General features: G+C 49.3%; 2 protein-coding genes and 1 long non-coding RNA gene across 4 annotated transcripts; all 3 read left to right on the forward strand.

Annotated features, from left to right (window-relative positions):
• Positions 1-15,768: 15,768 nt before the first annotated feature.
• LOC128822255 (uncharacterized) lies at positions 15,769-18,187 on the forward strand. 2 transcript variants are annotated; one of them, XR_008441418.1, is made up of 3 exons: positions 15,769-15,826; positions 16,273-16,469; positions 18,143-18,187. It is a non-coding gene; the product is annotated as an uncharacterized LOC128822255 (long non-coding RNA). The 2 variants fall into 2 exon arrangements; XR_008441419.1 differs by lacking the exon at positions 18,143-18,187 and adding an exon at positions 16,604-16,761.
• A 9,584-nt stretch (positions 18,188-27,771) lies between these two features.
• On the forward strand, positions 27,772-42,149 carry LOC128822149 (trichohyalin-like). Its single transcript, XM_054003753.1, has 4 exons — positions 27,772-27,927; positions 31,282-31,413; positions 40,964-41,095; positions 41,374-42,149. Exons 1-4 carry the CDS (start codon positions 27,796-27,798, stop codon positions 42,016-42,018), a joined length of 1,041 nt encoding a protein of 346 aa, XP_053859728.1. The 5' UTR covers positions 27,772-27,795; the 3' UTR covers positions 42,019-42,149.
• Positions 42,150-42,640: 491 nt separating this feature from the next.
• Positions 42,641-51,531, forward strand: LOC128822382 (serine/threonine-protein kinase PAK 3-like). Its single transcript, XM_054004078.1, has 10 exons — positions 42,641-42,783; positions 43,090-43,153; positions 43,862-43,910; positions 44,660-44,772; positions 45,400-45,517; positions 46,365-46,464; positions 46,908-47,104; positions 48,728-48,865; positions 50,119-50,127; positions 51,517-51,531. Exons 2-10 carry the CDS (start codon positions 43,104-43,106, stop codon positions 51,529-51,531), a joined length of 789 nt encoding a protein of 262 aa, XP_053860053.1. The 5' UTR covers positions 42,641-42,783; positions 43,090-43,103.
• Positions 51,532-60,792: the final 9,261 nt, after the last annotated feature.

Raw genomic sequence — 60,792 nt, forward strand, 5'->3', positions numbered from 1 at the left:
CAGGTATTCCAGGTCAGGTGGGAAAGGGCTCTGAGCAACCGGATCTCTTTGAAGATGTCCCTGCTCATTGCAGGACGCTTGGACCAGATGATCTTCACAGGGCCCTGCCAGCCCAGTCTAGGATTCTTCACTGTTTTCATTTGAACAGCACCAAGAGTGGAGGTGAGGAGGAACGGGGGCTCATCTGATGCCTTGGACCTCACTGGAGGAGGAGCCCATCCCTCAGACACTCTTTCACCTGCAGCCCCTTTGCATTTTACCTGCAGGAGCTCCTTGGCTGACCAGCGCTGTGCCTCGTTTGTCTGCAGGCAGCAGCTCAGGAAGTCACGCAGGCAAGGCGAGAATCGGTTGGGCTGCTGCAGCTTTGGTGTCCCTCGTATGTCTATCAGGAGTTGAGGCTGGGGAAAAAGGAAACATAAGGCTCCAGCTGCTTCTTTCCCATCTGTAAGTGCTCTCTCAGATCCCATTGTTTAAGCTCCACTCTGCAGAAACTGCCCTGGAGAGACCCAGAGATGACTTTCCTTTACCAACCAAAAACCCAAACCCCGATGCAGCCACAGCTTTTCCAGCATTCAGCAGATCTTGCCTTGGCAGCTGATTTCATTGACTGACCTAGTTAGTGGGAACTACATCAGCAAAAGCATGTTTTGCTTCTCTGAGGATTTGCACCAGCCTGACAGGCTATTTGGAAGGGGGAGTTTATTCTATCCATACTATTTCCAAGGATTATTACATGAAAGGAATCTTTGCAGTGCTTGTTGGTCCCTTTAGCACAGCTTCCATGAAACAAAAAATCATCAAATTTTTTTTTTTTTTCTCCTCTTGAAAAAAATGCAGATGCAGAATCCATCTAAAATAGACTGAAATAACAATGGAAGGAGGCCTGGGAGTCTCCATGAAAATGCCCACCACAATAGTCACAGCTCTGTGCTGGTGGCACTGAAATAGATGGTGACCAAAGAGACTTTGTTACTTTCTTCTTCAACCCAGAGGAAAAATTCCTTCGCTTTTCCCACACCCCCAGAGGTCACAAAGAGGGTTTTATCCTGTCTCTCTGCAGCTGTGCTCAGCCACTGGACATGGTGGGGAGCTGGAGTCCTCACTGTCCTTAGAGCTGTGCAAGCCAGGGGTGGCCCTGCTCCTGTGGTAAAGGAACACAGCACCGGCGTCAACCGCCCACGTTGGATCCCAGCCCCGGGCACCTGGCTGCAAGCTCATCAACTTGTTAAAGTACCCAGAAACAGCCAAGAGTTTAGTGTACAATTCTAACTGCAGTCGGAGAAAAACACATCCTAAACTTATCCAGGCCACCCACACGCAAGACTGAACAATGTACAGATGATTTGAAAGCCTGAAAGTTTTGAAGACCCACAGGATTGGGAAAAGATGCTACAGTTTGGAGGAAAATTGATGTGCTGTGGTAAATGAAGGGAAAAGCAAGCAGAACTTGCTTGGGCATTGCTTTGGTGGTTTTTCCTCCTTTTTCTTTTTATTCTTTTTCTTTTTCTTTTTTTCTTTCTTTTTTTCCCTTTCCTTTTTTTCTTATTTTCTCTTCCTTTTCCTCTTCCTTTCCATTTTTCTCTTACTTTTTCTTTTTTTCTTTTCCCTTTTCTCTTCCTCTTCCTTTTCCAGTTTCTTTTTTTCTTTTTTCTTTTTCTCTAAAATTGAAACTAGGAAGATTCAATCTCCATTTTGAAGGATATTTATCACACATCCAACCATTCCACTGAAAAATGCCTTTTCTTCAGAGACAGAGCTCCAACATTGTTCAAAAAGCAAGTGAAAAATGTCAGGCATGGCTGGAAGCCAAAATGGCAGGTTTCTGAACTGGTTAGGTTTCTGAACTGCCACTTCCCTTCTGATGCAACCAAATCAACAGCAGATGCTGATGTGCTGCAGGGACATTTTCAGAAGGGGACCTTGGTGGAAGTGGTGCCAGCAGATGGCAATGGGATTTTGTCCAATGGCACACTGACCATGGGACAGGTGAGAAAGACAAGCAGGATCAGTGAGTATTTGCACCTTACCGAAACAGGAGTTTCATTCCAGTAAGGAACTTCTCCTTCCACCATTTCGATGCCCACGATTCCAAGAGACCATATGTCCACTTTGGGGCCACATGGTTGACCTGTCACCACTTCAGGCGCCATCCACCCAGAAGTGCTGGCCACTGAGCTCCGTCGACTCTGCTCAGGGGTGAGCTGAGCAAAGAGGCCAGAGTCAGCTGTGGAGAAAAAAACAAACCATGAAAGCCAGCTCAAGTTAGGAAATCAAGCAAAAGAATTCCCCACTCTCAGTCTAAGAATGTGCTGTTGAGTCTCCTGGAGAACTGTCCACGCTCTGTTTCCTCAGGGCTTTAGACAAGGAAATATGGAATTGGCCACTTCAAAAAAAAAGCCTCATTTTTTAGACTACCTCCAGCCTTTTATTTTTCTGAAGCTTTACATTGTAGCTCCCTCCCTCTGGAAGGGACACACACAGAGCAACGCCACTCTTGACTCCTTGTTCCTTGTCATACTTCTGTGCATGTTGCAACTGTGCCCACAGTTTGTGGCAGGGTTCCCTGCACTGCCACCAGCACCATTTTTGGGGAGCTGGCAGTCACTCAAAGCAGCCCCACAGCCCACGTCCCTGGAATGCTGCACCTGACCAAGAATACACTGACCCAGCTTGACAGAGCCGTCGGTTCTGAGAAGGATGTTGCTGCTCTTCACATCTCGGTGGATCACATGGTTCGAGTGAAGAAAATCCAGGCCTTGCAGGCACTGAGAGAGAAAACAGAAACAGGAGGGCAAAAATTAGCGATGTGATTTCATTACACAAGAAAGGAAACAGCTCTACAGATTGCCTCTGCAGGGGAATGGTGAGTAATGGCAGAATAGAGTGCAATTGTGAGGAAGAGCTTGCTGCTCCACCACTTGCAGAGCAGGACCTTTCTAAGGAAAGGCATGTCAGCTTTTGAAAGAGCAACAGCACCTGCTGTTGTTGTAGACTGTCCCCTGCAAACCAGCCAGCATGGCTGCTGCTGCTGTGGATGTGCTTTCTCCATGCAGAGGACAAGTGAGGGGTTTTGCCAAGAAAGAAAAAGTCCCTCCCTTTGGTGTGAAGTGGATCACTTTGGGGTGGGAGGCTGCATGACAAAGGTTTTGTTGCTGGCCTCAGCACAGACTTGGAAGTATCACAACAGTCACCTTCCTGAAGCAAAGAGCATTTTGGCTGCACTAGTGTCCTTTTCAGTTGAGGACTGAGAGAAATGAGTCTTTTTTTCTTTGCTGATCATTTCAAATGCTGCCACCAGCACCTTTGTTTTTAGAGGCAAGGAATGCAGTGCAGACAGGCTGGAGATAAAAGTTTAGGGAGGCAAGGTGGAGAACAGCAAATACAAATACAAGAGACAGAGCGAGAATACAACAGTAGGAGATATGAGTACAAGAACTGAGTACTGTGAGTGCAGGGGCACTGGCAGACATTTCACTTGAGAGGCTTTTACTTGCCCATAGCATACCAGCAACACAGAAACAAAGCTTGGCACATGAAATCACTCCAGGTCGGAGCCCTGTTTCCCAGACAATCCTGCCCAAGCCCTGGGCAGCACAGGTGGGATTGCTGACCTCCCGACTGATGGCTGCCATCTCGTCTTCAGACAGGTGGGTCTCGCTGATGACATCGCTCAGAGTGCCTCCGTCCATGTACTCCATGACCAGCCAGAGCTGCCCATCCACAAGGTAGCTGAAAGAAGGAAACAAGAGCATGGAGATAAACATGCATGGCTAGGTTGTTTTCTTGATTGATTCTTGTTTCCAAGTCCCTTTGTGACTAGGACAGAATGAAAGGAATAGACATTCCCTCTAGGCTGTGCATTGTTTGCAATCTGTCTCAAGAAGAAAGGCACAGCTGTGAAAAAAGGAGATGTCTTCAATAGCCGGCAAGTAAAAACTGCAGGTTAGGAACAGATCAAAAACCTGTCAAACTGCGTGTTTCTGGAAATAAGCACCTAGTCTTCCTGGCATGCAAAGCAATGGAAAAGAGGGGACACAATCCAAGGGAAATCCATGTTAGTTTATCTGGACGTAAGAGGACTCTTGAAAAAAATCAAGCCCCAAAACAATGTGGTGGCTGTGAACTTACAGGCTATTGATTCAGTAAGATATGACAGATGCAGGTTTTTGAATCATTTTCAAACTCTGTGTACCAGGGAAGACTCATGCAGACAAGATGCACTCTCTTCCCATCCACTGGAGATGAGCAGAGCAGTAATATTTAACCAATAATTACAGCTCTATTTTCTGCCAGTGAACAAAGTGGAATTTTACCTTGCATGTTTGCAATATGTAAACAAACATTCACAACAACTCACCTGTCTAAATAGTTGACCAGGTTGGGATTCTTATTTGGCTTCATGAGCATGAGTTCATTGACTTTTAGTTCCTTCTTCCTCAGTTCTTGGAGATTTATTTTCTTTATGGCCACCTAAAATGACATTGAAAATGAGTAACTTGAGAAGTTGGCGGCACAAGACCACAAGGCACATGGAGCGAGTGATTTTGCAATGCCACAGCCGAGCTGTGCCAAACTGCCTTGTGATTGGGCATTGCAGTAATTAGGAACTGACATTGCAACAGCCCATTTCTCTGCTCCCTTGGAGGCCACTTACAGGACACGTGGCCACTGAGGTTTTGCCTTGTCCACTTGGTAACTGTGGTGTCTCAACTATCACCCACAAAGCTCTGAGCACACTCCCTGCTGCTTTGTCTGGGATTCAGAAGAAGTAATCCATGCCTTAATACTCTGTGGATACATCTTGGGCTATGGGCAGGGCTTAGGGCTTTTAGGGACGCCGTGCAGATCTCTCCCTACGTGCAGTTGCCAAGTGCAGCACTGCAGGTGGCTAAGGAACTACCAGTAACTTTCAGATGCATTTGCTGGCAAGCAGAAGTGAGAATTCAGGACTCTGAAGCCGTAGCCCCAAAGAGCAGTGAGATGCTCAAAGGCACCACCTTTGTTTTAGCAATGGAGAGCGAATGAGCACATCCTTCTGTGAAAGGAACTGTTGCCCTCCTTGCCTTCCTTCTGGCAGCTGAGAAGGACAAAGACTGTCCCAAATGTATTTTGCAGGCTGGTAGCAGTCTGTGCTTCTTGTGCCTTTTCAGCACAGCTCTACTCAAAGCTCCAGCCACAGCTGCTCACACCAGAGGACCTGCGGGAGATGTTGACATTTACCTGTCCTCCTGTGGCATTATCAAGTGCTCTGCAAACATCTCCAAAAGTCCTAGAAACAAAAAAGCAGCAAAGAAAGGAGAAGACATTTAGATCTTGCAGTGAAAGCCAGTCCACAGAGGAGATCTCTGCTGCAAATGCCTAAAACCTGTCGGATGCAGGCGGGCTCTGCCCGAAGGCAGATGATGCATTTTCCTTTTAAGTGCATGGGCACTGGGCCTGTCCCTGAAGCGTTGCTGTTTTCTGCCTCAGCTCCTAAGGAGAGCTCCTTCTTTCATCTTGGGTTTCAGGTTCTAAACTGTGCAGTTTTTATCCTGACCATGGAGTATTTCCTTCAGCAATCTTTTGGAAGGAAATGTTCCTGAGAACTGTTATCTGACAGCTATCAGGGAGTAGGTTGCTGTTTCAGGCAAGCAAGTTTCTTCCCCTTTTATTAGTGTGGCTGTATGATTTGGAGATATACAAAAATGCTCAGGAAATTAACACAGAACTGTCCCACACTTGAGAGACAAGGAGATCTTCCAGATCCTGTTCCTTGCTGCAGGCAAGAACTTGGCAGCATGGAGGTGTCTCTGCCAATGCCTTCTGGGCACACTCACGAATTCGGAGCAGCACTGAGAGATGGGACAATCTATCCCCAGTGTCTGAACATGGGGATAGATGTCTGTTTGCAGCTGCTCTGACTTCACACTGCATAGATATTCCACCAGAAAGACACCTGGCCCATGGTTATGTAGAAGTAACTGTGGTTGGACTCACCCTCTGCCAATATGTTCCAGTTCCGTGTATTTCATCACAGGATTTTCCATGTTCACTATTTTCCCTGAGGTAAACAAAATGCAAGATGCTCACTTTAAAGCAGAGATCCCAGCTTCCAGGAGATTCAAAAGGCAGACCCAGAGCCTGGAGCTTTGAACCCTTTGTGGTTGGCTGGGTAACAACAACAACCAGGCAGACAGCTCTGCAGCACAGGTGGCCAGCACAGAGACTGCTTTTCTACAGCAGTTCCTGTGGGGAAATGTCTCTAAATGTCCCTGCGACACCAAACTCAGGAAAAACATTTGGTACAGCTATGCTGACACCTGCACACAATAGACTGTCCCTCAGACAAGAAATACAGCAGACGTACTCAGTAGCTCCAGGGAGTCATCCTTGATCTCCTGTTGCTGAGCAGCAGCTGGGTCAGCACTGGAGATGAACAAACCGCCCCGGCTCCGCTTCTCGGGGTGGAGAGCAAAGGCTCCTTTAGACCATGCTGCTGCAGCAGCAGGTTTGGTGACAAAGCCCTTGTAGATCTGAGACAAGAAATGAGTTTATGTCAGAAAGGTGGCTGGCAGAGATTAGCCTGAGATTCCATTTCAAATGCAAGCCCTTAAGAGGGTGCTGTCAGCAACATGAAGCGCTCTTAAGTGGGTTTTTTCTGATGTCCACTTCTCAGACTGGATGGGTCAAAACCAAAGGCTAGTTCTACTTGAGTGGATGGCCAGATTCATGGTCCATTTTCATGGATTTTCTGAAGGATCACTGCCACAATGACCATTCTACTTCCTCTCAAGGATTCCTTTCCCCCTCCAAGGGCTTCAGACACACTTGCAGCTCCTTGTTCAAGTGTTCGGCCTCCCCCCAATGTGTCCTCTTTTCCTGCACCATCTTCAGGTCATGCCCAACCTGTAGCACCTTTGGTGGGGACAGTTCCTGTGCCTCACGCCCGCCTCGGGGCTCTTCAGTGCCACTCATTTGCCGGAAGTCTTTGCCGGCTGCCCGGTGAGATGTCAACACTTGCACCTCGAGTCAAACAGAACAAAGCAGTCAGAGACTACAGCTTGTCCCTGTCAGTCAAGAGTCACTGACTGTGAGGAAAGAACAGATTTACAAGGGATACAGACAGCTTGTTTCAATCCTCCATCTGGGTCACCATATTCCCCTGTAAAAACACCTCAAGAAACAAGGAGAGCAGGAACAGGCCAGCAGGAATCAATTTGGATGACTGCTGGCCAAAAGGCCAAAGGACAAGTCCCACTGTCCAGGGCAGTAGTTGAGATTCAGCACACCAGGAAATGTCCTTCTGAGTGACTGTGATACACACTAGAGCAGGATGGCACTCAGAGGCATCACCCCGCTCCCTGCTGCTCTGCACTGGGAAGGCCAGAAGGGCAGAAACCACCAGTTTGGTGACTGCAGTGGCTATCCCTCTTTCACTCACTTGCTTTTGTAGAGCCTGAGGGAGGGGATTAAGTTTTTCTCTGATGATTTTAATTTCTTCCTCCTGCCTCTTCTCCCTTGCCTTGATCTTAGCGTGAGCTTTCTGAAAGTCTGTGTCCAGCTGTTCCTTCAAGTTCTGTAAAATACGAGAGAGAGGATCTTTCATGAGTGGAGTGGCTGCCACTCTTTCACTCACCTGGTTTTGTTGATCGCCCCTCTGCTGATGGAGATTCATCTCCTCTTGAATTCTTCTTGTCTCTTCCTGGTTCCTCTTCTTCACTTCCATGATGGCACTCTGAGCTTCGGGCTGCTCTGCTTGTGGCTCTGCCTTGATGCTCTGTACACACAAATGCAGAGCAAGTGACTGGGAGCTGCCATAAGGCTCAGCTTTTTCCTCTTGCAGCCTCAAAATCACATTTATTCAGCCACTTCTTTCTCCTTCCCTACCCACACCTGCTTCCAATGGAACCCTCTTGTCCCAGTGCTGATCTCTGCAGATTCCAAGGCTCTGTGCTTTCAGTGCCTCTGGGACTCCTGGCCTCCTCACTCCCAAGAGCTCTGTTTTATGCCCCTCTTCCTGCCCTTTCCCTCTGACACCTGGCGAGTCAGGCTTACCTGGCCATTCTCCTGTGGCTCTTCCACCTGCTGCCTGAGCTGCTCTTCCTGCTCTTGGGCTCTCAGCTCTCCCTGAGTCTGGCATGGCGTCTCTGATAAGGCAATCTGCTCCTGCTCTTTCTCTGGAAGGATCTGCACAGAAAGCAAGAGAAGATGGGTTTCAACTTTCCATAGGACATTTGTGGGCTAAGACTCAAGGACTGATGGGCTCACACGTTCCCAAAGCACTGTGCTGCTGCTCTCCTGGGTCATTCTCTGCCCGTGGGGAGGCACAGATTCCAAAGTGACCCTGGCACTACAATCAGGGGCCATCTGGGGCTGAAGCTCCAACAGCCTCTCAGGCAGCTGACAGGGAAGGTGCCTCTCAGGCAGCTGACAGGGGTCTGGTGAGGGCCTCCCTCTGCTCCTGCCGTGTCCTGTTTGTCTTTCAGTAGTGACTGACACCCAGCCCAGTCCCACAGCTCCATCCTGCCTCTGCCGGTGGCTTCCTGGGTGAGCTCAGCCTTTATGAGAGACACTTCTGGAGTTCATGTTCTCTTCACCACCTAAAACATGGAATTCTTCCACCTCTCTGGGACAGGCAGAAAATTAAAGAATTAACTGGGGGCCTCAGGAAGAAGAGGCTGGAGGAGGAAAACAGCTCTGAGGGGAAAAAAACCCACCATATCTGGAGGGGGAAACAGCTCTGCCTGCTCAGAATCGGTCAACAGAACGTGTCTCCAATCCTCTCCTGAAAGGGATGCTTTAGGTGAACTTTGCACCTCCAACTGCTTTGGACCAGAGCCAAGAAGATTCAATTATACAAATGATAGATAGATAGATAGATAGATAGATAGATAGATAGATAGAGAGAGAGAGAGAGAGAAAGATAGAACTCACTCTTATAATCTCTCTTTCCTATAGTTTCTGTTGCTACACACACTTGGTAGACATTGCCCTGATCAGCAGCAATCCTGAGATTGCTCTCCTGTTGCTTCAATAAACCACACTCCCAGGGAATCTGGAGCATTTAGGTCCTCATGGAATGCAATCAGATCCAGAGCATTGCACTGGGAATGGCACTCTTGCAGCATCTGTGCTTGGCCAAGTGCTTCTCTTGGACTTGACTACACTGAGAGTGCTAAAGGGGCTGTAATCAGAAATAAAGCCCAGCCCCTCCCAGCTCCTCTGATCTCTGAGGACCAGCTGGAATGCAAGAGCATTGATTTCCTGCTCAGTTCCAAAGCACCACATTTACTGAGTCCCTGGGCTGCAAAAAGGCAGAGATACTGTCAATATGAACTCGAAGTGCAAGGCCCTGTTGACTGGCCTGACACCAGAACAGCTCCTTCTGCACCAGTCTCACTGCCCCAAACTATGTGTTCTCATGCAAAAATACTGCATCCTCCAAAAACATCACCTTACAAAAGAAAATGTGAGCAGAATCTCGACAAGAGCTGGAAAAGGGCAGGAAAGGTTGAGGATAATAGCCTTGCCTTGCTGAGAAATGAGAAACTGAACAGGAATTCTCCTCCTAACAAAGGAAGAAACCACAACATGAAAGAGTCACCAAATCAAGTGTCAAAAACACTTGGATGCAGTGAGATGATATTTGTAGAAAAAATAGCATTTGTAGTAAGCACTATCTTGCAGGGATTTATGGAAATCTGCCTGAATGTCCATGACCAGCCTCCCGTTGTCCAGGCTAAAGCTCCCTCAGCACCTCCTCCTTGGCCTTGCGCTCCACAGCCTTCCCCAGCTCCCGTGTCCTCCTCTGCACACGCTCCAGCCCCTCAAGGACTTTCTGCTTCACAGGGGCCCACAACTGGGCACAGCACTCCCAGCTGTGGCCGCAGCGCTGCCCAGCGCAGGGGGACGCTCCCTGCCCTGCTCCTGCTGCCCCACTCTTGCTGACACAGGCCAGGACACCCTTGGCCTTCCTGGCTCCCTGGCCACGTGCTGGCCCACCTTCAGCTGCTCTTGACCGGCACCCCTGGGTCCTTTGGGCCCACGCAGCTCCCCCACCACAAATTTGCCCCTTTGACTTCAAAGACAGCACCCACAATTTTAAATTGTCATTCTAGTTGTACAGCCACATCTTCTTAGGAAATGTCCTGATATTTGATAGGAATAAAATTCTAAGTCTCTTAGGAACAGGGATATTTCCGCAGATAAGCACATCCCGAGGCTGGTGCAGGAAAAGAGAATTCCTCGGAAGGAGGAAGAATGTTAGAACGAGGAGTGCAAGGCATCTGCAGGCCTAGAAGGGGGGACGGAGTCCTTGGGAGGAAGTGGAGTGGTCGTTGCTGCAGTCATCCTTCAGAATATGAAACTGGCTATGAACTCGAGTAAAACCAGCCTTTGGTTTTGACCGTGTGGTTTCACAAGTGGACATCCAAACCAGTCCAGTTGAAGAGCTCTGCATGTGGCTGACAGCAGCTTCCTAAGGGCTTGCAGTTGAAAAGGGATCTCTGGGCACTCTCTGCCAGCCACCTTCCTGACACAAACTCGTTTCTTGTCTCAGATTTACACAGACTCTGTCACTGAACCTGCTGCAGCAGCAGCGGCGCCGTCCCAAGGAGCCTTTGCTCCCCAGCTGGAGAAGTGGAGCCGGGGCACTTGGTTCACCTCCCGCGCTGACCCAGCTGCTGCTCAGCAACAGGAGATCAACGATGCCTCCCTGGAGCAACAGAGTACGTCTGGTGGCTTTCTTACCTGAGGGACAGTGTCGTGTGCACGTGTCAGCACAGCTGTACCAGATGGTCCTCCTCAGTTTGGTGTCACAGGGACATTTAGGACTCCCTGCAGGAAGTGCAGGCAGTGCTCTGAGGCAGCGAGAGAGCGCTCTGGGTGTTCCTGCTACCTCTGAGGGCAGCTTGGACTGGCTGGAGCTTGCCTGGGCTTCTCTCTGTGCCAAAGGCAGAAGCAGGGATTGCTCCTGGATCAGCAGAAGGCTGCGACTGCTTGAGTCCTAGCCGTTGTCACAACCCCTGCTCAGATCAGTCTCTAGGAGAAGACATCAAGCCCTTTGTGATTCTGCAGCACATGGCATTTATTCTGCTTCTTGCCCGTAACAGCTGCCAGTGCTGTGCTCTCAGATAAGACCTGGTAGGGTTGAGAACAGAGCCTAGTTGATGCTGTGTCTGCCATCACGTCTTGGGACAAAAAGGCTCGCTCTGGCTTCTTCCCATCAGTGCCTGTCAGTGCTCATGTTTGGGCTTTGCCAGCCTTGTTGTGGTAGCTGCCCTGGCCCTGAGGGCTGGTGGGACTGCAGAGGCTGGAGCCTTCCTTAGCCGGGAGAGTCCCGACGCCGCCCAGCCGCTGCAGCGCGGAGCTGCCTGAGCCAGCAGCCCCTTGTCTGGGCCGGCTTCTGCGTCGCATGGCCTGGGCCCACGAGAGGGTCAGCATCTCCTCTGGGCAGCTGTCTGTGTCACACTGGCACCTGAGGAGCACTGCTGTCCTCTCTGCCCTTGCCTGCCGTGCCGAGTTGGGAAGATGGGGACGTGTGTGGTGCCGAGAGGGCGAGTCCAATGGGAGTGACTGATGCCTGCTGTCAGGGTGAAGAGAAGCAGTGTGGTTCTTCACGTGGGGTACAGGCAAGGGCATCTTTGAACTCACCCTGCTCATAAAGAGTGAGGGTCCTGGTCCTGAAAGCCCCATTGGGATTGGTTAGAGCATGAGCTGCTCTGGTTTACAAACACAGAGGCATTCTTCTGGCAAACTGCTGCAAGGTGGAGAAGATGGGAACACTTGGCAATATTCCTCCTGTTCTGAACTTGGCATCTGTTCAGAGGAATTGATTCTAGATATCAAGGTGCATTTAATCTTAGCAAGTAGGAAACCTTTTGTTGAATCTCACAGTGTTTGTTCCCAAGAAAAGAAAGGCTCCCTTATTTCAAGCTCTCCTTAATGTTTTTAGATGACAAACTTACTTGCCTTGGTAGCTGTTCTCTTCTAGTCTCTGTCTTCTCTGAATGTATCTCCCTGTACTTCCCTGTGTATCTGCTCTCAAGAGCTCTCTCTCTTCAAAGGACTCTAGAAAATGAGTCTCTGTGCCAGCCACTTGTGCTGCGGAGCTGCCTGTCTTCTTGTTGTTCCTGTTCCTATTATTGTTCTTGTTGTCAGCCAGCTGACCACAAAGGGCTCAGAGCTCCAGACAGTGGGGCTGCCTTTTGTATCTCCTGGAAGCTGGGATCTCTGCTTTAAAGTGAGCATCTTGCATTTTGTTTCCCTCAGGGAGAATGGTGAAGATGGAAAATCCCATTATAAAATACATTGAACTGGAAAATATTGGCAGTGCATGAGTCCAACCAATGTTATTTTTACAAAACTATGCAGCAGGTGTCCTGCTGGTGGAATATCCATCAAGTGTGAAGTCAGACAAGCTGCAAACATATTCAGACGCTGGGGTTACATTGTCAGTGCTGATCAGAATTTGTAAGTGTGGTCAGAAGGCATTGCCAAAGACATGTCCATGCTTCCAGTGTCCTGCAGGTCTTAGGCATTTACAGCAGAGATCTCTGTGGGCTGGCTTTCACTGCAAGATCTAAATGGCTTCTCCTTTCATTGCTACTATTTTGTTTCTAGGACTTTTGGAGATGTTTGTAGAGCACTCGACACTGCCACAGGAGGAGAGGTAAATGTCAACAGCTGCCACAGACTCTGCTGCACTCAAAGGCTCTCCCCTGTGTTTTGGTAAGCTGGGGCTGGAGCTTTGCATAGAGCTGTGCTGAAAAGGCACAAGAAGCACAGACTGGTGCCAGTGTGCAAATTGCAGCTGGGACAGTCTTTGTCCTTCTCAGCTGCCAGAAGGAAGGCAAGGAGGGCAGCAGTTCCTTTCACAGAAGGACGCGCTCACTCGCTCTCCATTGCTAAAACAAAGGTGGTGCCTTTGAGCATCTCACTGCTCTTTGGGGCTACGGCTTCAGAATTCTCACTTCTGGTTGCCAGCAAATGCATCTGAAAGTTACTGGTAGTTCCTTAGCCACCTGCAGTGCTGCACTGGGGAACTGCACGTAGGGAGAGATCTGCACGGTGTCCCTAAAAGCCCTAAGCCCTGCCCATAGCCCAAGATGTATCCACAGAGTATTAAGGCAGGGATTACTTCTTCTGAATCCCATACAAAGCAGCAGGGAGTGTGCTCAGAGCTTTGTGGGTGATAGTTGAGAGATCACTGTTACCAAATGGTCAAGGCAAAACCTCAGTGGCCACGTGTCCTGTAACTGGCCCCAAGGAGCAGAGAAATGGTCTGTTGGAACTCTGTTCCCATTCCGATGTCTAATCACAAGGCAGTTTGGCACAGTTTGGCAGTGTTATTCCAAAAGCACTCACTCCATGTGAGAAGTTGTTCTCACGCCACCAGCTTTTAATGTTATTGATTTTCAACATCATTTTAGGTGGCCATAAAGAAAATAAATCTTCAAGGACTGATCAGGAAGGAAGTAACCTTTCATGAACTCATGGTCATGAAAATGAATAAGCACCCAAAGATTGTGAATTATTTAAAGAGGTGAGTGGTTGTTGTTTTATCCCAGTGATGTTTGTTTACATACTGCAAGCATGCAAAGTTAAAAACCCACTTTGGTCACTGGCAGCAAATAGAGCTGGTAATTATTGGTTAATTATTATTTCTCTACTTCTCTCCAGTGGATGGGAAGAGAGTGCATTTTGTCTGCATTAAACAACCCTGGGAAATGCAGTTTGAAAATTTTTCAAAAACCTGGATCAGCCCTATCTTACTAATTCAATACTCTGCAAGTTCACTGCCTCCACATTGTTTTGAGGCTTGAGTTTTTCAAATTTTTCTCAGCACCTTTTAAGTTCTGATAAACCATCCTAGAGAGGATTTCCCTTGGATTCTTGTCCCTTTTCCATTGCTGTGCATGCCAGGAAGATAAGGTGTTTATTTCCAGAAATAGCACGTGTGACAGGTTTTTTATCTAGGCTGTTACTAAACCGCACTTTTCACTTGCTGGCCATCTAAGACATCTCCTTTTTCACAGCTGTACCTTTCTCCTTGAGACTGCACAGATTGCAAACAAGGCACAGCTGAGAGGGAATGTCTATTCCTTTTATTCTGTCCTTGTCACAAAGGCACCCGGAAACAACCCTTGTTGTTTTCTAACAGCAATGTTGTTGTTTTCAAACAAGCACGTTCATCTCCACCCCTTGTTTCCTTCTTTCAACTACCTTGTTGTCCTGGTTTAGGACAAATTAGGGGAAAACATCTCCAAAGGAGCCCCTTATACGAAACCAAACCCTCCGCAACTTCCCTCCACCACCGGGTTTGGGAGGAATTTCTTCAGAGGGGAAGTGGAAAAAACTTGTTTATTAAGGAACAAAAAAAAACACTCCCCAGCACAAGAGAAATAGCCCAAGATGACCACAGATGTTTTCACCAGTCCAAGGGGGTTGAGCTGTATCTCTCTTCGCCGCAGAGGGTATGAAGCTTCTTTCGCAGACCCCGGGGGAGCTCCTGCCTGGAGTAGGTCCGATATCTTTGGGGGGGGGGGGGGGGGGAAGGGAACAACGGAAACCGGGGAAAAAGGGAAAAAAATGGCACAAAAAAGCAAGCAAGCGAAAAGCAAAGGAAAAAAAGAAAGGAAAACAGAGCTAGCAAAGCAGGCAGCCAGCAGCGAGCAAAAGCAGCAAGCACAAGCCAAGCAGCAAGCCAGCAGCGAGCCGGGGGTGGGGGAAGGAAGACAAAACAAACTGAGAACAGGGAACAGAAATCACGATTGGGATAATAAGCATGAAAATGTCCTGTCCCCACGACACTTGTAGAAGAGCAGCTCTGGCTGGTCATGGAGTACATGGATGGAGGCACTCTGAGCAATGTCATCAGCGAGACTCACATGTCTGAAAGAGAGATGGCAACCATCAGTCGGGAGGTCAGCAATCCCACCTGTGCTGCCCAGGGCTTGGGCAGGATTGTCTGGGAAACAGGGCTCCGACCTGGAGTGATTTCATGTGCCAAGCTTTGTTTCTGTGTTGCTGGTATGCTATGGGCAAGCAAAAGCATCTCAAGTGAAATGCTTGCCAGTGGCCCTGCACTCATTGTACTCTGTTCCTGTACTCTTACATTCTGCTGTTGTATTGTCATTCTCTCTTGTGTATTTGTATTTGCTGCTCTCCACCTTGCCTCTCTAAACATTTGCCTCGAGCCTGTCTGCACTGCATTCCTTGCCTGTAAAAGCAAAGGTGCTGGTGGCAGCATTTGAAACTAATGGCAAAGAAAAAGAGACTCATTTCACACAGTCCTTAGCTGAAAAGGACAGTAGTCACACAACACAGTGCTTGCTTCAGGAAGCTGACTGATATGATACTTCCAAGCCTGTGCTGAGGCCAGCAATAAAACTTGTGTCATGCAGCCTCCCACCCCATAGTGATCCCTTCACACCAAAGGGAGGGACTTTTTCTTTCTTGGCAAACCCTAGTTTGGAGAGAGCACATCCACAGCAGCAGCAGCCATGCTGGCTGGTTTGCAGGGGACAGTCTACAACAACAGCAGGTGCTGTTGCTCTTTCAAAAGCTGACATGCCTTTCCTTAGAAAGGTCCTGCTCTGCAAGTGGTGGAGCAGCAAGCTCTTCCTCACAATGGCACTCTGTTCTGCCATTACTCGCCATTCCTCTGCAGAGGCAATCTTTTAGAGCTCTTTCCTTTCTTGTGTGGTGAAATCACATCACTAATTTTTGCCCTCCTGTTTCTGTTTTCTCTCTCAAGGCCTGGATTTTCTTCACTCAAACCACATAATCCATCGAGATGTGAAGAGCAGCAACATCCTTCTCAGAACCGACGGCTCTGTCAAGCTGGGTCAGTGTATTCTTGGTCAGGTGCAGCATTCCAGGGATGTGGGCTGTGGGGCTGCTTTGAGTGACTGCCAGCTCCCCAAAAATGGTGCTGGTGGCAGTGCAGGGCCCCCCAGTGTGAGCTGATGACACAATTGCAACGTGCACAGAGGTATAAGGAACCACGAGAATTCAAGAGTGGCATTGCTCTGTGTGTGTCTCTTCCAGAGGGAGGGAGCTACAATGTAAAGCTTCAGGGGAATGAAGGCCACTGCTGTGAGCAGCCTTAAAACACCTGGGTTTTTTTGGAAGTGGTCAATACCATACTTCCTTGGCTAAAGCCCCAAGGAAACCAAGTGTGGACAGTTCTCCAGGAGACTCAACAGCACATTCTTAGACTGAGAGTGGGGAATTCTTTTGCTTGATTTCCTAACTTGAGCTGGCTTTCATGGTATGTTTTTTTCTCCACAGCTGACTCTGGCCTCTTTGCTCAGCTCACCCCTGAGCAGAGTCGACGGAGCTCAGTGGCCAGCATTTCTGGGTGGATGGCGCCTGAAGTGGTGACAGGTCAACCATGTGGCCCCAAAGTGGACATATGGTCTCTTGGAATCGTGGGCATCGAAATGGTGGAAGGAGAAGTTCCTTACTGGAATGAAACTCCTGTTTCGGTAAGGTGCAAATACTCACTGATCCTGCTTGTCTTTCTCACCTGTCCCATGGTCAGTGTGCCATTGGACAAAATCCCATTGCCATCTGCTGGCACCACTTCCACCAAGGTCCCCTTCTGAAAATGTCCCTGCAGCACATCAGCATCTGCTGTCGATTTGGTTGCATCAGAAGGGAAGAGGAAGGTAACCAGTTCAGAAACCTAACCAGTTCAGAAACCTGCCATTTTGGCCTCCAGCCATGCCTGACATTTTTCACTTGCTTTTTGAACAATGTTGGAGCTCTGTCTCTGAAGAAAAGGCATTTTGCAGTGGAATGGTTGGATGTGTGATAAATATCCTTCAAAATGGAGATTGAATCTTCCTAGTTTCAATTTTATAGAAAAAGAAAAAAGAAAAAAAAGAGAATGGAAAAGGAAGAGGAAGAGAAAAGGGAAAAGAAAAAAAGAAAAAGTGAGAGAAAAAGGGAGAGGAAGAGGAAAATGAAGAGAAAATAAAAAGAAAAAAAAAGGAAAAAAGAAAAAGGAAAAAAAGAAAGAAAAAAAGAAAAAGAATAAAAAGAAAAAGGAGGAAAAACCACCAAAGCAATGACCAAGCAAGTTCTGCTTGCTTTTCCCTTCATTTACCACAGCACATCAATTTTCCTCCAAACTGTAGCATCTTTTCCCAATCCTGTGGGTCTTCAAAACTTTCAGGCTTTCAAATCATCTGTACATTGTTCAGTCTTGCGTGTGGGTGGCCTGGATAAGTTTAGGATGTGTTTTTCTCCGACTGCAGTTAGAATTGTACACTAAACTCTTGGCTGTTTCTGGGTACTTTAACAAGTTGATGAGCTTGCAGCCAGGTGCCCGGGGCTGGGATCCAACGTGGGCGGTTGACGCCGGTGCTGTGTTCCTTTACCACAGGAGCAGGGCCACCCCTGGCTTGCACAGCTCTAAGGACAGTGAGGACTCCAGCTCCCCACCATGTCCAGTGGCTGAGCTCAGCTGCAGAGAGACAGGATAAAACCCTCTTTGTGACCTTTGGGGCTGTGGGAAAAGTGAAGGAATTTTTCCTCTGGGTTGAAGAAGAAAGTAACAAAGTCTCTTTGGTCACCATCTATTTCAGTGCCACCAGCACAGAGCTGTCACTATTGTGGTGGGCATTTTGATGGAGACTCCCAGGCCTCCTTCCATTGTTATTTCTGTCTATTTTAGATGGATTCTGCATCTGCATTTTTTTCAAGAGGAGAAAAAAACAAAAAACAAAAACAAAAAAAAAAAACCTTGATGATTTTTGTTTCATGGAAGCTGTGCTAAAGGGACCAACAAGCACAGCAAAGATTCCTTTCATGTAATAATCCTTGGAAATAGTATGGATAGAACAAACTCCCCCTTCCAAATAGCCTGTCAGGCTGGTGCAAATCCTCAGAGAAGCAAAACGTGCTTTTGCTGATGTAGTTCCCACTAACTGGGTCAGTCAATGAAATCAGCTGCCAAGGCAAGATCTGCTGAATGCTGGAAAAGCTGTGGCTGCATCGGGGTTTGGGTTTTTGGTTGGAAAAGAAAGTCATCTCTGGGTCTCTGCCAGGGCAGAAACTGCCCTGCAGAGTGGAGCTTAAACAATGGGATCTGGGAGAGCAGCTACAGATGGGAAAGAAGCAGCTGGAGCCTTTTTCCTTTTTCCTTTCTCCCCAGCCTCAACTCCTGATAGCCATACGAGGGACACCAATGCTGCAGCAGCCCAACTGATTCTCACCTTGCCTGCGTGACTTCCTGAGCTGCTGCCTGCAGACAGACGCGGCACGGCGCTGGTCTGCCAAGAAGCTCCTGCAGGTAAAATGCAAAGGGGCTGCAGGTGAAAGAGTGTCTGAGGGATGGGCTCCTCCTCCACTGAGGTCCAAGGCATCAGATGAGCCCCCGTTCCTCCTCACCTCCACTCTTGGTGCTGTTCAAATGAAAACGGTGAGGAATTCTAGTCTGGGCTGGGCTGGGCTGGCAGGGCCCTGTGAAGGTCATCTGGTCCAAGTGTCCTGCAAAGAGCAGGGAGAGATCAGGTTGTTCAGAGCCCCTTCCCACTTGACCTGGAATGTTTGCCCTATCCCTACCCAGGATGGGGCACCTACCAGCTCTAAGGACAACCTGTGCCAGTGTGGCACCATGCTCCAAGTAAACAAGTTCTTCCTTAGATCTAATCTGACTCAATCCCCATTTTATATTATAAATATTATCCCACGTCCTATTGCAACGGAGCCTGTTAAAAAAGGTATTTCCTACTTCCTGAGAATCCCCTTTGAAGTACTGGAACTCAGCAATGAAGTCTCCGTGGGGCCAGTTCTCCTCCAGGCTGAATAGCTCCAGGTCTCTCAGCCTGTCCTCAGAGGAGAGGTGCTCTGTCCTCTGTTTCTGTCACCCTGTTTTGTAATTTGGTGGGGTGTTCCGTTTTATCGAATGGCAAAAGAACTGAAGTAGAGCAATGCAAGGTACACAGTCATGAAATGGTGGTGGAGGAACCCAAGGAAGCCAGTCCTGGCAGAGCAGTCTGGAGAGATTTGGCTGTGGGCAGGAGGGGCTGTGGGGGGCTCACTGTGAGCCTCTGAGGGGCCCTGGTTTCTGCCCCCCACCCCACCCTTAGAGGTTTCTGGCACGCAGACAGGGGCAGCTGAGAGGGACTTGTCCCAGCCCCATCTGCTGCCTGGCACGCTCAGGCAGAGGGGAACTGGCCCAGGCTTACTGCCAGGCTGTGTGGCAGAGAGGGAACTGCAGCAGCCAGCGCCACTCAGCTGGCCCTGCTGGGAAGGAAGGTGCCATCCAGCACAGGAGGGGCAGGGCATGGAAAGGTAGACACTGCTCTGTCTCCCTGTGGAAATTAGCACGGTGCCTGTCTCTCAAAGACAGGGACCTATGTGGGTCATTGGAGTTTCCTGAAAGGAAGAAACCCCAGGGACAGAAAGCACCATTTCTAGAGCACTGGCAGGGCAAAAATCCCAGCTAGATGGAGAAACCAGAATAAAGGGATAAGTGGGATTCTGGGCCAGGTTTGCCTGTGATGGCAAGGTCCTGCACATAAAAGATGGAGGTGCAGATGGTCCCATTGGTCCTCTTTCTGCATCTTTCTAGGAGCCAGAGGAATCCTCTGAAATACTGAGCTTGGAAAGTCACGGTTCATTGGTTTTTGTTGTTGTTTTTTTTTCTTTGGGCAGCATCCATTTGTAACACTTGCTGAGCCTGCGTCCTGCCTGGTGCCACTGATTGTTTCAGTGAAGAAGAGGAAGGAGACAAGAATGTGATAATCACATCAGGACCATTACCATTGACTTAGAGTAGGATTGTAGGTTAGAGTTAGGGTTAGGGTTATGATTAGAGTTAGGGTTAGGGTTAGGGTTAGGGTAAAGTTAGGGTAGGATTGTCTAATCGGACTTGGAACAGTAGGATTGGAAATGAATAAAGTTTCTGAAACCACACCTCACCTTGAAGATTCCCTTCTTTCTCACTCTGTGAATACTCTCGAGATTTTCTTATGAATTGTCAGTTGTTTCCAAAAGGTGGAAAGTGATGTGGTAAATAACAGGGCCAGGAGACCTTGTGCTCCTTTCTTGATTTAGGCCTTTATTTAAAGAAGCAGCCTAAGGGGGCCGGGGTACGGGGTTCGCGCCGCCGCCGCTACTCCCTGGTGAGTCGACGTCCCAGAGGAGGGGTAGACGATCCTGTCAATTATGGCAGGGTCAGAGTCTCCACCCTCGGAGGATACGTCCAGAGACTCGATTATGGCTCGTTGGTCTAAGGTGGTGACTCGGTTCGGACCTCTCTCAGGTTACGACGACCAGCTTTAGGGATGTTGAAAGCCTTTTCTCCTCCTTTGAGACTTTCCTGTCCTGGGGATGTGGATTGTCGAACAGGTCCCACTTTGGTTTGTGATTTAGATCCATGTTTAGTCCTCTGCTGGGGTCCGGTACTCAATATGCAGCCCGCGCAAGGCCTCCTGGGAATCCGGAAGTCGTCTCAGGGAGCAGCGGCTAACTTGCCCGACGCCGTGGAGGGGACAAGGAGGGTTCAGTTTACCAGGAACAGGGGTACCAAAACTAGAAGAATACAACTGGAGCAAGGACCGGGGATAAGGACAGATGCATCGGGTAAGGAGAATACAAACAGGGGTGGAACCAGTGAATACATTCAAGCGAACTTTCGAACTACGAAATAAACAGACAAGAGGTTAACACACAAACCAACTGTTAAATCTTAGATTTATTCATAACAGTGACACTTATGGAGTCTTTGGCACAGTGTGGAAGTGGGGAAGGCTCTTCATTCATCTTCTCCAGACCACACTGCCTTTGGAATACGGCCCACTGGTCTGTTTTTGCCCAGCTGTGGTACTTCTATCTGAGGCAGAAAGGGCAATGACATTTGCAGGAAAAACCAAAGGGGGAGTGGGGAAGCCAAACCATCCTGTGCTGATGCAGGCCTTCAGCTGTGACTCCAGAGCACTTGGGCGCTTGCCACTTGGATTTGTATGCCTAAGTGCAATGTCTTTGGCTGGAGGAGAGCCTTGCTCAGCTGAGAAAGCAGCAAGATCAGAGGGGGTGCTCTGAAAGGTCTCCTGCGGTGCAGAGCTGTCAGCGACTGTGAGGTGAGAGCGGGCCCGGCCTTGCCCGGGCTGGAGCCGCAGCAGAGCCCCGGCAGAGCCCGGAGCAGCCTGAGCCTCGGCAGAGGCAGGCTGCCAGGAGGCCCTTGTAGCTGCAGGAGGCAGCAGCCCGGCCCTGCGTGCCTCTTCCTGGCCCCGGGTGCATCCTCCGCTCTCAGAGGCCAAGCGGCAGCTGGCTGCTGCCGAGGGGAAGCGGAGCCCTGCTGGGCACAGCCCAGCCCGGAGGCATTGGCCGTCTGGAGTCTGCCCCGGGCCAGAGAAAGGGGAAGGGCAGCCCAGGGCCGGTGGCCTGGCTGAGCATTCCTACTCTTCTGCCGGCTGCCCTGTGACTCCTGGGAAAGGTTAGCAATATGTGCAGCACTCTGGGCACCGGGGGAGGGAGCCGGGCTGCTGGGCAGGCTGGAGCCCAGGGCAGCGTCCTTCAGGCACGGCACTTCTGCCAGGGGAGCCGAGGCCAGCGGGAGGCAGTGACAGCTTGTCAGCTCCCGTCTGCAGGAGCCGGTGCCTCACACAGCTCTGGGAGGAAGCGCCTGCAGTCCTGCAGTTCTGCACTGAGCCAGAGCAAAGGTGGGAAATGCAGAGTGTTTTGCAGAAATACTCAGGGCCAGCAGGCCAGCCTGCTTTGTGCTGTCTGGCACACCGCAAGCGCTGTGCAACGCAGCTCTGAGCTGCTGGGAGAGAGGGAATTGGGGACGTGCCTGAGGGTTTTGCTTGAGTAGTCAACTGATTGGGAAGAGAGCAGAATAATTGCAGTTGGCAATCTGTGTTTTCTTCATTAATTTCTGAAAGAAAGTCACAATGTGTTGTGGGTATTGTCAAAGAAAAGCCTTATAAAAAAAATCAGGCTTTGCTCTGCTAAAAATGACCAGCTGGCCTGTTATGTCTTCTACATACAGCTAGCTAACTTCCCATGTGAAAAATCATAAAAATGACTGCAGTTATTACAGTTTGCATCTGGAATAAACAAGAAATCTGTCCCATGAGAGTCCACAAAGGAAAAATGTAAACACCTGAGTAAAAGAGAGAGTCTTAGCACTTCCACACAAAAACACCTTCTCAGCAATGAATTGTGTGGCAAGAAAACAAGCAGGCAATTGGAGTTGAACATGAGGTCTGTGAGAATGGTATATAAATGAGTTATGTGAATAAAGAGTTGGCTTTCCCTGCACGAAGAAACTGAATCCCGTCTACTTGATTGACACAGCAATGTGGCTTCACTCAGCAAGAGCAGTCGCAGGGTGTATTGATGAAAGGCTTGTGTTTGATTCCCAGAATGGGAAGGAGAGGCGCTAAGTGTAACAAATAGGGCTTAGTCTTGTGAATTCCTTTAGCTTTAACAGGCAGCACTGAACCCTGTATTGCACCATTGCCGTGCTTAATGTGTGCAAGTGGCTGTTTTAGCCTTGAGAATAAAGAGAGCGGTCCTGCTAAGAAGGTAGCTGGAATGCATTCAAAGGGAAGGAAGTGTTTTTAGGAGGCTCTTGACCAGCAATGGAGAATTTGAGGAATGGAATATTTCCCAAACGCCTGAGTCAGGAACTGGAGTCGTGTCCAAGGCCCTGCCATATTTGATCCATCTTTGAGCAGGTTGACAAGACAATGAAGAAAAGTGTATTGTTTAATGGATGGTGTTTTGGACAAATTCAACTGGGGAGGCCAGTTATAGATAAATCAATTAAGAAGAATTTATTAAGCAAGTGGTAATGAGCAAAAGACAGCGCTGGGTGGACCGAGAGTCTCTGCTCTACCACGGCGTGCCCTCCCCCCTTGCCCTTTTTGTTTTTATAGTCCATTTTTTTTTTCTTCTTTCCAGTTGATGTATTTTCTCTCAATGCACTCTGTGCCTGTGCAATTGGTTGCTAGGGGGTCTTTTTTTTCTGCCCTTGGTGGTCGTAGGGATGAAGGCTCCTCATCTTCCTTGCAGATTGTCCTTGGCCTAAAAGTTAACTTGCATATAATTAGTTACACAGTCTTCTATGCTACTTGCATCTGCACAATTCTTAAGCAGGATACTTGCTGTTCCCTCAGCCCACCCCCCCTCTCCTTCTCCTCCCACATCTTGAAATTCCGTACTCAGTTCAAATTCTTATCTCCTTCAATGCTCGTTTTGATGAAGGAAGACCTTTTTATTTATTACAGGTGGGAACATGATCCTTGAAAGAGAAACAATGTATTGGTCAATGGGTGGGCAGTTAAGGTTTGAAAGGGGAACAATGCATAAGGGAGCTGTTGTTGGCATGGGGTCGGTATCGTGAGCCACCGCGGCTTCATCTCACGCGCCGGCCATGTGTGAGCTGATGCTGTAACTGGGAAAATTCCGCTCCTGCGCAGGAGATATAAGGCCTGGTTCTGGGCTGGAGGGGTGAGAAGGACGAGATGCACACCCTTTTGATCCAGGGGAGGTCTTGGAAGTGCACTGCCTACCTGCCCCCCCCACACCAAGCACCACGCTCCATCTTCCTCTCCTGCTCAGCGGATTTTTGGGAATCCAGGGGTTGGTATGTATTATTTGACACTGGAACTAATGGAATAAATTTGCTTTGCAAGCCCAGTTGTGTCTTAGATTATTTTGTGCATGAGTCTCCTCCTGAACCTGTGGCAATGACCACCAGGGACCTACAGGATACTCCTACCCTCCTGTCAATCAATTCTGAGAAATGATTTAAATATGTCAAAGAATTTGGAGTAATGTTTAGCCTGTGAGTTTCAGCAAAGTATTGACTCTGTCTTAGTTGCATGGATACAAACTAGTAAGTGAGATTGCTGGGTGTGCAGGTCTTAGGGAAGTGATTCCCTATGCACCGAGTACTGAAATAAACAAATGCCTCCTTTCTAAGCCTGAGCTGGCAGCAGGGATCAGGCCCTGCTTGGTAACTTTCATTTTGGCAACTTCTGTGAGCAGGTAAGAAAGGTCAAAATGAAACCTTTTCCAGCTATTCCCCTCTGCTTCATCTTTTTAGGCACCAGAACTCTGTGCCACAGGTGGCCTGGCTGTGTGCAGAGCAATGCAGCCCCCACAAACCCCTTGATTTCCCCACAAGTTGCCATGCCTTGTTTCCAGGTGTGCCCAGCTCTGCCAGGAGAAAGAGCCCGCAGCGCAGTGGGCACCGTGCCCTGCCCAGCCAGGGCTCTCTGGCACAGAGCAGCAGCAGCAGCTCCAGCGCCTTTCAACCCACTCCTGCCTTGGCTTCTCCTGGGACACAGAAGCCTCTGGAAATCAGCATCGCCAGTCGCATTCCAGCTTGGAGCAGCTCCTGCGGGCAGGCAGATGCTGCCAGTTTGACTGCTCCCAAAGGGGAATAAAGGCAGAGATGTACATGCTCAGGAGCCCTGGGCATATCCAGGAAACGTGTAAATATGTGGGAGATTTGTGAGGAATTATTTCAGCTGTTATGCCAACAGTGCTTTCTCTCCTGGTTCTGTGTGTTCTAGATGAGTAATGTAACAGTTGGCTCTCCCAATTAAGAGGTAGATAGTATGTGGATGTTACAATGTATAGTGATGTTATTGTAATATATCCTCCCATAGTCTTATTTGCCCTCCCCCTTGTAACAGCCTTGGTAGTCAGGGCTTTTGGGGAGGGCCGGCTTGTGACCAGGAGGCGCGGTGTAACAACACCTGACCTCCAATCAAGATGTAAGAAAGTAATCTCCACCAGTGGACAGCAGAGAAAGAGTTGACTGATAAAACTTTGGAGGGGCTAAGGGTATAAAAGGCAGAGCATCTGTTTTGTAGATGAGCTGCTCGTAATGGTCATAGAGACTCCCAGTGCTGCAATTTTTCCTTATTCAGTCCTTTGTTAAGGTTTATTAAACCTTTAACATTTTAAAAGTGAGGGTAATTTCTCAGATGTGCAGTGCTTTGGGCTATTCTCTTGGTCAGCTTTCCTTTGCTTGGGTCCCATCTGAGTGCTTTGCTGGGGTACAGGCTGTAGGTACTTGGTGCGCTCTTGGAGTTACTCTTGGATCCCTTGAACAGCAGGGTTTGGCCCACAAAGGGAATTTGTGCTACTTTGTGACAGAGGAGAACTCCCCAGGCTATTTTGCGTTTGCTGTACAGATGGTTGGTTATTGCTTTGCATCAATTCACAGGCCAATATAGAGGGTTTGCATTGTGATGTCAGGGCATGGTTGCCATGCGGTCATGGTGACATCAGAAGGTTGCTGTGGTGCACAGAAGGCCTCAGCGTCAGAGCAGCCCTAGGCCTTGCTCAGTGCAGGATGCTCAGTGCATCCTCCTGGTTGAGGCACGTGTCAGTGGGCAGCTGCACACTGACAAGAGCCTTGTTTTTTCTCGTGTTGGAGTGAATCTGCGCAGCAGTGCTACAATGATTGAGCAATTTGCTGCTGCATTTGTCACTGTTTACGGCGTTTCTTATTCTGCCTATTACCTGACTAACCTGGCACGTAAGTAGAGGTTTTCCCTGGGTGTAACCAAACCTGGCTTTTGTATGTCTTCCTGCTCTTAGTGACCGAGTTATTTTGAAACAGAAGGAGCATTAGGGTGCCACTGGTTTGGGAAAGCTCCTGTCAAGAGGTTCAACTAAAAAGGGGGTGTCTGTAGGCACAGGGGCAGCATTTGCAAGGGAACCTGCAGGGGTTCTGGTCCCTCCACAGGAGAATCTGAGGCAGCAGAGTCTGTCATTTCCTCAGATTGCTGGGACAAGCAAGACAGCTTTGAAAATGTAAACTGGAGAACTCCTTGGAAGGCCTTCTAAAAACTCTGCAGTTGTTCCCAGAATTCAGGGAAAGCTTCTTTCTTTCTACATTTTGTCATGAAAGGATTTGACTGCCTAACTTGACCCTTGTCTGAGTGCTAAAATAGTGATTCCCTTTGCAATGAAATGCTAACTCCAAAGCGGTGACTATCTGCTCCTGAACCCTGGAGCTGCTGCTGTGCTGCGTCACAATAGAGCTGCCACAGCTCAGTGGAATTTTGGGGAAGCTTTTCTGGGCAACTGTTTCCAGCAAGTTAATGAGAATTAGTGCATACAACTGATTAAAAAAAAAAAAAACAACGTACTGGAAGGAGAGGATTTTAAAAGATGTGTTATGTGTTTGGTAGAACAGGAGCATTGAGTGTGAAAGAACAATTTGCATATTCTTGATCATGTTTATATTAATTTACTGGCTAAACAGGCCAAAGTGTAGGCACGACCAAGAATATGGTCCTGATCTCTTGCTGGTTGTGTGAATGAACTGTGTCTCCTGGAGGGATGTTGTGAAGCGGAAAATACTCTCTGTTTGCGATTCTTGTTCTGTAGGATTCACCAGCCCAGGCAGTTTTGTGACAGCATCTGCTTCATTTTCCCTTGCCCACTACAGGTCACCTGAAGCATGTATTCAGCGGTGCTGATGCTAAGGTGAGTGAGCAAGGAACATTTCATGTTGGTGGTGTTTAGGTATTGTAGAGTACGCTGTGAGCTTAGCCAGAACAAGTAGACTGTTCAGGGCCAGCCATGCAGACCAAAAGAAAATCCATTTTCATTCCTTCAACAACAAACACCAAGGCAAATCTGGATATTTCCTAATTTCCAACTCAGAGCCTTGAAGTCTTACAAACTAAGATTTGCAGAGAGAATATAGTTTGCTAACACCAAACACGGATGAACAACTAATAAACATCAATTTCCTATAAAGTTCAATTAGCCCATTTTCATAAAGCCACAGTGACTTAGACTTTTATTCATATCACACATCAGGAAACTTCCTAAAAAGATGCGGTTGTACAACAAGAAGGACAATTTAAAATTGTGGATATGGTATTTAAAGTCAAAGGGGCAAGTTTGTGGTGGGGGAGCTGCGTGGGCCCAAAGGACCCAGGGGTGCCGGTCAAGAGCAGCTGAAGGTGGGCCAGCGCGTGGCCAGGGAGCCAAGAAGGCCAAGGGCGTCCTGGCCTGTGTCAGCAAGAGTGGGGCAGCAGGAGCAGGGCAGGGAGCGTCCCCCTGGGCTGGGCAGCGCTGCAGGCACAGCTGGGAGTGCTGTGCCCAGTTGTGGGCCCCTGTGAAGCAGAAAGTCCTTGAGGGGCTGGAGCGTGTGCAGAGGAGGACACGGGAGCTGGGGAAGGCTGTGGAGCGCAAGGCCAAGGAGGAGGTGCTGAGGGAGCTTTAGCCTGGACAACGGGAGGCTCGTCAGGGCCCTTCAGGCACACTTCCATAGATCCATAGAGGACAGCGCTCACCCCAAGGCCTGCTTCCCTGCCAAACCTCCCCGCTCTGCATGCAAGGGCTTTAGCCACCTGAGGAGGTGACACTTCCAATTTGTGGTTTCTTGGCTTGCTTGGAGGAGAAGCCCTGCTCATTTTCTCTTTTCCCAGCAAGCAAAGATGCTTCTGCACAAGCTTTCCTGCCCTTTTCCTGCACCGGATGGGATTCTGATCCACTTTTACTTTTCCATGTCTGCCGCAGCAATAGCAAAGGCCTTGCTGGCTATTTCCTACTTTTCCATTTCACAGCTTTCAAGAGCTAAAAGCTCCCTTGTGCAGAGGCACTGTGCCTTGCAGATAGCAGCCAGGGAGGACTATCAAATTCCTAGGCAAACAGAGTTCTCTTGAATTAGCCCATTTTAATCTGGCCAGAGTGACTTAGAATGCCATTGCTAAGAATGCTGATGATTTCTCCTTCAAAGAGGTGGTTGTAGATGCCAGGAGAAAGGAGGTTCTAAACCATAGGTAACGGCCTGTCCCTCATGTTTCTCTCTTGCCACAGATGACAGAAGCAGCAGCAGTCTCTGCCCCGGCTCCCTCTGCTCCTGGAGAAGAAGCCAAAGAGGAGCAAAAGGAGCAAGACGACCACAAGCCTGCAGCTGTGGTCACAGCAGAGCCTGATGCTTCCAAGAGAGTAAGTGCCAGTTGTGGGTGGTGCTGTCTTTAGTGCAAGGCAGAGCTGCAAGTTTCTGAGCAGCCAGCACTTGCTGTTGCTGGCTGAGGATGCTGAGTGCTGGAATCCCGCAGGACGCGGCCATTTCCTGCAGGCAGGGACAGCTAGAAATTGGCCCTTGGCCTGTCACCTTGAGGCACCCAAGAGCTGGGGGCTGCGGCTCAGCTTCTGCCTGCTTGGCTCAGTGAAGCTCTGTCTCTGGGCTTCTGCAGGGCCGTGGCCATGGGCACAGGTGCTCGTGCTGGAGGTCACAGGGCTTTCTTTAGTTGTTTTCCCTTTGTGCAAAGGTGTGTTTGGCTTGTGGAAGTGTTCTGCAGTTTTCTGCAGCAGTTCTTCACTTGTACACTCTCTTTTGGCTTTTGATAAGCGGCAAGGAGATGATTGCGTTGTCCATGAAGCTGGGGCAGGCCATTCTTGTGGGGTGAGGCCAAAGGAAGCAAGTGCCTCGTAGGGAAGGCTTCTTGCTAGGCAAAAAGCAGAAGGGGCAAGTTGCTGTGGGTGCGTTTTGGGATGAAGCCTGCAGCTTTGGAAATGGCATTAGTGCCTCGGGTGGGGGTGAAGCTGCAAGTCCTTGACTGCTGTCTTGTGTTGCTGAGCAGAGGAAGGACATCTTGGAATTGTGGGTGCTGTATTTGACGTCAAAGGGGCAAGTTTGTGGTGGGGGAGCTGCGTGGGCCCAAAGGACTTAGGGGTGCCGGTCAAGAGCAGCTGAAGGTGGGCCAGCGCGTGGCCAGGGGGCCAGAAGGCCAAGGGCGTCCTGGCCTGTGTCAGCAAGAGTGGGGCAGCAGGAGCAGGGCAGGGAGCGTCCCCCTGGGCCGGGCCGCGCTGCGGCCACAGCTGGGAGTGCTGTGCCCAGTTGTGGGCCCCTGTGAAGCAGAAAGTCCTTGAGGGGCTGGAGCGTGTGCAGAGGAGGACACGGGAGCTGGGGAAGGCTGTGGAGCGCAAGGCCAAGGAGGAGGTGCTGAGGGAGCTTTAGCCTGGACAACGGGAGGCTCGTCAGGGCCCTTCAGGCACACTTCCATAGATCCATAGAGGACAGCGCTCACCCCAAGGCCTGCTTCCCTGCCAAACCTCCCCGCTCTGCATGCAAGGGCTTTAGCCACCTGAGGAGGTGACACTTCCAATTTGTGGTTTCTTGGCTTGCTTGGAGGAGAAGCCCTGCTGATTTTCTCTCTTCCCAGCAAGCAAAGATGCTTCTGCACAAGCTTTCCTGCCCTTTTCCTGCACCGAATGGGATTCTGATCCACTTTTACTTTTCCATGTCTGCCGCAGCAATAGCAAAGGCCTTGCTGGCTATTTCCTACTTTTCCATTTCACAGCTTTCAAGAGCTAAAAGCTCCCTTGTGCAGAGGCACTGTGCCTTGCAGATAGCAGCCAGGGAGGACTATCAAATTCCTAGGCAAACAGAGTTCTCTTGAATTAGCCCATTTTAATCTGGCCGGAGTGACTTAGAATGCCATTGCTAAGAATGCTGATGATTTCTCCTTCAAAGAGGTGGTTGTAGATGCGAGGAGAAAGGAGGTGCTAAACGATAGGTAACGGCCTGTCCCTCATGTTTCTCTCTTGCCACAGATGACAGAAGCAGCAGCAGTCTCCGCCCCGGCTCCCTCTGCTCCTGGAGAAGAAGCCAAAGAGGAGCAAAAGGAGCAAGAGGACCACGAGCCTGCAGCTGTGGTCACAGCAGAGCCTGATCCTTCCAAGGGAGTAAGTGCCAGTTGTGGGTGGTGCTGTCTTTAGTGCAAGGCAGAGCTGCAAGTTTCTGAGCAGCCAGCACTTGCTGTTGCTGGCTGAGGATGCTGAGTGCTGGAATCCCGCAGGACGCGGCCATTTCCTGCAGGCAGGGACAGCTAGAAATTGGCCTTTGGCCTGTCACCTTCAGGCACCCAAGAGCTGGGGGCTGTAGCTCAGCTTCTGCCTGCTTGGCTCAGTGAAGCTCTGTCTCTGGGCTTCTGCAGGGCCGTGGCCAAGGGCACAGGTGCTCGTGCTGGAGGTCACAGGGCTTTCTTTAGTTGTTTTCCCTTTGTGCAAAGGTGTGTTTGGCTTGTGGAAGTGTTCTGCAGTTTTCTGCAGCAGTTCTTCACTTGTACAGTCTCTTTTGGCTTTTGATAAGCTGCAAGGAGATGATTGCGTTGTCCATGAAGCTGGGGCAGGCCATTCTTGTGGGGTGAGGCCAAAGGAAGCAAGTGCCTTGTAGGGAAGGCTTCTTGCCAGGCAAAAAGCAGAAGGGGCGAGTTTCTGTGGTTGTGTTTTGGGATGAAGCCTGCAGCTTTGGAAATGGCATTAGTGGCTCGGGTGGGGGTGAAGCTGCAAGTCCTTGACTGCTGTCTTGTGTTGCTGAGCAGAGGAAGGACATCTTGGAATTGTGGGTGCTGTATTTGACGTCCAAGGGGCAAGTTTGTGGTGGGGGAGCTGCGTGGGCCCAAAGGACCCAGGGGTGCCGGTCAAGAGCAGCTGAAGGTGGGCCAGCGCGTGGCCAGGGGGCCAGAAGGCCAAGGGCGTCCTGGCCTGTGTCAGCAAGAGTGGGGCAGCAGGAGCAGGGCAGTGAGCGTCCCCCTGGGCCGGGCCGCGCTGCGGCCACAGCTGGGAGTGCTGTGCCCAGTTGTGGGCCCCTGTGAAGCAGAAAGTCCTTGAGGGGCTGGAGCGTGTGCAGAGGAGGACACGGGAGCTGGGGAAGGCTGTGGAGCGCAAGGCCAAGGAGGAGGTGCTGAGGGAGCTTTAGCCTGGACAACGGGAGGCTCGTCAGGGCCCTTCAGGCACACTTCCATAGATCCATAGAGGACAGCGCTCACCCCAAGGCCTGCTTCCCTGCCAAACATCCCCGCTCTGCATGCAAGGGCTTTAGCCACCTGAGGAGGTGACACTTCCAATTTGTGGTTTCTTGGCTTGCTTGGAGGAGAAGCCCTGCTCATTTTCTCTTTTCCCAGCAAGCAAAGATGCTTCTGCACAAGCTTTCCTGCCCTTTTCCTGCACCGGATGGGATTCTGATCCACTTTTAGTTTTCCATGTCTGCCGCAGCAATAGCAAAGGCCTTGCTGGCTATTTCCTACTTTTCCATTTCACAGCTTTCAAGAGCTAAAAGCTCCCTTGTGCAGAGGCACTGTGCCTTGCAGATAGCAGCCAGGGAGGACTATCAAATTCCTAGGCAAACAGAGTTCTCTTGAATTAGCCCTTTTTAATCTGGCCAGAGTGACTTAGAATGCCATTGCTAAGAATGCTGATGATTTCTCCTTCCAAGAGGTGGTTGTAGATGCGAGGAGAAAGGAGGTTCTAAACCATAGGTAACGGCCTGTCCCTCATGTTTCTCTCTTGCCACAGATGACAGAAGCAGCAGCAGTCTCTGCCCCGGTTCCCTCTGCTCCTGGAGAAGAAGCCAAAGAGGAGCAAAAGGAGCAAGACGACCACAAGCCTGCAGCTGTGGTCACAGCAGAGCCTGATGCTTCCAAGAGAGTAAGTGCCAGTTGTGGCTGGTGCTGTCTTTAGTGCAAGGCAGAGCTGCAAGTTTCTGAGCAGCCAGCACTTGCTGTTGCTGGCTGAGGATGCTGAGTGCTGGACTCCTGCAGGACGTGGCCATTTCCTGCAGGCAGGGACAGCTAGAAATTGGCCTTTGGCCTGTCACCTTGAGGCACCCAAGAGCTGGGGGCTGTAGCTCAGCTTCTGCCTGCTTGGCTCAGTGAAGCTCTGTCTCTGGGCTTCTGCAGGGCCGTGGCCAAGGGCACAGGTGCTCGTGCTGGAGGTCACAGGGCTTTCTTTAGTTGTTTTCCCTTTGTGCAAAGGTGTGTTTGGCTTGTGGAAGTGTTCTGCAGTTTTCTGCAGCAGTTCTTCACTTGTACACTCTCTTTTGGCTTTTGATAAGCGGCAAGGAGATGATTGCGTTGTCCATGAAGCTGGGGTAGGCCATTCTTGTGGGGTGAGGCCAAAGGAAGCAAGTGCCTCGTAGGGAAGGCTTCTTGCTAGGCAAAAAGCAGAAGGGGCAAGTTTCTTTGGTTGCGTTTTGGGATGAAGCCTGCAGCTTTGGAAATGGCATTAGTGCCTCGCGTGGGGGTGAAGCTGCAAGTCCTTGACTGCTGTCTTGTGTTGCTGAGCAGAGGAAGGACATCTTGGAATTGTGGGTGCTGTATTTGACGTCAAAGGGGCAAGTTTGTGGTGGGGGAGCTGCGTGGGCCCAAAGGACCCAGGGGTGCCGGTCAAGAGCAGCTGAAGTTGGGCCAGCGCGTGGCCAGGGAGCCAAGAAGGCCAAGGGCGTCCTGGCCTGTGTCAGCAAGAGTGGGGCAGCAGGAGCAGGGCAGGGAGCGTCCCCCTGGGCTGGGCAGCGCTGCGGCCACAGCTGGGAGTGCTGTGCCCAGTTGTGGGCCCCTGTGAAGCAGAAAGTCCTTGAGGGGCTGGAGCGTGTGCAGAGGAGGACACGGGAGCTGGGGAAGGCTGTGGAGCGCAAGGCCAAGGAGGAGGTGCTGAGGGAGCTTTAGCCTGGACAACGGGAGGCTCGTCAGGGCCCTTCAGGCACACTTCCATAGATCCATAGAGGACAGCGCTCACCCCAAGGCCTGCTTCCCTGCCAAACCTCCCCGCTCTGCATGCAAGGGCTTTAGCCACCTGAGGAGGTGACACTTCCAATTTGTGGTTTCTTGGCTTGCTTGGAGGAGAAGCCCTGCTCATTTTCTCTTTTCCCAGCAAGCAAAGATGCTTCTGCACAAGCTTTCCTGCCCTTTTCCTGCACCAAATGGGATTCTGATCCACTTTTACTTTTCCATGTCTGCCGCAGCAATAGCAAAGGCCTTGCTGGCTATTTCCTACTTTTCCATTTCACAGCTTTCAAGAGCTAAAAGCTCCCTTGTGCAGAGGCACTGTGCCTTGCAGATAGCAGCCAGGGAGGACTATCAAATTCCTAGGCAAACAGAGTTCTCTTGAATTAGCCCATTTTAATCTGGCCGGAGTGACTTAGAATGCCATTGCTAAGAATGCTGATGATTTCTCCTTCCAAGAGGTGGTTGTAGATGCGAGGAGAAAGGAGGTGCTAAACGATAGGTAACGGCCTGTCCCTCATGTTTCTCTCTTGCCACAGATGACAGAAGCAGCAGCAGTCTCCGCCCCGGCTCCCTCTGCTCCTGGAGAAGAAGCCAAAGAGGAGCAAAAGGAGCAAGACGACCACGAGCCTGCAGCTGTGGTCACAGCAGAGCCTGATCCTTCCAAGGGAGTAAGTGCCAGTTGTGGGTGGTGCTGTCTTTAGTGCAAGGCAGAGCTGCAAGTTTCTGAGCAGCCAGCACTTGCTGTTGCTGGCTGAGGATGCTGAGTGCTGGAATCCCGCAGGACGCGGCCATTTCCTGCAGGCAGGGACAGCTAGAAATTGGCCTTTGGCCTGTCACCTTGAGGCACCCAAGAGCTGGGGGCTGTAGCTCAGCTTCTGCCTGCTTGGCTCAGTGAAGCTCTGTCTCTGGGCTTCTGCAGGGCCGTGGCCAAGGGCACAGGTGCTCGTGCTGGAGGTCACAGGGCTTTCTTTAGTTGTTTTCCCTTTGTGCAAAGGTGTGTTTGGCTTGTGGAAGTGTTCTGCAGTTTTCTGCAGCAGTTCTTCACTTGTACAGTCTCTTTTGGCTTTTGATAAGCTGCAAGGAGATGATTGCGTTGTCCATGAAGCTGGGGCAGGCCATTCTTGTGGGGTGAGGCCAAAGGAAGCAAGTGCCTTGTAGGGAAGGCTTCTTGCCAGGCAAAAAGCAGAAGGGGCGAGTTTCTGTGGTTGTGTTTTGGGATGAAGCCTGCAGCTTTGGAAATGGCATTAGTGCCTCGGGTGGGGGTGAAGCTGCAAGTCCTTGACTGCTGTCTTGTGTTGCTGAGAAGAGGAAGGACATCTTGGAATTGTGGCTGCTGTATTTGACGTCAAAGGGGCAAGTTTGTGGTGGGGGAGCTGCGTGGGCCCAAAGGACCCAGGGGTGCCGGTCAAGAGCAGCTGAAGGTGGGCCAGCGCGTGGCCAGGGAGCCAGGAAGGCCAAGGGTGTCCTGGCCTGTGTCAGCAAGAGTGGGGCAGCAGGAGCAGGGCAGTGAGCGTCGCCCTGGGCTGGGCAGCGCTGCGGCCACAGCTGGGAGTGCTGTGCCCAGTTGTGGGCCCCTGTGAAGCAGAAAGTCCTTGAGGGGCTGGAGCGTGTGCAGAGGAGGACACGGGAGCTGGGGAAGGCTGTGGAGCGCAAGGCCAAGGAGGAGGTGCTGAGGGAGCTTTAGCCTGGACAACGGGAGGCTCGTCAGGGCCCTTCAGGCACACTTCCATAGATCCATAGAGGACAGCGCTCACCCCAAGGCCTGCTTCCCTGCCAAACATCCCCGCTCTGCATCCAAGGGCTTTAGCCACCTGAGCAGGTGACACTTCCAATTTGTGGTTTCTTGGCTTGCTAGGAGGAGAAGCCCTGCTGATTTTCTCTCTTCCCAGCAAGCAAAGATGCTTCTGCACAAGCTTTCCTGCCCTTTTCCTGCACCGAATGGGATTCTGATCCACTTTTAGTTTTCCATGTCTGCCGCAGCAATAGCAAAGGCCTTGCTGGCTATTTCCTACTTTTCCATTCACAGCTTTCAAGAGCTAAAAGCTCCCTTGTGCAGAGGCACTGTGCCTTGCAGATAGCAGCCATGGAGGACTATCAAATTCCTAGGCAAACAGAGTTCTCTTGAATTAGCCCATTTTAATCTGGCCGTAGTGACTTAGAATGCCATTGCTAAGAATGCTGATGATTTCTCCTTCAAAGAGGTGGTTGTAGATGCCAGGAGAAAGGAGGTTCTAAACGATAGGTAACGGCCTGTCCCTCATGTTTCTCTCTTGCCACAGATGACAGAAGCAGCAGCAGTCTCTGCCCTGGCTCCCTCTGCTCCTGGAGAAGAAGCCAAAGAGGAGCAAAAGGAGCAAGACGACCACGAGCCTGCAGCTGTGGTCACAGCAGAGCCTGATGCTTGCAAGAGAGTAAGTGCCAGTTGTGGGTGGTGCTGTCTTTAGTGCAAGGCAGAGCTGCAAGTTTCTGAGCAGCCAGCACTTGCTGTTGCTGGCTGAGGATGCTGAGTGCTGGAATCCCGCAGGACGCGGCCATTTCCTGCAGGCAGGGACAGCTAGAAATTGGCCTTTGGCCTGTCACCTTGAGGCACCCAAGAGCTGGGGGCTGTAGCTCAGCTTCTGCCTGCTTGGCTCAGTGAAGCTCTGTCTCTGGGCTTCTGCAGGGCCGTGGCCAAGGGCACAGGTGCTCGTGCTGGAGGTCACAGGGCTTTCTTTAGTTGTTTTCCCTTTGTGCAAAGGTGTGTTTGGCTTGTGGAAGTGTTCTGCAGTTTTCTGCAGCAGTTCTTCGCTTGTACAGTCTCTTTTGGCTTTTGATAAGCTGCAAGGAGATGATTGCGTTGTCCATGAAGCTGGGGCAGGCCATTCTTGTGGGGTGAGGCCAAAGGAAGCAAGTGCCTTGTAGGGAAGGCTTCTTGCCAGGCAAAAAGCAGAAGGGGCGAGTTTCTGTGGTTGTGTTTTGGGATGAAGCCTGCAGCTTTGGAAATGGCATTAGTGGCTCGGGTGGGGGTGAAGCTGCAAGTCCTTGACTGCTGTCTTGTGTTGCTGAGAAGAGGAAGGACATCTTGGAATTGTGGCTGCTGTATTTGACGTCAAAGGGGCAAGTTTGTGGTGGGGGAGCTGCGTGGGCCCAAAGGACCCAGGGGTGCCGGTCAAGAGCAGCTGAAGTTGGGCCAGCGCGTGGCCAGGGAGCCAAGAAGGCCAAGGGCGTCCTGGCCTGTGTCAGCAAGAGTGGGGCAGCAGGAGCAGGGCAGGGAGCGTCCCCCTGGGCTGGGCAGCGCTGTGGCCACAGCTGGGAGTGCTGTGCCCAGTTGTGGGCCCCTGTGAAGCAGAAAGTCCTTGAGGGGCTGGAGCGTGTGCAGAGGAGGACACGGGAGCTGGGGAAGGCTGTGGAGCGCAAGGCCAAGGAGGAGGTGCTGAGGGAGCTTTAGCCTGGACAACGGGAGGCTCGTCAGGGCCCTTCAGGCACACTTCCATAGATCCATAGAGGACAGCGCTCACCCCAAGGCCTGCTTCCCTGCCAAACATCCCCGCTCTGCATCCAAGTGCTTTAGCCACCTGAGGAGGTGACACTTCCAATTTGTGGTTTCTTGGCTTGCTAGGAGGAGAAGCCCTGCTGATTTTCTCTCTTCCCAGCAAGCAAAGATGCTTCTGCACAAGCTTTCCTGCCCTTTTCCTGCACCAAATGGGATTCTGATCCACTTTTAGTTTTCCATGTCTGCCGCAGCAATAGCAAAGGCCTTGCTGGCTATTTCCTACTTTTCCATTTCACAGCTTTCAAGAGCTAAAAGCTCCCTTGTGCAGAGGCACTGTGCCTTGCAGATAGCAGCCAGGGAGGACTATCAAATTCCTAGGCAAACAGAGTTCTCTTGAATTAGCCCATTTTAATCTGGCCGGAGTGACTTAGAATGCCATTGCTAAGAATGCTGATGATTTCTCCTTCCAAGAGGTGGTTGTAGATGCGAGGAGAAAGGAGGTGCTAAACGATAGGTAACGGCCTGTCCCTCATGTTTCTCTCTTGCCACAGATGACAGAAGCAGCAGCAGTCTCTGCCTCGGCTCCCTCTGCTCCTGGAGAAGAAGCCAAAGAGGAGCAAAAGGAGCAAGAGGACCACGAGCCTGCAGCTGTGGTCACAGCAGAGCCTGATGCTTCCAAGGGAGTAAGTGCCAGTTGTGGGTGGTGCTGTCTTTAGTGCAAGGCAGAGCTGCAAGTTTCTGAGCAGCCAGCACTTGCTGTTGCTGGCTGAGGATGCTGAGTGCTGGAATCCCGCAGGACGCGGCCATTTCCTGCAGGCAGGGACAGCTAGAAATTGGCCTTTGGCCTGTCACCTTGAGGCACCCAAGAGCTGGGGGCTGTAGCTCAGCTTCTGCCTGCTTGGCTCAGTGAAGCTCTGTCTCTGGGCTTCTGCAGGGCCGTGGCCAAGGGCACAGGTGCTCGTGCTGGAGGTCACGGGGCTTTCTTTAGTTGTTTTCCCTTTGTGCAAAGGTGTGTTTGGCTTGTGGAAGTGTTCTGCAGTTTTCTGGAGCAGTTCTTCGCTTGTACAGTCTCTTTTGGCTTTTGATAAGCTGCAAGGAGACGATTGCGTTGTCCATGAAGCTGGGGCAGGCCATTCTTGTGGGGTGAGGCCAAAGGAAGCAAGTGCCTTGTAGGGAAGGCTTCTTGCCTGGCAAAAAGCAGAAGGGGCGAGTTTCTGTGGTTGCGTTTTGGGATGAAGCCTGCAGCTTTGGAAATGGCATTAGTGCCTCGGGTGGGGGTGAAGCTGCAAGTCCTTGACTGCTGTCTTGTGTTGCTGAGAAGAGGAAGGACATCTTGGAATTGTGGGTGCTGTATTTGACGTCAAAGGGGCAAGTTTGTGGTGGGGGAGCTGCGTGGGCCCAAAGGACCCAGGGGTGCCGGTCAAGAGCAGCTGAAGGTGGGCCAGCGCGTGGCCAGGGAGCCAAGAAAGCCAAGGGTGTCCTGGCCTGTGTCAGCAAGAGTGGGGCAGCAGGAGCAGGGCAGTGAGCGTCCCCCTGGGCTGGGCAGCGCTGCGGCCACAGCTGGGAGTGCTGTGCCCAGTTGTGGGCCCCTTGTGAAGCAGAAAGTCCTTGAGGGGCTGGAGCGTGTGCAGAGGAGGACACGGGAGCTGGGGAAGGCTGTGGAGCGCAAGGCCAAGGAGGAGGTGCTGAGGGAGCTTTAGCCTGGACAACGGGAGGCTCGTCAGGGCCCTTCAGGCACACTTCCATAGATCCATAGAGGAGAGCGCTCACCCCAAGGCCTGCTTCCCTGCCAAACATCCCCGCTCTGCATGCAAGGGCTTTAGCCACCTGAGGAAGTGACACTTCCAATTTGTGGTTTCTTGGCTTGCTAGGAGGAGAAGCCCTGCTGATTTTCTCTCTTCCCAGCAAGCAAAGATGCTTCTGCACAAGCTTTCCTGCCCTTTTCGTGCACCGAATGGGATTCTGATCCACTTTTAGTTTTCCATGTCTGCCGCAGCAATAGCAAAGGCCTTGCTGGCTATTTCCTACTTTTCCATTTCACAGCTTTCAAGAGCTAAAAGCTCCCTTGTGCAGAGGCACTGTGCCTTGCAGATAGCGGCCAGGGAGGACTATCAAATTCCTAGGCAAACAGAGTTCTCTTGAATTAGCCCATTTCAATCTGGTCGGAGTGACTTAGAATGCCATTGCTAAGAAAGCTGATGATTTCTCCTTCAAAGAGGTGGTTGTAGATGCCAGGAGAAAGGAGGTGCTAAACGATAGGTAACGGCCTGTCCCTCATGTTTCGCTCTTGCCACAGGTGACGGAAGCAGCAGCTGTCTCTGCCCCGGCTCCCTCTGCTCCTGGAGAAGAAGCCAAAGAGGAGCAAAAGGAGCAAGAGGACCACGAGCCTGCAGCTGTGGTCACAGCAGAGCCTGATGCTTCCAAGGGAGTAAGTGCCAGTTGTGGGTGGTGCTGTCTTTAGTGCAAGGCAGAGCTGCAAGTTTCTGAGCAGCCAGCACTTGCTGTTGCTGGCTGAGGATGCTGAGTGCTGGAATCCCGCAGGACGCGGCCATTTCCTGCAGGCAGGGACAGCTAGAAATTGGCCTTTGGCCTGTCACCTTGAGGCACCCAAGAGCTGGGGGCTGCGGCTCAGCTTCTGCCTGCTTGGCTCAGTGAAGCTCTGTCTCTGAGCTTCTGCAGGGCCGTGGCCAAGGGCACAGGTGCTCGTGCTGGAGGTCACGGGGCTTTCTTTGTTTTCCCTTTGTGCAAAGGTGTGTTTGGCTTGTGGTAGTGTTCTGCAGTTTTCTGCAGCAGTTCTTCGCTTGTACAGTCTTTTTTGGCTTTTGATAAGCTGCAAGGAGATGATTGCATTGTCCATGAAGCTGGGGCAGGCCATTCTTGTGGGGTGAGGCCAAAGGAAGCAAGTGCCTTGTAGGGAAGGCTTCTTGTCAGGCAAAAAGCAGAAGGGGCAAGTTTCTGTGGATGTGTTTTGGGATGAAGCCTGCAGCTTTGGAAATGGCATTAGTGCCTCGCGTGGGGGTGAAGCTGCAAGTCCTTGACTGCTGTCTTGTGTTGTTGAGAAGAGGAAGGACATCTTGGAATTATGGGTGCTGTATTTGACGTCAAAGGGGCAAGTTTGTGGTGGGGGAGCTGCGTGGGCCCAAAGGACCCAGGGGTGCTGGTCAAGAGCAGCTGAAGGTGGGCCAGCGCGTGGCCAGGGAGCCAGGAAGGCCAAGGGCGTCCTGGCCTGTGTCATCAAGAGTGGGGCAGCAGGAGCAGGGCAGTGAGCGTCCCCCTGGGCTGGGCAGCGCTGCGGCCACAGCTGGGAGTGCTGTGCCCAGTTGTGGGCCCCTGTGAAGCAGAAAGTCCTTGAGGGGCTGGAGCGTGTGCAGAGGAGGACACGGGAGCTGGGGAAGGCTGTGGAGCGCAAGGCCAAAGAGGAGGTGCTGAGGGAGCTTTAGGCTGGACAACGGGAGGCTCCTCAGGGCCCTTCAGGCACACTTCCATAAATCCCTTCACGATAGTGCTCAATACAAATGCTTTTTTTTCTGGAAATATCTTCTCAGCGTTCAAGTGCTTTTGACACTTGATTTGGTCACTCTTTCATCTTTTGGTTTCTTCCTTTGTTAGGAGGACATGTCCTGTTTAGTTTCTCATTTTTTAGGAAGGGAAAGCTATTTTCCTCCATGTTTCCCTTCCTTTTCCAGCTCTTGTCGATATTCTGCTAGCTTTTTCTTTTGTAAGTTGACATTTCTGGAGGATGCAGTATTTTTGCATGAGATCACTTTGTTTGGGACAGCGAGCTTGGTGCAGAAGGAGCTGTTCTGGTGCCAGGCCAGTCAATAGGGCCTTGCACTTCGCGTTCATATTGACAGTACCTCTGCTTTTTTGCAGCCCAGGGAATCAGTAAATGTGGTGTTTGGGAATTGAGCAGGAAATCATTGCTCTTGCATTCCAGTTGGTCCTCAGAGATCAGAGGAGCTGGAAGGAGCTGGGCTTTATTTCTGATTACAGCCCCTTTAGCACTCTCAGTGTTGTCAAGTCCAAGAGAAGCAGTTGGCCGAGCACAAATGCTGCAAGAGTGCCATTCCCAGTGCAATGCTCTGGATCTGATTGCATTCCATAAGGACCTAAATGCTCCAGATTCCCCGGGAGTGTGGTTTATTGAAGCAACAGGAGAGCAATCTCAGGATTGCTGCTGATCAGGGCAATGGCTACCAAGTGTGTGTAGCAACAGAAATGATAGGAAAGAGAGATTATAAGAGTGAGTTCTATCTATCTATCTATCTATCTATCTATCTATCTATCTATCTATCTACCTATCTATCTATCTATCTGTCTATCTATCTGTCATTTGTATAATTGAATCTTCTTGGCTCTGGTCCAATGCAGTTGGAGTTGCAAAGTTCACTTAAAGCATCCCTTTCAGGAGAGGATTAGAGACACGTTCTGTTGACCGATTCTGAGCAGGCAGAGCTGTTTTCCCCTCCAGATATGGTGGGGTTTTTTTTCCCCTCAGAGCTGTTTTCCACCTCCAGCCTCTTCTTCCTGAGGCCCCCAGTTAATTTTTTAATTTTCTGCCTGTCCCAGAGAGGTGGAAGTATTCCATGTTTTAGGTGGTGAAGAGAACATGAACTCCAGAAGTGTCTCTCATAAAGGGTGAGCTCACCCAGGAAGCCACCTGCAGAGGCAGGATGGAGCTGTGGGACTGGGCTGGGTGTCAGTCACTACTGAAAGACAAACAGGACATGGCAGGAGCAGAGGGAGGCCCTCACCAGACCCCTGAGAAATGCCACACCTTCCCTGTCAGCTGCCTGAGAGGCTGTTGGAGCTTCAGCCCCAGATGGCCCCTGATTGTAGTGCCAGGGTCACTTTGGAATCTGTGCCTCCCCACGGGCAGAGAATGACCCAGGAGAGCAGCAGCACAGTGCTCTGGGAACGTGTGAGCCCATCAGTCCTTGAGTCTTAGCCCACAAATGTCCTATGGAAAGTTGAAACCCATCTTCTCTTGCTTTCTGTGCAGATCCTTCCAGAGAAAGAGCAGGAACAGATTGTGTTATCAGAGATGCCATGCCAGACTCAGGGAGAGCTGAGAGCCCGAGAGCAGGAAGAGCAGCTCAGGCAGCGGGTGGAAGAGCCACAGGAGAATGGCCAGGTAAGCCTGACTCGCCAGGTGTCAGAGGGAAAGGGCAGGAAGAGGGGCATAAAACAGAGCTCTTGGGAGTGAGGAGGCCAGGAGTCCCAGAGGCACTGAAAGCACAGAGCCTTGGAATCTGCAGGGATCAGCACTGGGACAAGAGAGCTCCATTGGAAGCAGGTGTGGGTAGGGAAGGAGAAAGAAGTGGCTGAATAAATGTGATTTTGAGGCTGCAAGAGGAAAAAGCTGAGCCTTATGGCAGCTCCCAGTTACTTGCTCTGCATTTGTGTGTACAGAATATCAAGGCAGAGCCACAAGCAGAGCTGCCCGAAGCTCAGAGTGCCATCACAGAAGTGAAGAAGAGGAACCAGGAAGACACGAGAAGAATTCAAGAGGAGATGAATCTCCATCAGCAGAGGGGCGATCAACAAAACCAGGTGAGTGAAAGAGTGGCAGCCACTCCACTCATGAAACATCCTCTCTCTTGTATTTTAGAGAACTTGAAGGAACAGCTGGACACAGACTTTCAGAAAGCTCACGCTAAGATCAAGGCAAGGGAGAAGAGGCAGGAGGAAGAAATGAAAATCATCAGAGAAAAATTTAATCCCCTCCCTCAGGCTCTACAAAAGCAAGTGAGTGAAAGAGGGATAGCCACTGCAGTCACCAAACTGGTGGTTTCTGCCCTTCTGGCCTTCCCAGTGCAGAGCAGCAGGGAGCGGGGTGATGCCTCTGAGTGCCATCCTGCTCTAGTGTGTATCACAGTCACTCGGAAGGACATTTCCTGGTGTGCTGAATCTCAGCTGCTGCCCTGGACAGTGGGACTTGTCCTTTGGCCTTTTGGCCAGCAGTCATCCAAATTGATTCCTGCTGGCCTGTTCCTGCTCTCCTTGTTTCTTGAGGTGTTTTTACAGGGGAATATGGTGACCCAGATGGAGGATTGAAACAAGCTGTCTGTATCCCTTGTAAATCTGTTCTTTCCTCACAGTCAGTGACTCTTGACTGACAGGGACAAGCTGTAGTCTCTGACTGCTTTGTTCTGTTTGACTCGAGGTGCAAGTGTTGACATCTCACCGGGCAGCCAGCAAAGACTTCCGGCAAATGAGTGGCAATGAAGAGCCCCGAGGCGGGCGTGAGGCACAGGAACTGTCCCCACCAAAGGTGCTACAGGTTGGGCATGACCTGAAGATGGTGCAGGAAAAGAAGACACAGTGGGGGGAGGACGAACACTTGAACAAGGAGCTGCACGTGTGTCTGAAGCCCTTGGAGGGGGAAAGGAATCCTTGAGTGGAAGTAGAATGGTCATTGTGGCAGTGATCCTTCAGAAAATCCATGAAAATGGACCATGAATCTGGCCATCCACTCAAGTAGAACTAGCCTTTGGTTTTGACCCATCCAGTCTGAGAAGTGGACATCAGAAAAAACCCACTTAAGAGCCCTGCATGTTGCTGACAGCACCTTCCTAAGGGCTTGCATTTGAAATGGAATCTCAGGCTAATCTCTGCCAGCCACCTTTCTGACATAAACTCATTTCTTGTCCCAGATCTACAAGGGCTTTGTCACCAAACCTGCTGCTGCAGCAGCATGGTCTAAAGGAGCCTTTGCTCTCCACCCTGAGAAGCGGAGCCGGGGCGGTTTGCTCATCTCCAGTGCTGACCCAGCTGCTGCTCAGCAACAGGAGATCAAGGATGACTCCCTGGAGCTACGGAGTACGTCTGCTGTATTTCTTGTCTGAGGGACAGTCTATTGTGTGCAGGTGTCAGCATAGCTGTACCAAATGCTTTTCCTGAGTTTGGTGTCCCAGGGACATTTAGAGACATTTCCCCACAGGAACTGCTGTAGAAAAGCAGTCTCTGTGCTGGCCACCTGTGCTGCAGAGCTGTCTGCCTGGTTGTTGTTGTTACCCAGCCGAACACAAAGGGTTCAAAGCTCCAGGCTCTGGGTCTGCCTTTTGAATCTCCTGGAAGCTGGGATCTCTGCTTTAAAGTGAGCATCTTGCATTTTGTTTCCCTCAGGGACAATAGTGAACATGGAAAATCCCGTGATGAAATACACGGAACTGGAATATATTGGCAGAGGGTGAGTCCAACCACAGTCACTTCTACATAACCATGGGCCAGGTGTTTTTCTGGTGGAATATCTATCCAGTGTGAAGTCAGAGCAGCTGCAAACAGACATCTATCCCCATGTTCAGACACTGGGGATAGATTGTCCCATCTCTCAGTGCTGCTCCGAATTTGTGAGTGTGCCCAAGAAGGCATTGGCAGAGACACCTCCATGCTGCCAAGTTCTTGCCTGCAGCAAGGAACAGGACCTGGAAGATCTCCTTGTCTCTCAAGTGTGGGACAGTTCTGTGTTAATTTCCTGAGCATTTTTGTATATCTCCAAATCATACAGCCACACTAATAAAAGGGGAAGAAACGTGCTTGCCTGAAAGAGCAACCTACTCCCTGATAGCTGTCAGATAACAGTTCTCAGGAACATTTCTTTCCAAGAGATTGCAGAAGGAAATACTCCATGGTCAGGATAAAAACTGCACAGTTTAGAACCTGAAACCCAAGGTGAAAGAAGGAGATCTCCTTAGGAGCTGAGGCAGTAAACAGCAACGCTTCAGGGACAGGCCCAGTGCCCATGCACTTGAGAGGAAAATGCATCATCTGCCTTTGGGCAGAGCCCGCCTGCTTCCGGCAGGTTTTAGGCATTTGCAGCAGAGATCTCCTCTGTGGACTGGCTTTCACTGCAAGATCTAAATGTCTTCTCCTTTCTTTGCTGCTTTTTTGTTTCTAGGACTTTTGGAGATGTTTGCAGAGCACTTGACAATGCCACAGGAGAACAGGTAAATGTCAACATCTCCCGCAGGTCCTCTGGTGTGAGCAGCTGTGGCTGGAGTTTGAGTAGAGCTGTGCTGAAAAGGCGCAAGAAGCACAGACTGCTACCAGCCTGCAAAATACATTTGGGACAGTCTTTGTCCTTCTCAGCTGCCAGAAGGAAGGCAAGGAGGGCAGCAGTTCCTTTCAGAGAAGGATGTGCTCATTTGCTCTCCATTGCTAAAACAAAGGTGGTGCCTTTGAGCATCTCACTGCTCTTTGGGGCTACGGCTTCAGAGTCCTGAATTCTCACTTCTGCTTGCCAGCAAATGCATCTGAAAGTTACTGGTAGTTCCTTAGCCACCTGCAGTGCTGCACTGGAGAACTGCACGTAGGGAGAGACCTGCACGGCGTCCCTAAAAGCCCTAAGTCCTGCCCATAGCCCGAGATGTATCCACAGAGTATTAAGGCATGGATTACTTCTTCTGAATCCCAGACAAAGCAGCAGGGAGTGTGCTCAGAGCTTTGTGGGTGATAGTTGAGACACCACAGTTACCAAGTGGACAAGGCAAAACCTCAGTGGCCACGTGTCCTGTAAGTGGCCTCCAAGGGAGCAGAGAAATGGGCTGTTGCAATGTCAGTTCCTAATTACTGCAATGCCCAATCACAAGGCAGTTTGGCACAGCTCGGCTGTGGCATTGCAAAAGCACTCGCTCCATGTGCCTTGCGGTCTTGTGCCGCCAACTTCTCAAGTTACTGATTTTCAATGTCATTTTAGGTGGCCATAAAGAAAATAAATCTCCAAGAACTGAGGAAGAAGGAACTAAGAGTCTATGAACTCATGGTCATGAAGACAAATATGAATCCCAATCTGGTCAACTATTTAGACAGGTGAGTTGTTGTGAATGTTTGTTTACATATTGCAAACATGCAAGGTAAAATTCCACTTTGTTCACTGGCAGAAAATAGAGCTGTAATTATTGGTTAATTATTATTGCTCTGCTCATCTCCAGTGGATGGGAAGAGAGTGCATCTTGTCTGCATGAGTCTTCCCCGGTACACAGAGTTCTAAAATTATTCAAAACCTGCATCACTCATATCTTACTAAATCAATAGCCTGTAAGTTCACAGCCACCACATTGTTTTGGGGCTTGGTTTTTTTCAAGAGTCCTCTTACGTCCAGATAAACTAACATGGATTTCCCTTGGATTGTGTCCCCTCTTTTCCATTGCTTTGCATGCCAGGAAGACTAGTTGCTTATTTCCAGAAACACGCAGTTTGACAGGTTTTTGATCTGTTCCTAACCTGCAGTTTTTACTTGCTGGCTATTGAAGACATCTCCTTTTTTCACAGCTGTGCCTTTCTTCTTGAGACAGATTGCAAACAATGCACAGCCTAGAGGGAATGTCTATTCCTTTTATTCTGTCCTAGTCACAAAGGGACTTGGAAACAAGAATCAATCAAGAAAACAACCTAGCCATGCATGTTTATCTCCATGCTCTTGTTTCCTTCTTTCAGCTACCGTGTGGATGGGCAGCTCTGGCTGGTCATGGAGTACATGGATGGAGGCACTCTGAGCGATGTCATCAGCGAGACCTACCTGTCTGAAGACGAGATGGCAGCCATCAGTCGGGAGGTCAGCAATCCCACCTGTGCTGCCCAGGGCTTGGGCAGGATTGTCTGGGAAACAGGGCTCCGACCTGGAGTGATTTCATGTGCCAAGCTTTGTTTCTGTGTTGCTGGTATGCTATGGGCAAGTAAAAGCCTCTCAAGTGAAATGCCTGCCAGTGCCCCTGCACTCACAGCAGTTAGTTCTTGTACTCATATCTCCTACTGTTGTATTCTCGCTCTGTCTCTTGTATTTGTATTTGCTGTTCTCCACCTTGCCTCCCTAAACTTTTATCTCCAGCCTGTCTGCACTGCATTCCTTGTCTGTAAAAGCAATGGTGCTGGTGGCAGCATTTGAAATGATCAGCAAAGAAAAAAAGACTCATTTCTCTCAGTCCTCAACTGAAAAGGACAGTAGTGCAGCCAAAATGCTCTTTGCTTCAGGAAGGTGACTGTTGTGATACTTCCAAGTCTGTGCTGAGGCCAGCAACAAAACCTTTGTCATGCAGCCTCCCACCCCAAAGTGATCCACTTCACACCAAAGGGAGGGACTTTCTCTTCCTTGGCAAAACCCCTCACTTGTCCTCTGCATGGAGAAAGCACATCCACAGCAGCAGCAGCCATGCTGGCTGGTTTGCAGGGGACAGTCTACAACAACAGCAGGTGCTGTTGCTCTTTCAAAAGCTGACATGCCTTTCCTTAGAAAGGTCCTGCTCTGCAAGTGGTGGAGCAGCAAGCTCTTCCTCACAATGGCACTGTGTTCCTCCATTACTCGCCATTCCCCTGCAGAGGGAATCTTTTAGAGCTCTTTCCTTTCTTGTGTAATGAAATGACATCACTAATTTTTGCCCTCCTGTTTCTGTTTTCTCTCTCAGTGCCTGCAAGGCCTGGATTTTCTTCACTCGAACCATGTGATCCACCGAGATGTGAAGAGCAGCAACATCCTTCTCAGAACCGACGGCTCTGTCAAGCTGGGTCAGTGTATTCTTGGTCAGGTGCAGCATTCCAGGGACGTGGGCTGTGGGGCTGCTTTGAGTGACTGCCAGCTTCCCAAAATTGGTGTTGGTGGCAGTGCAGGGAACCCTGCCACAAACTGTGGGCACAGTTGCAACATGCACAGAAGTATGACAAGGAACAAGGAGTCAAGAGTGGCGTTGCTCTGTGTGTGTCCCTTCCAGAGGGAGGGAGCTGTAAATCTAAAGCTTCAGAAAAATAAAAGGCTGGAGGTAGTCTAAACAATGAGGCTTTTTTTTTTGAAGTGGCCAATTCCATATTTCCTTGTCTAAAGCCCTGAGGAAACAGAGCATGGACAGTTCTCCAGGAGACTCAACAGCACATTCTTAGACTGAGAGTGGGGAATTCTTTTGCTTGATTTCCTAACTTGAGCTGGCTTTCATGGTTTGTTTTTTTCTCCACAGCTGACTCTGGCCTCTTTGCTCAGCTCACCCCTGAGCAGAGTCGACGGAGCTCAGTGGCCAGCACTTCTGGGTGGATGGCGCCTGAAGTGGTGACAGGTCAACCATGTGGCCCCAAAGTGGACATATGGTCTTTTGGAATCATGGGCATCGAAATGGTGGAACGAGAAGTTCCTTACTGGAATGAAACTCCTGTTTCGGTAAGGTGCAAATACTCACTGATCCTGCTTGTCTTTCTCACCTGTCCCATGGTCAGTGTGCCATTGGACAAAATCCCATTGCCATCTGCTGGCACCACTTCCACCAAGGTCCCCTTCTGAAAATGTCCCTGCAGCACATCAGCATCTGCTGTCGATTTGGTTGCATCAGAAGGGAAGTGGCAGTTCAGAAACCTAACCAGCTCAGAAACCTGCCATTTTGGCCTCCAGCCATGCCTGACATTTTTCACTTGCTTTTTGAACAATGTTGGAGCTCTGTCTCTGAAGAAAAGGAATTTTTCCGTGGAATGGTTGGATGTGTGATAAATATCCTTCAAAATAGAGATTGAATCTTCCTAGTTTCAATTTTAGAGAAAAAGAGAAAAGAAAAAAAGAAAATTGAAAAGGAAGAGGAAGAGAAAAGGGAAAAGAAAAAAAGAAAAAGTAAGAGAAAAATGGAAAGGAAGAGGAAAAGGAAGAGAAAATAAGAAAAAAAGGAAAAGGGAAAAAAAGAAAGAAAAAAAGAAAAAGAATAAAAAGAAAAAGGAGGAAAAACCACCAAAGCAATGACCAAGCAAGTTCTGCTTGCTTTTCCCTTCATTTACCACAGCACATCAATTTTCCTCCAAACTGTAGCATCTTTTCCCAATCCTGTGGGTCTTCAAAACTTTCAGGCTTTCAAATCATCTGTACATTGTTCAGTTATGCGTGTGGGTGGCCTGGATAAGTTTAGGATGTGTTTTTCTCCGACTGCAGTTAGAATTGTACACTAAACTCTTGGCTGTTTCTGGGTACTTTAACAAGTTGATGAGCTTGCAGCCAGGTGCCCGGGGCTGGGATCCAACGTGGGCGGTTGACGCCGGTGCTGTGTTCCTTTACCACAGGAGCAGGGCCACCCCTGGCTTGCACAGTTCTAAGGACAGTGAGGACTCCAGCTCCCCACCATGTCCAGTGGCTGAGCACAGCTGCAGAGAGACAGGATAAAACCCTCTTTGTAACCTTCGGGGGTGGGGGAAAAGTGAAGGAATTTTTCCTCTGGGTTGAAGAAGAAAGTAACAAAGTCTCTTTGGTCACCATCTATTTCAGTGCCACCAGCACAGAGCTGTCACTATTGTGGTGGGCATTTTCATGGAGACTCCCAGGCCTCCTTCCATTGTTATTTCTGTCTATTTTAGATGGATTCTGCATCTGCATTTTTTTCAAGAGGAGAAAAAAAAAAAAAACTTGATGATTTTTGTTTCATGGAAGCTGTGCTAAAGGGACCAACAAGCACTGCAAAGATTCCTTTCATGTAATAATCCTTGGAAATAGTATGGATAGAATAAACTCCCCCTTCCAAATAGCCTGTCAGGCTGGTGCAAATCCTCAGAGAAGCAAAACATGCTTTTGCTGATGTAGTTCCCACTAACTAGGTCAGTCAATGAAATCAGCTGCCAAGGCAAGATCTGCTGAAAGCTGGAAAAGCTGTGGCTGCATCGGGGTTTGGGTTTTTGGTTGGTAAAGGAAAGTCATCTCTGGGTCTCTCCAGGGCAGTTTCTGCAGAGTGGAGCTTAAACAATGGGATCTGAGAGGGCAGTTACAGATGGGAAAGAAGCAGCTGGAGCCTTATGTTTCCTTTTTCCCCAGCCTCAACTCCTGATAGACATACGAGGGACACCAAAGCTGCAGCAGCCCAATCGATTCTCGCCTTGCCTGCGTGACTTCCTGAGCTGCTGCCTGCTGAGAAACGAGGCACAGCGCTGGTCAGCCAAGGAGCTCCTGCAGGTAAAATGCAAAGGGGCTGCAGGTGAAAGAGTGTCTGAGGGATGGGCTCCTCCTCCACTGAGGTCCAAGGCATCAGATGAGCCCCCGTTCCTCCTCACCTCCACTCTTGGTGCTGTTCAAATGAAAACAGTGAAGAATCCTAGACTGGGCTGGCAGGGCCCTGTGAAGGTCATCTGGTCCAAGTGTCCTGCAATGAGCAGGGACATCTTCAAAGAGATCAGATTGCTCAGAGCCCTTTCCCACCTGACCTGGAATACCTGCAGGCATGGGGCACCTACAAGCTCTTGGGACAACCTGTGCCGGTGTTGCACCATGCTCTGAGTAAACAAGTTCTTCCTTAGACCTACTCTTGATCCCCATTTTGTTATTAAAAATATTTGCCCATATTCTATTGTTAAATGGCCATGTTAAAAAAGATGTCCCCCATTTTCTTCAAAGCCACTCTGAAGTCTTGGAAAGTGGCAATAAAGTCTCCCTGGGGCCTGTTCTTCACAAAGCTGAATAACTCCACCTCTCTCCGCATTTCCTGAGAGGACAGGTGCTCTGTTTTCTGGCTGTTTCTGGAACCCAAGGAAGCCCGTCCTGGCAGAGCAGTCTGGAGAGATTTGGCTGTGGGCAGGAGGGGCTGTGGGGGGCTCACTGTGAGCCTCTGAGGGGCCCTGGTTTCTGCCCCCCACCCCACCCTTAGAGGTTTCTGGCACGCAGACAGGGGCAGCTGAGAGGGACTTGTCCCAGCCCCATCTGCTGCCTGGCACGCTCAGGCAGAGGGGAACTGGCCCAGGCTTACTGCCAGGCTGTGTGGCAGAGAGGGAACTGCAGCAGCCAGCGCCACTCGGCTGGCCCTGCTGGGAAGGAAGGTGCCATCCAGCACAGGAGGGGCAGGGCATGCAAAGGTAGACACTACTCTGTCTCCCTGTGGAAATTAGCACGGTGCCTGTCTCTCAAAGACAGGGACCTATGTGGGTCATTGGAGTTTCCTGAAAGGAAGAAACCCCAGGGACAGAAAGCACCATTTCTAGAGCACTGGCAGGGCAAAAATCCCAGCTAGATGGAGAAACCAGAATAAAGGGATAAGTGGGATTCTGGGCCAGGTTTGCCTGTGATGGCAAGGTCCTGCACATAAAAGATGGAGGTGCAGATGGTCCCATTGGTCCTCTTTCTGCATCTTTCTAGGAGCCAGAGGAATCCTCTGAAATACTGAGCTTGGAAAGTCACGGTTCATTGGTTTTTGTTGTTTTTTTTTCTTTGGGCAGCATCCATTTGTAACACTTGCTGAGCCTGAGTCCTGCCTGGTGCCACTGATTGTTTCAGTGAAGAAGAGGAAGGAGACAAGAATGTGATAATCACATCAGGACCATTACCATTGACTTAGAGTAGGATTGTAGGTTAGGGTTAGGGTTAGGGTTATGGTTAGGGTTATGATTAGGGTTAGGGTTAGGGTTAGGGTTAGGGATAGGGTTAGGGTTAGGGTTATGATTAGGGTTAGGGTTAGGGTTATGATTAGGGTTAGGTTTAGGGTTAGGGTTAGGGTTAGGGTTAGGGTTAGGGTTAGGGTTAGGGTTAGGATTAGGGTTATGATTAGGGTTATGATTATGGTTAGGGTTATGATTAGGGTTAGGTTTAGGGTTACGATTAGAGTTAGGGTTAGGGTTAGGGTTAGGGTTAGGGTTAGGGTTAGGGTTAGGGTTATGATTAGGATTAGGTTTAGGGTTACGATTAGAGTTAGGGTTAGGGTTAGGGTTAGGGTTAGGGTTAGGGTTAGGGTTAGGTTTAGGGTTAGGGTTATGATTAGGGTTATGATTAGGGTTATGATTAGGGTTAGGGTTATGATTAGGGTTAGGTTTAGGGTTACGATTAGAGTTAGGGTTAGGGTTAGGGTTAGGGTTATGGTTAGGGTTATGATTAGGGTTTTGATTAGGGTTAGTGTTAGCGTTATGATTAGGCTTAGGTTTAGGGTTATGATTAGGGTTAGGGTTAGGGTTAGGGTTAGGGTTAGGTTTAGGGTTAGGGTTAGGGTTAGGGTTAGGGTTAAGGTTAGGGTTATGATTAGGGTTATGATTAGGGTTATGATTAGGGTTAGGGTTAGGGTTTTGATTAGGGTTAGGTTTAGGGTTAGGATTAGGGTTAGGGTTAGGTTTAGGGTTGGGTTAGGGTTAGGGTTAGGGTTAGGGTTAGGGTTAGGGTTATGATTAGGGGTATGATTAGGGTTAGGGTTATGATTAGGGTTAGGTTTAGGGTTACGATTAGGGTTAGGGTTAGGGTTAGGGTTAGGGTTAGGGTTATGATTAGGGTTATGATTAGGGTTAGGGTTAGGGTTATGATTAGGGTTATGTTTAGGGTTACGATTAGGGTTAGGGTTAGGGTCAGGGTTAGGGTAAAGTTAGGGTAGGATTTTCTTATCGGATTTGGAACAATAGGATTGCTAATGAATAAAGTTTCTGAAACCACACCTCTCCTTGAAGATTCCCTTCTTTCTCACTCTGTGAATAACCTCGTGATTTTCTTATGAATTGTCAGTTGTTTCCAAAAGGTGGAAAGTGACACTTATGGAGTCTTTGGCACAGTGTGGAAGTGGGGAAAGCTCTTCTTCATTCATCTTCTCCAGACCACGCTGCCTTTGGAATACGGCCCACTGGTCTGTTTTTGCCCAGCTGTGGTACTTCTAGTTGAGGCAGAAAGGGCAATGACATTTGCAGGAAAAACCAAAGGGGGAGTGGGGAAGCCAAAACATCCTGTGCAGATGCAGGCCTTCAACTGTGACTCCAGAGCACATGGGCGCTTGCCACTTGGATTTGTATCCCTAAGTGCAATGTCTTTGGCTGGAGGAGAGCCTTGCTCAGCTGAGAAAGCAGCAAGATCAGAGAGGGTGCTCTGAAAGGTCTCCTGCGGTGCAGAGCTGTCAGCGACTGTGAGGTGAGAGCGGGCCCGGCCTTGCCCGGGCTGGAGCCGCAGCAGAGCCCCGGCAGAGCCCGGAGCAGCCTGAGCCTCGGCAGAGGCAGGCTGCCAGGAGGCCCTTGTAGCTGCAGGAGGCAGCAGCCCGGCCCTGCGTGCCTCTTCCTTGCCCCGGGTGCATCCTCCGCTCTCAGAGGCCAAGCGGCAGCTGGCTGCTGCCGAGGGGAAGCGGAGCCCTGCTGGGCACAGCCCAGCCCGGAGGCATTGGCCGTCTGGAGTCTGCCCCGGGCGAGAGAAAGGGGAAGGGCAGCCGAGGGCCGGTGGCCTGGCTGAGCATTCCTACTCTTCTGCCAGCTGCCCTGTGACTCCTAGGAAAGGTTAGCAGTGTGTGCAGCACTCTGGGCACCGGCGGAGGGAGCCGGGCTGCTGGGCAGGCTGGAGCCCAGGGCAGTGTCCTTCAGGCACGGCACTTCTGCCAGGGGAGCCGAGGCCAGCGGTGTTACAAATAAACTTGTTTTAATAGGTGGGAATGGTGATGGGTAAATTGTGTAGGGTGGGTTGTAGGTAATTGTTAATTAATGTAACCAATTGTCAATGTAATGAATTGTTAAATTGTTAATGTAGTAAGTGGTTGTGAGTTACTGTTAGTTACGAAGTTTAATATGTACCATTAGTTAAGTGTTTGTGCACAGTTGCCAATCGGGGGGGGGGGGGGGGGAGGCCAGGTGCATCGGAGAACGACATCATCAGTCCAACCTGCTATTGGAGAAACAGATCAACCAATGGTGCCTCGAAGTTCAGGAATGATTGGCCAGAAATGCACCATCTTATAAACCAATCAAGGACCAGAAAAGGAGCCAATCAACGAGAGGATCAAGAACGCACCAATCGACAGCCTCCAGAGACTTTAACAACCCCGGGTGCTGGCCACCCCGGGTCTTTCTGCAGACTTTGTTGCCAAGGAAACACCCTGTGCCTGTGCACAGTTACTGTTGCACGTTGTTACTTTCTGGCTTGCCGCTGAGGTCCTGGGCTTATCCTGGGACCTTGTCCCCAGCTGTCTGTGATTTTAATAAACAGGCCCAAATTTTTTTAACATATTCTGGCTTTGAATTTTCCTGTTCGTAACAGATTGGGGGCTCGTCCGGGATAGCCACGCCCCAGAGGCGGTCCCGGAGAAGGACAGGTCCGGGAAGACCGGTCCAGCGTTTTTTTTTTATCGCTGCCCGAACTTGGATTTCTCTGAGACCGAAGACGGTTGCTGGCTACACCCGAGAGACGACTGAAGACCCGGCAACCCAGACTGAGAAGGTCCTTCGAGAGGGAGCGGGGCTTGCAGCGCACAGGTAGGCATTGCGAGTGGGGCAGGCATAAGAGGGTACGCTCATGCATGGTGAGTGAGTGAGACGGGAGCTGGCACCTCAGACTCCCGAAGTAACAGTGGTCCTCCTAGTACCGCGTTTTCGGACTCCCGTGAGGGGGCCGGCCAGGAACGGAGGGAAGCGATTGGAATAAATCATTGGAGTGAGTGTGGAACCCCGAGGGACCCTCCTTGGCGTGGGTGAAGGGGGAGTACCTCCTTTTCTCCTGCCCTTACCCGCGTAGGCTCCCGTTCCCCCAGGGTGGTGGGGGCTCCTAGGGGTTGCTTGAGCCAAAAAGGCGAAGGAACCGAAGGTGGTGGTTGGTTGGGATAACTTTCTGGCTTGCCAGAAAGACCTTCGGAACCGGGACTCCCAGTACAGTGACAGGCATTGGGGCGGCTGGCTGGGAGGGGGGTGGACGGTCCCTGGACCCTTGATCCAAAAACAAAGGAACCGAAGGTGGTGGTTGGTAGGGATAACTTTCTGGCTTGCCAGAAACTTTCTGGCTTGCCAGAAAGACCTTCAGAACCGGGCCTCCTAGTACAGTGACACGCATTGGGGCGGCTGGCTGGGAGGGGAGTGGACAAGGGGGGCGCAGGGGAGTTCCACCGGCTCAAGCAATCTGAAGGGCAGTTCCTCAAGGTGAGCGCGGGAAGTGTCCCGGGCATCTTGAGGAACTAGGACCTCTGGGGTGGGCTAAAGACTCTCAACCGGAGACCTACTGGTAGTGAGGCCACCGGCTGGGGGATTGTCCCTCCTTTGGCAGGGGGAGGGAGTAGGAGCCTGACCAGAGGGGAATAGGACCCTAGGCCAGGGGGTCTGGCCAAGGGGAAATTCCTCCTAGCACGGCGACGGGCCGGGGAGGGCAAAAGGCCGCCGGCTAAGAGAAGTCCCTCTATCCATTAGGGGTAGGAGGGAGGGTTTAGAACCTGTCAGTTAGGGATATTATTTTGTTTTAGTTTATATAAGTTGTCTGGTCTATGTGTGATTTACTTTTAACTGGAATTTTGTGGTCGATATTATCAAGTTCGTTTATTTTGTCTGTTGTTACCGATAGTGTTATTTATTGGATTATTATATTGTGTTGTTTTATTTGTTTTAACACAAAAATACCAATTTGGTATTTTGCAGTATTGTTTGTGGTATTCTGTGTAATCTTTTTGTTTTAAGTGATTGAGGTGTACATTGCTTGGAGTAGAGAGTTTTTTGGCGTTTTGTCAGCTTATATCTTTGGGTTAGGATTTCTGTTTGTGTCAGAGGGTATCTTGTGAGGTTGTGTTGAAGAGCCGACATTTTGTTGTTCTAGTACACAGATTTTAAGTCATTGATAGTGTGTGCCTGTGAGTGTGGGTGGATCAGAGGAGCCATTTTAGTTGCTTTTGAGGTACTCCCCTCGAGAAGGGGAGTGGTTGTTTTACAGGGTGCGTGTGTGTGAGTGTGGGTGGCTCAGAGGAGCCATTTTAGTTGCTTTTGGGGTACTCCCCTTCTCAAGGTTTGGGAGTGAGTGATAGACATCTGAAAAGATCTGAAATGATCAGCCATTTTGGTTTGTTTTGAGTCTTGGTTCCCACGGTATCTAATTTTCCCATGGGTCATTATTTTCGTTCCCACGGTATTCAATTTTCCCACGGGGTCTCCTATTGATTTATGTTTAAATTCTAGTTGTTCTTTTTATTGTAAATCCTTTTGGATTGTCATTCTCCTTTAAAGTTTACACAGTGACTTATTGCGAAGTTGTCTATTTAGTTAAATTGATACAAGTTGTTTATAGTTATGGGTCAGTGTGCAAGTAAGCGTACCCATAAGGGAAAAGCTAAGAAAATGAAATTGAAAGACATACCACAAGACAGTCCATTGGGGGAAATGTTAGAGAATTGGGACCATGATAAAAATTTAAAGGAATTGGATAAGATAAAAATGATACATTATTGTATTGAAATATGGCCACAAAAGAACATTCAAGAAGGACCTGTTAATTGGCCTTGGTATGGGTCAAGAGAAAAATGGTTATGTCTAGCTTTAAATAAATGTGTTAATTCAAGAGAAGTACTAGATGAGGAAGAAATCAAATATGCAGCCTGTTGGCTGGAAAATGAAATTTGGGATAAAAAGGTTCGAATGTATAGGGTGGGTAAAGAAATAAAAGAGGGAAAAGAAGAATTTAAGCAAAAATGGGATCCATTGGATTATCTTCCTCCTCCAGTACCCCCTCCTATCCAACCCGAACCCATTCCGGCCCCTCCAGCATCCCTCCCTGTTCAGCCTATTTCCCCTCCTACCTCTTCAGGGCCCCTCCCTGCTCAACCTGTCCCCCACTCTACTCCATCAGCATCCCTTCCTGCCCAACCCGCACCTTGTCATACTCTTCTGACTTCACCGACAGTCCCCACTCCAGCAGTTTCTCCCATGCCTCTCTCCATCCCTGCCGCCCTCCCTCTGCCTCCCACACAAAATCTTACACAAACTCAACAGAGTAGCTTGGAGGGGGTAGCAACTCACAACTGTGAGTGCGAAAGAGTTGTAAGACCAAAAGAGAGGATTGCAATCTCAGGTAGTCATCATTATAATACTAGATCACAAGTTGAGAGGAGCTTCCAAAAGGGGGAAGCAGGAGAAAGGTTATTACGTTTGAGAGAGGTTCCGATGGGAGGTGTCCAGGGGGGAATCGGTTTTGTAAATGCACCTTTGACGGGCTCAGAGGTGAGAAGTTTTAAGAAAGAACTTAAACCCCTATTGGAAGATCCTATAGGAGTTGCTGATCAAGTTGATCAGTTTTTAGGTTCAAGTACATATACTTGGGAGGAAATGAATTCTATTTTAGGTATTCTCTTTTCTTCAGAGGAAATGCATTTCATTCGGGTTGCAGGCATAAAAGCATGGGAGAAAGAGAATAGGGCCGGGCCGCGGGGTGAAGAGAAGATGCCTCTCACTCCACCTGATTGGAATCCAAATATGGAAGAGGGCCGTAGAAATATGAATTGTTATAGGTCTTTGGTTATTAAAGGCATCCGGGGAGCGGTCCCCCGGACTAGTAATGCAAAGTTGGCCTTTGATAGCCAGCAGGAGAAAGATGAAACCCCAAATGTCTGGTTAGATAGGCTAAGGCGAAATTTCCAATTATATTCCAGTGTGGATCCAGAGAGCACAGAAGGGAAAGTGTTGGTAAAGGTGCAATTTGTAACTAGAGCATGGCCAGATATTAGAAGGAAGTTAGAGAAGATAGAAGAATGGCAGGAAAAAGGCATGAATGAATTGTTAAGGGAGGCACAGAGAGTTTATTTGAGGAGGGAGGAAGAAAAGATGAAATCGAAGGCTAGAATTATGGTTGCAATAGCTAGGGAGAGTCAGGACAGAGAAAGGGAAGAGCCAAAGGGAAGGGAAAAATCAAGGAAGGAGGAGATTCGAGGGCAGGATGCAGACTCCTGGGAGGGGAAATGTTTTTATTGTGGTGAAAAAGGTCATTTTAGGAAGGAGTGTAAGAAATGGAGAAAAGACAGGAGGCTGTACAAAGAAACGGAGATTGGAGAAAATGATGATTAGGGGTGTCAGGGGCTCTATCCCCTGGGGAAGATGGGTGAGCATAAGTTGGAGCCCTTGATAAATTTGGAAATAGGTCCCCAGGGGGAAGAATTTGAATTTTTAGTTGACACTGGGGCTGATAGGTCATGTGTTTCACGGTTCCCAAAAGGTTGTAAATTGAGTCAAAGAGTGTGTAAAGTGAGAGGTGCTAGTAATGAGCCTTTTGAAGTATCGGTAATAGAGCAAGTTGTGGTTCAAGGAAATTCAAGAGAAGGATATGTAGATTTGTTATATATGCCTAAATTGGAATGTAATTTATTAGGTAGAGACCTACAGGTGCAATTAGGGGTAGGGGTAATCCCTAAAGAGGGAAAGATGGTAGCAGAGATGCTGGTTCTCAAGTTGGAGGATGAAAGTGAAATCAATAGCGGAGTCTGGGCAGAGGGGGGAGGCCACAGCCTACTCGATATACCCCCTATAGAAGTAAAAATGAAACCAGGAACTTCACCAATTCGAGTAAAGCAATATCCTATTTCGGCCGAAGGGAAACAAGGACTAGCTCCAGTTATAAAAGAATTGATTAAAGATGGAATACTAGAACCATGCATGTCTCCCCATAACACGCCGATATTACCGGTAAAGAAATCAGATGGTACTTACCGATTAGTCCAAGATCTAAGGGAGGTGAACAAACAGACAATTTCACGGTACCCTGTAGTAACCGATCCGTATACACTTCTAAGTAAGGTACCACCGAAACATGCATGGTTCAGTGTGATAGATTTGAAAGATGCCTTCTGGGCTTGTCCTCTAGCTGAAGAAAGTAGAAGTTGGTTTGCCTTTGAGTGGCAGGATGAGGAAACAGGAAGGAAACAACAACTCCAATGGACCCGGCTACCCCAAGGTTTTACAGAATCCCCAAATTTGTTTGGCCAGGCTTTGGAAGAATTGTTAAGGCAGTTTCAACCGGTGGGAGATACCCAAATTCTGCAATATGTTGATGATTTGTTGGTGTCGGGGGAACAGAGGGAACAGGTTCAAGCAACAACAGTGAAATTATTAAACTTTTTTGGGGAAAAGGGTTTAAAAGTGTCAAAAAAGAAACTCCAATTTGTAGAACAGGAAGTGAAATATTTAGGTCATCTGATTGGGAAAGGATACAAGAAATTAGAAGCTGAGCAAATTCAAGGGATCCTCTCCCTACCTGCACCGAAAACAAAAAGGGATGTAAGGAAATTGTTGGGGTTAATCGGATATTGTAAATTGTGGATTGATGGGCATACTAAACTGGTCAAGTTCCTATATGATAAATTAGTTGAAGAAGAACCTCTAGATTGGAATGAGCAAGATGAGCAGAAGTTACAGGAGTTGAAAGAAAAGTTAGTGACAGCACCAGTTTTAAGTTTACCTGATTTAGACAGACCCTTTGAGTTGTTTATAAATGTAGAAGAAGGTATTGCATATGGAGTATTGGTCCAAAAGTGGTGCGGAGATAGAAAACCAGTAGCTTATGTGTCTAAGCTATTAGACCCGGTAGTGAGAGGATGGCCTACATGTTTACAATCAGTGGCTGCTACTGTAGCTTTGGTAGAGGAGGGATACAAACTAACATTTGGGAGCAAAATCAAAGTGTATACACCTCATGATTTGAAAACTATATTGAGTAAGAGAGCAAGTCAGTGGATTACAGACAGCAGGCTGTTAAAATATGAATTGATGCTCACCAATATTGAGAATTTAGAATTAGCCACAACGAATGTTCAAAATCCAGCCCAATTTTTGTATGGAGAGCCACAAGAAAATTTAGAACATTGTTGTATAGAAGTCATAGATTTGCAGACCAAAGTAAGGGAAGATTTGCAAGAGCAGCCATTACCAGAAGGAGAAGTGTTGTTTGTGGATGGTTCTTCCAGGGTAAAGGAGGGGAAGAGAATGTTGGGATATGCAGTAATAGATGGTAAGAGTATGGAAATTATAGAAAAAGGGAGGCTTCCAGCAAAATGGTCTGCACAGTGTTGTGAGGTTTATGCTTTACTAAAAGGGCTGCAGTGGTTAAAGTACAAGAAAGGAACTGTTTACACTGACTCCAAATATGCCTATGGTGTAGTACATACGTTTGGTAAGATCTGGGGAGAAAGGGGGTTTATAAACTCTAAAGGCAAGACCCTAGTCCATGAAAAGCTAATCAAGGAAACATTGAAAGCTCTCAAAGACCCTTTGGAAATTGCAGTGGTACATATAAAAGGTCACCAGAAAGGAACTTCTAAAGAGGTGCAGGGCAACAATTTAGCAGACAGAGCAGCTAAAGAGGCTGCCTTAGAAAAAGAAGAGAAAATCCTGCAGTTAGTCAATCTGGGGGACAGAGATAATAAAGAAAACCCAATTTTTAGTGAGCAAGAACAAAAAGAGTTGCTAAAACATGGGGGAATAAAAGATGAAAAAGGGAAGTGGATAATGCCAGATGGGAGACAGGTGTTAAACAAAGCGCTAGCCAGGAAAATTTTGGAGAATTTGCATGCTTCAACCCACTGGGGAACACAGGCCTTGTGCGATCATTTTCTGCGAACTTATGTATGCATTGGTATATTTGAAGTAGCTAAGATAATCACAAGAGATTGTATGATTTGTCAGAGAGTAAATAGAAAAGTAATGAGAAAAGCCCCACTGGGTGGAAGAGAATTGGCCCAGAGACCTTTCCAAAATGTCCAAGTCGATTTTACTGAACTTCCCCCAGTCCAAAAGTTTAAGTATTTATTAGTGATAATAGATCATCTGACTCATTGGGTTGAAGCATTTCCAACTACAAGAGCTACAGCAGGAGTGGTTAGTAAGATCTTACTGGAACAAGTCATACCGAGATATGGTATTGTAAACATTATTGATTCAGACAGAGGGCCACATTTCACAGCCAAGGTCCTACATCAGATAACAGAGGCTTTAGGAATAGTATGGAGACTTCATACCCCGTGGAGACCTCAAAGCTCAGGAAGAGTGGAGAGAATGAACCAAACCTTAACAAATTGGTGGAGGAAACAAAAATGAACTGGTTAAAATGTCTTCCATTAGCACTAATGAGAATAAGGACAAAACCAAGAGCCGATATTGGCATTTCTCCTTATGAAATGATGTTCGGGTTGCCATTCCTAACTGTCTCAGACCACACAGGGACTTACGAAGAGGGAGAACAGAGCACAAAGAAGTATGTACAAGTGATCGCGAATACCTTAGAGGAATTAAGGAAAAATGGAGATCTTCCCCAAAGTACCCCAATTGACTTTAAAATTCATTCGTTTCAGCCGGGAGACTGGGTTTTAATAAAGGTGTGGAAAGAACAGCCATTATCTCCCATGTGGGAGGGTCCCTTCCAGGTTCTCTTAACTACTGAAACTGCAGTAAGGACGCAAGAAAGAGGATGGACACATGTCACAAGAGTCAAAGGTCCGGTACAAGCTCCCACCGAGTGGACAGTGATCAATACATCTGACACAAAACTGACTTTAAAGAGAAAACCTCAAGAGAAGTGAAATAAGAAGGAGAGCAGGGTTTTAATCTATTATAAACTGTTCAGATGTTATTTATTAATTGTTACCTATTATTTAAATAATTATTCTAACTTGTTATTAGTGTTAAAAGTTAAAATTGTTTGTATTGAAGTATTTATTATAACTCGCGTCAAATTTCTGGTATTTTTTTATTGCAGATCCCAAAGAATAGAGCATCCTCCCACTCATTTAGTAATCAGGCCCTAAAAAGAAACACTCAAGTCAATACAAGGAGGGAAGTAAGTCACTGCAGGAGGAGGTAACGGTAAGATCATATTACAAGGGGCAAGACCGGGTCAGGATACACTCTTGCCACAAGGCAGATACACCATAGGCCTTCCCAAAGGGGGGGTAAAAATATGGAGGTTGGGAGAGTGCCCTGTACCGGACCCTTGTTGCTGTTAGCACTGCTAACAATGATAAACATCCAGGGAAGTCAGACAGACCCCTGTGATAGATGTTACTATCCACTTTATGCAGGAGACTCTCGGAGTGCCGTCCTAAGAATTCATACAAATCCGAGTCCCAACTGTATTGACTTTTTACAATTAACAACATGTGTAGAGGACGGTACAACCTATTGGCTCTCCGAAAACATAGGAAATCATAAACA

This window comes from Vidua macroura, chromosome Z (genome assembly GCF_024509145.1).
Source record: "Vidua macroura isolate BioBank_ID:100142 chromosome Z, ASM2450914v1, whole genome shotgun sequence".
In the NCBI taxonomy this organism is placed as follows: Eukaryota; Metazoa; Chordata; class Aves; order Passeriformes; family Viduidae; genus Vidua; species Vidua macroura.

Excerpts from the sequence above, each read along its gene's own strand:
- LOC128822149 (XM_054003753.1), top strand. The coding sequence starts at position 27,796 with ATGACAGAAGCAGCAGCAGTCTCTGCCCCGGCTCCCTCTGCTCCTGGA. Across the intron at positions 27,928-31,281 it reads AGCCTGATGCTTCCAAGAGA|ATGACAGAAGCAGCAGCAGT; the intron begins GTAAGTGCCAGT and ends CTCTTGCCACAG. Across the intron at positions 41,096-41,373 it reads AGCCACAGGAGAATGGCCAG|AATATCAAGGCAGAGCCACA; the intron begins GTAAGCCTGACT and ends TTGTGTGTACAG.
- LOC128822382 (XM_054004078.1), top strand. The coding sequence starts at position 43,104 with ATGGAAAATCCCGTGATGAAATACACGGAACTGGAATATATTGGCAGA. Across the intron at positions 45,518-46,364 it reads TGGCAGCCATCAGTCGGGAG|TGCCTGCAAGGCCTGGATTT; the intron begins GTCAGCAATCCC and ends TTTCTCTCTCAG. Across the intron at positions 47,105-48,727 it reads GGAATGAAACTCCTGTTTCG|CCTCAACTCCTGATAGACAT; the intron begins GTAAGGTGCAAA and ends CTTTTTCCCCAG.